Below are 72,089 nucleotides of genomic sequence, written 5' to 3' on the forward strand. Positions count from 1 at the left end.
ACCTCGTCAGTACGTACAATCACAGCCATTCTCAATTTACAGGCTAAAATGGCTCTTTTTCTCCTAATACCCCTTTGTCTTTCTTGTGCATTCAATCATGTGGATGCCTATTTCAGAGACGAAGGCAGACCCTTGTTTTAATACCTTCCTGATTTGCAAAGCTAATTCTGCTAGGCAAGATGGAGCTGGATTGATAATAGGTTTCTGCAGTAAACATGAATCCATTCATGAGTTGTAGCAAGTGATCACCTGAGGAGCTATATAACCAAACTTACACATGCTTTATAAATAAAGCAGGTGGCTGGAGTATCACCTCTAGTAAGACCATTCCACTTTATTGTAGAGCATACTTTTCCTATATGCATTACTACTAAGGAAGAACACCAGTTTACTAGGTAAGGGTTCTGTCTTCTGCAGGTGGATGCAATCTCTGAGCTGATGAATATGATGTGTTTGGTGGCAGGAAGGGAGGTAGGATCTGAGGCAGTGCAGCTGCAGTGTTTTATCAAAAAGCTTGATAGTCTACCTGTTGGTTGAGCTTACTAGTTTGTGGATTTGTTCATATGTCAGCACTTGCAGTTTAAGATTTCTCAAGTCCTTAACGGCATGAACTGTATGGAATAGCAGTGATGTTTTTCCCCCTGCAAATAATACATGCAGTTCTGCAATCTCTCTAAAGCAATCATCCGAAGCTGTCAGGTAGGATTTCTTTTCCTCAAATGAATATATTTTACTCAACTAAAGACTAACATGTAGTAAAGTCCTTTAATAGCTTATTGTTTTTCTTTATTTTGTCTAATAATTATTTTTAAAGGTGAATTTTTAATCATAGCACTTAAATGATTTTATAGGGATTTATCATTAAACCACATGTATTCAGTAATTTAATGTAGGTTGATAATCATTAGGACAGTATTCTTTGAACTCTCTCTCCTCCTGGAATAATCTGTTATTGTGCCACTTTGTGAAAACAGTTTAATTAAATTATTTTCCCAGAAGATGAGCAAAGATAAATGTAAAAAGTAACAGTAAATAATGAAGAACAACTGCTTAGATTACCAGCTGTATCTCAAAATACTTTAGACAGACAACAGAAGACCATTTTGCTTGCAGAACTTTTTGGCGTAATCTCTTTTTAATCTTAAGAGACATAGAAGCAATATCCCTCATATATATTTGAAATAGGTAAAAAAGAAAATATCTTTTCTTTTTTCCTTCCAATTTGTGGCTTTCAAAGAAATGCTGTGTTGCTTGGCTAGATGCTTTGGAATCAAAAAGCATTTTTAGTTTCATTCCAGTGGATGTTTTCTTTTGGCAAGTTTGTTGCTTCTATCAGACTGACCCCTCTTAAAAACCTTCCTGAAACTTTCTTGATCTAGAACAGAGTTCAGAATTTGTGCAGACTTAGAAATTGGTATCCACAAGGAATAGCCATGGTAGCAGCATGAGCAACTTCTGCAAGACAGTCCCTTAACTGGAAGGGTCAACCTTAATCCTTCTTTTGCCTTTCTTTGTGCTGTCATTAATATCTCCTCAGTGTGAAGGAGAAACTAGATCAGAAGCAAGGCAACTCAAAGCTACTAAAAAGTTATTTTTGAAGATGTTCTTCTCCCGAAGCCACCACTCTCCTTTACTAAAGAAAATGCTGCTTTATAAAGCATCCCCTTTCTCTAAACTGCTTAAAATGACGATGAAAAGAGCAGGGCATATCTGCTGAGTCAGCTGCTGCTTTATTATAAAACCAACTGGGGAGGGGGGAAGTAAAAATACCCTGGTGTAGAGAGTTCACTGCAGAGTCAGTTCAATAAAACTTGTGCTTCCCAGTTCTGGCAAAGCTTTTGGACATTTCAAAGGGCTTGATAAACAGCAATAGCCTTGTCTCCCACACATTAAAGCTTCATCAATGACATTATATGAAAAGAAGAAAAACCTGGCAGAACAGTAAAGCAAAGGGTAAGGTGTTCCTTAGATGGGTCAAGGTGCTCTGAGTTCCTCTTGCTTCACTGAAATAACAGCATTTTTTCTGGCAGCAGAACATCTGTAACCTCCGTCTGTGTCAAAGCAGCACATCTGTTCACAGTTATGGGTCAGTACCCATACAGGAAGCATAGTTGTACTGCACTCAGAGATGCTGCATCATAGCTCACAAAAAGCATTTTTAAAACTTTAATTAGTGAAGAGACAGGAGGATAAAATGAATGCAGATCAGATCCATGAGAGTTAAAAAACCCAAACAACTGTTTTCAGCTTGATGAACATCTAGACAGAGCTATAGGTGACAATAGAAGGGGTTTCATTCAATGCTGTATTTTTTTTTAAATTGATTTTAGTTAAAAGCCCTGATTCTAAAAAACACTGAGGAATAAAATCTGTATCAATAATGCAGCAAAGCACATGATGAGCCTGGTGGGCTATCTGATCGTATGGAGTTCATAGCACAACATGTTTTCTGAAGTAATTTCTGTCCTGTCAAACCACAGCTGTTTTCCATGTTTCCCCTCTGCAGGTAGCTTCTTGGAAATACTTCTAGTTTTAGAAGGAATATGGAAGCATACAGCACACAGTTTGCAGTTATATTAAAATCGGTTTACTGTTGCTGGAGTTGCCCTGTAAAGAGCACATTTACTTCTTTTGGTTCTCTTATGCTCTGGAAAAATATTTTGAGAGTATTAAGGTGTATATTTTCAATCCTAAAATATGTAAGTCTATGTAGATGTAGCTGTCTGATTATAATATCTGCCTTGAATCAAGTTATTCTAAATCTACTTAAACTGAAAAATGGAAATATTTCAGAAGAATAGTAGCACCAAAACCTTTTGTCATGTGGCAGGAAAGACACGTTCAAAGGCCATTTAGAAAGCTAAAATTTAAAATACCTTTGTATTTCAGAATATCATCAAACTACTTTGTTCAAAATAATTAATTGACTTGTTTTGAAACATACAAATATTAATCTGAAGTAGACTGAGCTGATGCTTTCCCTTGGATTGGTTCTGCTTCTTGGGATAAGCTTAACTATGAGGCTGACCTTCTTCGCCACCTTAAACCCATTTAATGTAGTCCTGTTTTATTGTTGTAAGTTAGAATCAGCTGATAACATTGAAAATTGACTGTAAGATGCCTCGCTGCCCAGCTGTTGGAAGTATGGTGTTAATCTTTCATTAAAAAGAAAATTACATTTCCATTTTCCTATTTCCTCAAAGCACAGGCACTTCAGCATTTAAGTGTTCTAGCAGTGTCTTTTTTGTGAACTCTAAATTCCACCATGCAGCCCTTGAAGAAAGGTCACTGCTGTAGAAAACAGCTTTTAACACACCAAGAGTTGTAATTACTAAAATGTATTAATCTAGTGACTGATCTTTTATTCTTAATTGATAATGGTAACTTGTAACAGGAATACTCATCATGACATTGTATGCATTCATTTGTGTGGGTAGGAAGTGCTGTATAACTTTAAGAAATCATGTATAAGATATGACTAGGACATAAAAATGTCTAAGCTATTTACATAAAGACACTTTGAAAGTTTATAATGTAGTAATCTCTGGCTTAACTCTCTTCTAATTGCAGTTAATAAAATCCCTGCCCTTCCCAAAGTTTGAAGGGCAATAATGTTCTTGCTGAGTAAGTCGTAGCTGAGCTTCTAGCTTGTGAGAGTTAGGTAATATACTATCCAGCAGTAAAAATTTTGTTTCTTTCTCTGTTGTAGGAATTTTGTCTGACATGTCTGTCTGCTTGCCAACCACATACTAGACACTAGACTGTCACTACATTGCATCAGACAAACTCCTGCTCTGATGCAACAGAATTTTGGGATTCCCTAACCCATTTAAACGGTTACTGCAGAAGGACATAACTGTGAGACAGTGTACTCAGTCATTGGGAGATAACTTAATGCTGGTCTTATTGCCAGAGAGACTGATGTTTATATTTACTAACCTGTCACTAATAAACTGTCTTAAGCATTGACCCTTATACATTCAAAGACAAGTCAATGTTCTAACGAGTTGTCTTCTAGATTTCCTGATAAATATTTATATAGGATTTGTGATGCCTCCTTCTCCACTGGGGATAAATTCTACAAAAACTTGAACTCAAGTCCAATATTTATGCAGTTACACATGGAGAAATTCTTCACGTATTATTGTACTGTACAACTCAGTCCTTATAAGATGCTTGAATGTCAGCATTTTTTCCTGTGTAGAATTTTGAATGCATTCAAGGTACGTAAAAAGAAATTTAACATTAGTTATCACACTGAGACATGGTATAAAACTAAAAAAAAATCATTTGCAAATATATAAGTGTTTGTACTTTTATTAATAAATACTAGCGGTTCATTACTTACAAGTGTTTGAATAATAACAGTTTAAGGTTTCAACTGATAGTAAAGCTCTAAATTCAAGACAGTGGGATGAGAGGGAAGAGCTTTCAGCATGGATTCTACTGCGTTGCATGGATTCTGTTGGGTTTCTGACCTTAATAAACAAATCTTCAGAATAATTTGTCACTCAAAACTGGCTTCAGACATCACTTCCCAAAGACCTTAGTTCACAAGCCAGCTGATCCTATATATGGATTGCTAGCCTGCACTGAAATGCATGCTCCTGCATCTCTACTATTTGATGAATAGTATTTTTTAATCTGTCACCTGCAGTGCAGTCATATTTCAGCATGCTTAGTTTTGCATGCATTGCTGCAGTCATGAGGCGTTCAACAGTTAAAGCTGACCTAGTGCTTAGGCTGTGGGAAGAAGTAGGTTGAGTCAGTCCACTTTTCTACAACTTTGCACAAACAAGCTAAGGTACAGGGAGAATTTTTGAAAGTGGACACAATTGTATTTCTCTACTTCCCAATGTTTTTTGGGGGTAACTACATTAGGACTACACTAAGTACCACATAAATAGAGGCTATACAAAAAATATTATATACTTACTTGCTGGGCATAGTCTAGAGAACAATAGCCATGACAAGTTTGGTTTTTAGAGGATGAGCAGAAAGACAAGCATAACAAATGTTTTGCAAATATTCTTACGACACCAAGGTCAGAAAGCTATACAAGAGGCATATAGATAAGAGTTCTACTAACTTTTGCTGTCCACAAGTTGAGGAGGGAGAAAAGACTATCAGTGACCATAATAGAAATAAAGCCTGTTATCTGCATTAAATTAAAGCTTATTTCAGAATTAGCAAATAGAAAATCCCTGTGGGAAATGAGGTAAAATTCATCAAAATATGTTTGAAGGCTGTGAATCAGACTGAAGGAGTTACCATGCTCTATGTAGTTAGATGTAAGGCTTGTTATAACAGCATGTAGCATGAATGTCCTCTTAAAAAATAATTTTGTCTCTCAATGACTAAGTGTGCTGTCTGGCAGGAGATACCAAAATCTCAAAGTACACTATGGGTTACAATGGCTAAAAAATTTAGTGTAGCAAGTTGTTTCATATAAGTGTTTCTTCCAAAATATTCAGAGCAGTTAAGTTTTCATGCTTGCTTTCTTAGGAATCTGGACCGTAATAGTAGTTACTATCAGACATTTAGCAAGGTCCTTCTTAACTTCAAGTTTGCCTAATTACCAAATAGAACAACAGAATGGATAATGTTATATTGAGTGGAGTCATTCAGAAAATGAGATCATAAAGTTTCGCGTGGGTAAACATGCACCTATATGCCTTGTGTGTGGTTGATGCTGCATGTTAAAATAGATGACAGAAACCTGTAAAGCTTTCTTCAGTAAACACAATAGCATGTGGAAAAGAAAGCTGGCAAAAGCATTGAGAATAGTTAAAACACTGTAGGCTATGATTTATATTGATGTTTAAGGCTGGAGGGAAGCGTATGATTGTTTTATCGAATGTTAGGAGCTTTCCCAGAGAAACTTTGCTGGTTTTGTTGATAAGCGTACAGCTGACCAGTTGCTTTTTACTCTAGCAAATTATTCTGTTGATTGATAGCTTAGTTAATTTCAAAAGTAGCCATCCTATTGCAGATGCAGCTGTGAATTCTAATCAACTGAAGCAATTAACTGCTATCTCTGTGACTGCAGAGGAGCCAACTGGAGAACCAAATGTACTGAGAATGGGCTCTTGCAGATAACTGGGAAGGGCGAATTTGTGCCTAACATTTGCTCCCTAGAACATTCCCTTAAATTCCAATATTTAGTAACTGGATTTGTCTCTGTATTACTTGATCAAGCTTTCTATTTTCACTATATTTAGTTTTACCTAGTTTAGCAATTGGTAAGTGGGATTAAACAAGGAAGACCTTATGCTGTGAATAATTTAAATAACTGACTTCCACATTTTTAGACTGGATACAATTTAAGTAGTCTATCCCTTGTCCCAAATGGACTTCTAAAGATAGTCTGCAACAGGCTTCATAATGAGCAAGCTTGATACTAGAAAAAAGTAGAGTGGTTAGTGTCAAAGTGAGAGAGAAACATGTGTTCTAAAGCATTTGTTTTCTGTGAGGGGGAAACCAAGGCTCTGACCACATGTCGTCCTTTTATAGGCCATGGCACCTTTTTAAAAGCATAAGAGTGTTAACCCTAGTGTCCTGACCAGAACCCATCTTGGCTGGCTATAACTTGCCAACATTAACTTCCATTGTAGTCTCAGCTGGTTATGCTGGTTTTTTTTTTTATTTCCTGTCCTAGGCTTTTAAACTGTAGCCATACTGCTTTCCTTCTCTTAATGTGAAGTAAAAGAGTGACCAATTAGGATTCTTTACAGTTTATGTAGTTCTGATGGCCAGTGATATTAATGGGCCTTCTCCTCTTGATAAGGATTAGGGAGCAATTCTCTAGACTATACCAGGTCATATAAAGCCCAATGTAAGTATATCAAGCCATACCAGAGTAAAAGCTTCTCAGGTCTTTACCATTTGGTGTTCAGATACAGAAGTCAGTATTTCTTTACAAGTTGTAACTGCTAATACTGAAAGTCACATGAAAAAGTAGTAAGAAGAACAAGAGGAAAGCAGATGTAGTTTTTCAGAACTGATGAACTACAGCATAAAAATAGTGGCACTGAGTAGCATATTTAACCTGGCCTATAATATTCTTCCACACAGTTTTTCACTTTAACATCAGTTAAATGCTATTCTCACTGAGCTGAAAAACCAACAGTTTTAAATGAAAAGAACAACAATCAATTACTTAAGAAAATGATGATGTAAAAAGTTATATGAGCTCAATACAATAATATCCGTTCTTTTTATATTCTATATAAAGAAAAAGTACTTTCTATAAAAATCATACATAAAGAAGTCAGGTTTCATCAACAAGCATTGTACTTACCTCCTACAGCTACCACCCTGAAGTAAAACAAAGACCCAAAATAACATTCACAACACTAGTTGTTACTCGTCCTGTGTATTGATTTTTCATTATCTCATTTGCATCTTGCATTTGCAAACCGATAAGAGAAGGGAAATGTTTCAAAAACCAGAGCCTACCTGGCCTCCAGCTGTTCCTGATCTTGAAAATTGCAAGGCTGTAAGCTAGCAAATTAAGATTTACAAGAATAGCTGAATTGTACTGGCTTAGAATTGAACTAAGAACTGAAGGCTGTTGCTGAGTGTTTTAATCTGGAAGTGGAAGGAAGTGGTTATTGATTATTATTTTTTTTAGTAGTCAAAATTTTAGAAAGTGTTCAGATATGCTCAGGACAATTTAAGAATGTATACAAATACATTCACTGACATGCTTATGGGTAATGTTGCTTGGTGATTTGCCTAAATTTCTTCTCAAATACATATTAGATTATTTTTCCCTTTTTTCAAAACAGGGCAGAGTTAAGGTTAACAGGGACATTTCTACATGCTAAAAGGACATACCTCGATATGTGGAGCTAATCTTGCATTTGGAGCAGAGGCGAGGGAAATGACTGTGATTTAATCATTACTTACTTTTTTTTGTATAAAATAAAGCCTATGCTTAGGCTACTAGAATATACCTCCTAACTGAAATCTAGTTTAGAATTGCTTTAATGCACATGTTTATCTTCAAGAATTCAGCTGAGTATTTTTTTGGATCATGTGTAGCTATTCCCTTTCAAAATACCTTAAATCTCAGCTTCTCTCAATGGTATGCAATTCAGCATTCCCAGCAGGGTCTTGGGGGCACTAATAGTCTGAATGGCCCTGATCGGTCTCCTCTGGAGACTCCAACCACATGCAGATACCTCGTACCCACAGGCCCAGGAGACCCCTTCCAGCTCAGCCTGGGTCCTTTCCTCCATGCCTGACTATGTTGTAGGAGTGCCTCACTGCAGCTCTGTCTTGCCTGTGCCTGCATCCAGCCATGGACCCCACTGATCTAAACTCTGGGCTGTGTCTGACCCTGGCTACCAGCACCGGACCTGATCCTGATTCGTTGACTTGTGCTGCTTGCTAAACCTCAGACCTGCTTATCACCATGACCTTTCTTGGTGATCTGGACTTTTTGTTGAATCTGGCTGCCAACTCTGGCACTGCCCAGTTTGCCATGTTCAGGTACTGTGGGGCTGGTGAGGCCCATGCCCTGACAGCTACATTATTGTTCTTGGCTCCCCACACCTTGTGCAGCAGCTGGTCCTGCTGCTCACTGCCCGGTCCTTTTAGCAAGGTGACTATTCCATTTGCATGCAGAATTCATCCCTGGGTCACCTGGTAATTTTAAATGTACTTTCTAATGACATGGTAGGGAAATTTTAGTTTTAAAAATCTATTCATCATGGGCAAGAAGTGTAAGCACTAAAATGAGCTAGAGACTTCCTGAGTCACTGAATTCAGAGTCCAGCAGTTGAAGACAGCTGTATTTCATTCAGAGTAGTCCAGAGAAGATCTATTCTCTTTTCTCTCATAGATACCAAACTGTGTAACTTCCTTTAATGTGCAATAATATCCATCCAAGCTTTAGTGTGAGACAAATTGCATGGTGTCAGTTACATAGAGGAAAGCAGGCAGTATGGGAAAAGGCAAGCTTTTAAAGTCTGGCAAATTTAGTCCTCATTCATCCAAAGTTAAAATTAACTGCTGTTGGATCAGTACTACATTATCTGTAGAGGTTGTTTCTCTGTTTTCAGCTTTTAAAAATCAAGACAGCTTTCCAGGGGTTGACTAATCTATGATTCCAGCTCTTTCATTTAGTTCTGTTTGGAAAACTGATTCTGGAAAGGCTCAGAATTCTAAAACCAATTTATACTGGGCAAGTTCCACTGATAGAAAGAAATTTCCACTGGTGCAGATTTGACCTAGCTTTTGAACTGTCCCTTTTTAAATAGCTTTGTGTATGCCAGCCCACTAGCAGGTTCACTGCTGATAGACACCCCAAAAATGGTCTTTTCGTGTGATTACTTATAACTATAAAAAGCAGTAATTTTTTTAGAGACACAGACATTGGTAATGTTTATGCTAAATTTTGCTTCCTACTTGCTGTGACTGATGTTTACCTCATTGCTTTTCCTGAAAAAAATAAACTACATCTCCCCTTCTATGCCCTAACTCCATTGTGTTTTATTTACTATCCTGGCATAGAAGAAATTTCAAAAGCGTAGAAATAATTTCAGCATAACTGAAATGCCACATTTTTTTTTATTCCATCCAACAAAAAGAAATATTTTAACTTCAAAATATTTGGTCACGATATATTGCTGTACCCAAATAAATTCCCTGTGTTTGCCAAAGAAAAAAACCAGCCCTGCAGAACGAAAGAAAGTTTGGAATGAATAAAAAGTTCAATAGGAGTAGATACTATCAGAACTGCTCTTTTACTTGAAAGGAACGTGAAAGACCTTTTGTAGTGTTCATGTTAAACTCTTAGAGGACACTAGCTTCTCAGAAAAGTCCTCCTGTTTGTAATATAGGTATGCATCATCACTGACTCACAAGCTGAGAGACACTTAGCATTTCACTTTTAACCTCCCATCTTATATATATATATATATATATATATTTTTTAGCATAATCAGGGATTTAACAGTCTATAGCAGTGGTTCAGTCAAGCACTGTCTTTGTCAGTGATACTGGTAAAAGGTACTCCTACCCTTTCAATTCCAGCAGTTTGCTCCATGCCACCATCACTGGTCCCTCAGTTGTCACAAAGGGCACAGTCAGGCCATGAATGGTGCCAAAGAACTGTGTTTAGGAATAAACACACATTATTCTGATTTTAAAAATTACTATTGAATCCCCATCTAACTTTAGCCTCTTCTTTCTAGACATCTGGATCTGGAGTACTACCTTTATTTCTTGCTGTTGACAAACTGCTAACAGATATGTAAAAACTCTGTAACTTAACTTCTGATGTTCTGAGTTACAGATTCCCTTTTAATAATGAAAGGTTTTTACATATTTTGAATAGAATATTGACATCTGTTTTGACAGTCTTGGTTGAGTGTTTTCGTAGTAATTGTTCTTGAAAAAGGAAAAACAGTCTGAAATGCTACCCTAGGCTGAGTTCCAACTGGGATAATTACATGCTACCTCCCTTTGATCCCCCTCCAACATTGCTCCTTATGAAGTTCCTTAGCTGTTGTCTTTAAACTGTTGTTCACTGCTGCTCAACAGAAGCCACTCTTCCGTTCAGAGATAGATATGGTTCTTCACTGACTGACACGGTCTTTGTATATCATTATGTTAATCAAGGAGTCCTGGAGTTTCAAAATTGCTCAGGTTTGACCTACATTCCTTCAGGCAGACCACAACTGATCCAGAGCAAATCTTACTCTAGCTCTTCACATATAGAATCATAGAATATCTCAAGTTGGAAGGGACCCATAAGGATCATCATATAGTTGGTGTACTTCCACAGAGGGACTTTCCTTTTTTTTATTAAGGTGAGAAAAACTTGGAGTAAACTTTTCAACATTTACTGAAGCAATCCAGACATTTTCTTTATTACCTGTGGTGACTTTTTCTAAGCTGAAGGCCTGTGAGCCTGCTTTTTGCCTGAATGTGCTGTCCAAGAAGCAAGACAAACTGTTGATGGCTCACAGTGTCATTAACCCAGGACAGGTAATACAGTGTGATCAGAGAACTGATTTATTTTGCCTACTCAAAAATATTAGTATCTCTCATCCTTGCTTAGTTTGGCCTGCACATGAAATGGTATCTTCTCACCACACTAATAAGAAATGTATTTTGAAGAGTGGTCATATTAACCCTAACAAGCATTTTATAATAGCTCTTCTTTTTAAAAGAAGAATTACTTTAAATTTTTGATCCGCAAGGAGTGCAAGAAAAATGAAGGGTCTTTCTTTCAGTATCATTTAGCCTCTGTATCAGTAAATGGTCCTCCAGAAACGGTAACATCCTTGGTTCTGTGGCACCTCCCCTCTGTTTCACAGTTGAGATGAGAGTCTTGTAGATATCTCAGAGTGGGAAAGGCTGTTTTGTTTCCTATAGCCAAATCAGTAGCCTTGTTTTCAGAACAAAATGTCACTGATGGGAATAACAGTTGTTTTCGGTGAGAACTGAACTGGTTCGCAGTGTAACAATTGTGATAAACGTCGCCTCTGTGGTTTGACTGAACCAAAACAACTTGGCATTTCCAAGCAATTAAAATGCAAGCAACGAAGATTAGATTGTATTAAAAAAAAAAAAAAAAAAAAAAAAGAAAGAAAAAAGAAAAAAAAGACAAAAATTGAATTCAGATAACTAAATTGCAGCTGGGGCAGGTCAGATTCACAGCATAAAACCTGGGCCAAGGTCCCATGTGAATATAAAAGGGATGAGCTAGCAACTGATAATGTAAGAAAAAAGGGACACAACCTTCCTCTTTAGAATTTTGATCCCACTGGTGTGGCATGTCTCTTCCTTGTCTCTTCCAGAAACCTTAACTGCTTTGCTATCTTTTTTCCCATTCTATTTATTGAAGGCAAGGGAGAACAAAACAGACTTCAGAATTGTATCGCAAATGATGTGGCGGAATGTGGCGGACGTGCTGTTTTGGTAGAGTCTGTGCAGTATTTAATTCCTTTGTAAACAGGCCGTGGGTTCAAAAGGAAAAACTAGCTTCCTCAATGATGTGCCTTTTTACTGTCTTTTAAACCCTTGATTGAACTTGCTGACATCTTACGAGTTTGTGAAATTGCTTCACAAACTGGCTGATTAATGTGGCTGATTACTGATTATTATGGCTGTGTCACAATAATCAGTATTATAAGGTTCTGCTTCATCTTTCTCTCTCTCTCCACTGTAGTTTTGCTGGGGTGGAGTTTCACATAGACTGAATTGTAAAGATGGGGACATTGGTATAAATCACTTTTACATTCCAGTGACTTTCATAGAGCTACACTGTTTTTTATGTTGGATGAGGGCCTGGTCCACTAAGGTGATAGACACTGAAGGGTGCAGGAGAATAATCCAAGATTCACAGAGGCTAAGGAAAGGCAAAAATAGGAAGGAACATGGGAGACGTGGTATACTGCGTTTCAAAAGTAGTTGACTGAAGAATCACATCTGGTACCATTGAGAAGGGAATTTAATACGCACAAAAATTATTGCTGAAAGACCAGTGAAAAAATTTAACCACAGTAGTGGTCAGATTGGCAGGCTGTGTAAGAAAATGGGAATTTTCCAGAGAATGTGCTGTCAAAAGAGAGGAGAAGGCTAGGAGACAAATCCAGTTCCTAATATAAATGCCAAAATAGAAAAACTCCTTGGAGAAAAAGACAAAGAATGTTACAAAAATATAGTACCTGTTACAGAGAAAACCATCAGAGTAATAATGCTATCAATCAAATGTGTGTGATGACTGACTCGATAGCTGTGAAGTTAGTGACATAATATAGTAGCAATAAAGCCTTTAGCAGTTATTGGTGTATTTAAGTTTGCTGTATTTTAATGTGTTAGTCAGATGTGTAATTTAATTCTGCTTTACTTAATTCAAGATGTTAACAAGCCCTAACAGAAGTTATCCAGAGAATGCAAAATGAAATTTTTGTTAGCTCCCATCATAATGACTCATTTGTAAACAAGCAGAAAAGAGAGTAAAAAAGCATAGAGAAGTAAATACATAGCTTTAATATCGATGGTAAGGTTCTTTGGGACTTATTCTTTGACGGCTCTTAGTTTATGGAGCCTCAGAGATCTAACTTTTGATTTTCAGTCAGAAGTTTATGGGAAGTATTTTAACAAAAAGTAAAGCCACAGGTGTTTCACTTTAAGCACAATGTGTCTTATATGAAAGGTGTTATACTCTTCATTACAAAATACGTAGCTTCCCAGTCATTGATAATGAACGTTGTGCATCCAGCAAAAAAACAGTTAATTTTGCTTTTAATACATGGAGAGGTTCGTGTGTTTGAAATCTGTGTGAATTTCCATGGTCAGACCAAAATCGGCACGTACACACCAACATTCACATGTGTCTGCCTACACACATAAAATAACGAATTGAGAATTTGCAGGCTTCAAGAGATTTTGAGAGTAATTTTGATATGCAGAGGGAGTCAAATGGTTTGACTTTTTTAAAATAAAAAAATCATCAATACAGAATATATTTTCCGTTGCAAGCAGGTTTGCTTTTCAAAAAAAAAAAAATTGCAATAGCCTATTTTGATATTTTCTAAACTAAAGAACATTCTTTTTAGTTTGAAATTGCTGTCATAGCTAATGATTCAATTAAAATTATTTAAAATCTGCACAGAATCATGCAAATTTCTATCCCAGTTTCACATGGGGAGAATTTCTGAAATCTCAAGCATGGTCATATGACAAAAGACAGTTTCCCACCTACCTTTGGTGTCCGTTTTGAAATTATTAAATGTAGTGTGAAGTGTTGCCCTGATTGACTACACTAGGAAGACTTTCACAAAAATTCCTTTAATTTCAGTGTTATGGGAGATAAGTCACTTAAATGTAAGCTTTACTAAATCACGTAATGTCCATCATACTGGGTATCACTATATTGAGTTCAAAGTTCACCTTCTAGTAACGTACCTGAAACCAAAATTAAGATATTAGAAATAATGTTTATGAATCGCTCCTGTGTATTATCAACTTCAGAAGGGAGGCCCTTTTACCCACAGCCACTATATTTTATCTTGTACATAAAAAAATGCAAAACCCTATTCAGACTAATCCAGCCATCAGAATACAGCAAACACACTGTGACTAGTGCTAGACTAATTTGAAAAGGAAATAGATTAGATTGACTGATTGCATCTTTTGCTCCCACAAATTAACTATGTGGCAATCATGACCTTTTCTCTCATTAATCCTGATGTTTTACCCTACTGGTTATGTAGAGCTAGCGAGGAAATAGTACCCTAAGAACAATAACAAGCAGATAAGCATAAGAAGAAAATGAAGTTGCTGCAACAGTTCTCAGTAGGAAACTGCCTAAAAAGATGTACAAACTAAAGTTGATTTCCAATATTTTTCAGTGCTTTTTGATAAATAAAAGAAATCCATGAAGAATGCCAAGTAATAACAATTTTTTTTAAATTGCATTAGAAATTTTTTCTTTTGTATAATTTGACTGTTTCTAGAGTCCTGTATCAGAAACCCTTAGCTTTTATAGAATATGAGCTATTTACATATTTATAATCTGTACAGCATGATCCCAGTCCCAGACTACCCTAGAGTTTTTCCTTTGGTTTCTTTAAGATGATTTCAGGGAACCTCTACTGATTTAAATCATCTACAGTCTCATTTATCACAAGCTTTATGAAATATTTAGTTTTGGTAGCATTTAGAGCTACAAATTCTAGAAAGTGTTGCTGTAATCCTGTACATATAAATATAAAACTGGGTTCCTGGTCTTTAAAAAAACTTTTTGTAAAGTCACTATGAAAGTTGGACGTGTCTGGAATGCAATAATTGGCCAATTTATTTCCATGGTACTGTCCTCATTTTTCAAGCACAAATAGTTCTTTTGGTTGCATAATTTAAGATATGTTAAACCCAGTTCTCAGCAAATGCCAAGATGCAGCACTGTGCTACAGATACACCAGGAGAAATTGTATTAATCCTATGACCCATTTGGCAGAACCGTCATATCTGAAAGATTTGCTGCTTTCTGTATAATTTGAGCCACTGACTCAAGAGTTGAAAGACGTGATTTCATGCACAGATAAAGGGCCCCCGATATTAACAGTGTGAGTTTGGGAAGATATAGTTGTTGGGTTTTTCTGGGGTTTGTTTTTTAATCTTATGGTATTTTAATAAAATACGAAATCTGAAAACAAACCCAAGTCTTAGGTGAGTTTTTGAGACCTCTCTTGGGTAGTTCATTTCTGATCGGGTGGAACTTCATATGAAGATGTACCTGTGTTTCTAGGATAGGTTATCCACAAATTCCAGTATTTTTCTGGCAGTTTTGTTCCCTTATTATTATCTAATTTTTTTATTGATTCCATAGTTATTGAAGAGATGGAAGAGCATTGGCATTGGCCTTTTAGGGACAGCGCACCACAAGCATAGGGGCTGGGATGTCAGGTGTACCATACCCGGTAACTGTTATTGTTGTTCCTGAAAGCTAGTACCAGGAGAACTTGATATCCAGTGTGCCAACTCATTCTGAAAATCTGGAAGTAGGAATTTTCTGCTGAAATACTAATGTTAGTGGATAGACATTGACTAACAGGGACAGATGGATAAGTAGAATGTGTAAAAGCTACAAGAGCAACTATTTAGAAAGGTGACAGCTGTAAATATAACACATTGAAAATTAATTTACAATGTTCAGCCTGTCTGTCCCACTTTTCTGTCTGGGACCTAGGTTAACATTATACACTTAAGACATTATATCATTATTCTTATTTTAGTGCCTTTCATGCCTATATATTTAATATAAACAGAGGTGTTGACAGGAGCTTCAGTTTAAACAGGTTTAAATTTGAATTTAACTTTATGATTTTCATCAGGGAAAAAGACTAAACAGTTTAAGTTGATTAAATTTTCTTAAAGCTGCAGCTAAATATAATGAAAGCCATTTGTGCATTTTTTTGCAGGCAAATTGAGTGTCTCAATGTTAGTGACTGACAGCTTCATGCAATGAATTCTTTTCTTGTGGAACAGAGTCAAAACAGTTTCCATTTTTCATAAACTTCTGCAAGGTAGTTTCAATTTTCTGATTTTTAGAGGAAGTGTAGCTTTACCATTTAAATGTTGGTTTATTAGACCAAAATATGTATGTCAAATTACTTAAAAATATAGATCATACTAGATATTCCTTAAATATTATGTTTTCTTGTACTATGGACATCACAGTGATCAATTTTTTCATCCTTTTTTTATTAAATTTCTCCTTTTTTATTGTTATTTATGAAGTGTTCTAATTAGGTAAAGCCTAGAGCTCTGATTCAGTCTGAATACCTATTTAAGCATGGAGCAGGTTCCAAGCATGCTCAGTCACATGAAAAAAAGTGGTGTTGTGAACTAGAAATAGATACGTAAGTCAGACTCTGGCTGAAGTTGGTACATGTTTACTAGAGGTTATTCTTTCACATGAGAAATGGAAAGTCCTAAGAGCTTTGATTAGAAAGGGAAAACCATGTCTTTGTGACATGTTGAGATGAGTCTTGGAAAACATCATGTGAAATTTTCATGTTGGGTCTGTTTTTCTTAAGTGCAGTACTTCAAACAGTTTATATTTTATTGCTTATGGCTAATGCTCATCCTTGTATATTTTGTAGGCAGAGCGGATTAACAAACAGTGTCTCTTTGTCTTTTTAATCGTTACTTTAATTCATTAGTATTTTGAGAAGCCATCAGGAAAATCATAGGTGCTCCCTTTTACTCTTGATTCTTAAGGCAGACTAGGATTTTCTGATAGAGAGATACAAAGCCAGCGTTGTGGTAAAGCAAAGCAGTTAAATACATAAGGGGCTTCTAGGGAAGAAGTGGAAGCTCTTGTGAGCTCTGCCTTTGAACTCCTCCAAGAGTTTTGCAGCACCTTCTATGAAAGAAAAAATTATATTGGCAAATGCAGAAATCCTTTCTGCAAAGACCACATGGATTGATGTTTCCTGAAACAAATACTGATTTTGATGTGTTTATGCCTTGATGTTTGATCTCCGTTTGTCTAAAGGCTCTATTGTCAGGAAGTAGTACTTACCTATCCTTTCAAAACTGAGAACCATTCAGAGTTTGGGCATTCAACAGTTCAAGCATTCCCAAATCAGTAATACCTTGGGATGATACACTCGGCTGCCCCAAAAACACAGTCTTTCCTTGGCTTTGTACAAGCTGAGAAGAGACATGCAGAAAGCTTGACGAGTTCTGTGTTGTCCAACTGGTGGCCCAGCGGTCAGATTCAGACTGTGTATTGCTTCCATCATTCCTGCTGCTTCTCCTCCAAGGGCTTAGAATGATCTTCTGATGTCAAAATAAGAAACTAACACTTTTTAACTTGTAGTCTTTGAGTGTAAACACCTTCTGGTAAAATGCCCCCATCTATTACAGGATGCTTCCCTTCACCACAGTTTATGAACGGGTCTAGGAAACTTCAGGTTTAAATAAGCACTGGGCATTAGAATAGATTCATGATATTGCTGACTCTGTCATTGTCAGTAAACTGCAAACAATAATCATTTAAAGTATCATGGCAATATAATTAAAATTAAGGTTTTCATGTCCTGAGTGTCTTCATTGTCAGATAATGTATAAGGTCCCTGATCTGCAACAAAGCAATTTAAACTATATTCAAGGGGAATACTGTATCCAAATGCAGACCTTTTTGTCAGCTTGTCAATGGAGCAGGCATTTGGAATGCACTGTGTGGCAGATGCATTTTGAATGTCATTGTCTTCGGTCACTGTATGGAAATAATACCTTCAGTATTCACAGTTGTACAACATTTTCTAATTGTTAACAATTTCACCATCACAGTGAGAGAACACAATCCTTGCATACAGGTAACTTTGGGACAAAAATACAGACGTATTCGCTCAATAGTGAACACCCGGGAAGGATGAGTGCCACTTGGACAGTCCAAGAGATTCTAAACTTCACCCACACACAAGTCAGTTTTCTTAGAAATGGAAATCTAGGAAAGCTTCAGCTTTATTTTTGTTCAGAAAGCGATTCACCCTCTTCCTGTTCTTGCAAATTACAGAAGTGTGCTTGCGCAAAAACTCGATCCTTTTTGATATGTTCTTAGGAATTATTTAGTATTCCTGGCTCCAGTGTGCTATTCCATAGGACAGGAAATCAGATACAAATGCTGTGTGTCACTGCAAGTTTTTTTTTTTAAGTTGCCTGAAAAAATCAGATTAGACATCATGGACTGTGTCACTTTTCCGTGCACATTATTAAACTTGTAACATTTTGCTGCAAGTTTGTTTGACGTCTTTTGCCCTGTTGGTGTTAAAAGTCATGCAAGTCCACTGATGTTGACTTTGAAAAACAGCTTTCTATAATAAATCAGTTTAAATGATGTCCCTATTTATATTTTCTACATTGTAAGTGATAACTTGGATAACAGGTGGGTTCGAACACTTGGCCACTGGTTCCCTCTGACATAATGAGAAATCACATCACTGCTATGTGCCTCAGTTTCCCTTCACCTCTTCATGTACTGATTATGCCAAATCTTGTGTTTAAAGCAAATTTAGAAACTTAGAAGAGCAAAATCAGTTTGCATTGAGTGTATACATGTCAGTTAAAATTAAGTTTTTCTAAAGTTAGAGTTATGTAGAAAATAAGAGAGATTCTCAGGTCTCATGTCAACCTTAGTTCTGTTAGTGTCCAAGAGTCTGTATTTAGGTGGACATTGAAAAGTCTTTCAGATGTGTTTTCAAATTTTCTCCTGATCAACACGACCTGCATTCCAGCTACCACACTGAGCAATAGAACCTCAGCTGTTTTTTCACCAGCTTAAAAACTTATGATTAGCTCTGTCATCCTCTAATATTTTAGGGCATAATTTTGGCACCAGTTCCTTGACTTCTTGGACATTTTTTGAGCATAAAATAAGACTATAGCAGCTTCCATACTCGCCAGGCCTGCCATAGGAAATATCCTTGGGGATAACTGTCTCAGTATTTGGAAACATATCCCTCTTGTGTCACTAGATTGCAAGTTTCCAAGGATATCTTTGGATAGCTCCACTATTAGATTTATTCAGAAAGTCAGAGAGGTCAGTGAGTGCGTGGGAAAGAGGATCAGTAGAAGCAGTAAAGGCAACCATATGTAATGATTCATTCCAGTAAGAGATTTCATCCTAACAAAAATTACTCTGGAACCAATGCTTGGACTCTTGCCTTACAACTCTTTCAGGTATTACAACTAACAAAGCTTATCAATCCCACTATGTATCTAATTCAAAGTCCACCCTATTTTACTGAAATCGGTGCATTTGATAGAGTGGCTTGAAGGAAAGATTCTCCTGGAAGTATCGGTTCCAGAACTGTTCCACATACTTGGATGGGTAGCATATAGGCTGCGGTGCCAGAGAGCAGGCAAGTGTAGGGCCGTGTGTGAATGGGAAGTATTGCCCTGCCTGCTGCTTTGCTTGAGAGAGTTGCCATGAAACTTGTCAGCATGTAGTATGAGACATTGTCTTCTATGCACCAGTACAGTACAATAATAATGTGCTTTCTGTTGGAGAATGGAGATACTGAATGCATGTATTTAATCAAGGCTTATTGTTTAGTAATGGGATTCATTTATACGTTTGGTTATTACTGGAGACAGTGTGAAAAATCTGGCAAAGTAACTTCAGTGGTAAGTGGATTTTGTCTTGCATAAAATGACCATCTCTCTGTCAGCTATCAAAACTGTGAAAGCATGCTTGGAGACACACCAAATATAACATTGCTATTAACTTCCTCTTAACTTAGCCGTAATTGCCTCATGAACTGGAATGTACAACTCAAATTGGCTTACTTAGGAAACAAAAATCTTCTGTTCTTGCCATGTAGAATAAAATAATAAGCAGTAAATAAAAGAAACCTTTTTAATTATAAGAAAGTTTCTCTTCCTGTGAAGACTTTCTAGTGGAAAGTTATAGATGCAGGTTTAAAGAAGAGAGATCAGTAGTGGCCTGTGACAGGACATTAAAACAATATTTGAATCCAATCCACCCACTCCTTTGTAAAACACGCAGTTAACTAGATCTTAAACAAAAGGCAATAAAGATAAACAGCTGGATGCTTCACAATTAGTAATAAAATTGGTCATGAATACTTTTTTCCCCCTGTGTGCCAAATTATTTTTATTGTGGAAGAGAATCACTCTGAGTGGCTTTTTTAGTGTACATTTTTAAAATGCATTCATGAACATGCTATTCAAAAATGCATTGGTCTGCATGTTTGTATCTGCAGTACCTTCCCTGACGAGCAAAGGCCACACAGACTGCTTTGGGATACGGAGCCGTTCTCTCTAGACTTTTTTTTCTTTTTTTCTTCTTTTGAATGATATTATATGTCTCATTTCTAAACCTGCGTGATACCTAGTGTAAACAAGTATAAAATTGGAAGGACTGCAGAGGGCATGGATTTTTAAGTTACTTAAAGCTCTTACAGCCATGGATTTTTTATTTGTACATGTTAGTACATAAAAAGTACAAAAGCAGTCTTGAAACATCTTGGATGGTCTTGCTGGTGCCCCTCGTAATGCAAAGACTCCAAAAAATTTCAGCAGGACTGAATCTGGTCGTAAATCCTTCAGGGATGAGGACCAGTTGCGTATACCTGTAGCACTTAGCAAATTATTAACATTCAGAATAATCTCAGACTTTGCTGCAATGTAGGAGATGTCCTATAGCCTCTGCCTAAGTCGGGGCAGGTGTTCTATATCCAGTGTAAATTTTGGGAATCCCAAAAGGCTTGTTTTACCGTAATGTGTAAATGTACACTGCAGGTTGCTTTCCTCTCAGTCTTTCGATGTGCTTAAGCACTTGCTGAGTTCCAGAGACATCTCAACTGCAGAGTTCGCCATCTCAAAGAAGGGTAGAGTTAGTGTCTGTGCAAGGTGGGATTCATCTGATCTGTGTCTGAGTGCAGGAAGTGGGGACACGGATGTCTGAGCCGTTTGGCTGCATTTCCTTCACGTCTGTGTTTCCTTACAGTCAGTGAAGAGAAATAGGCAGAGCAGTTCTTCTGTTTCACATGTCTACCTCTGAGTCAGAGGAATAGTGGCCTAAAAATGTCTGATTATACTTGCTTTGTTTCCAAGCATTTTCTTTCTGAGGAGTAAGCTTGGGATATTTGTGGAGGAAGGGTATTTTCCTGTGTTTTAAAGAAATATGAAAATGAAGAGGAAACTGGAATACTTGCATTTCTGGTAAAGAAACTTATCTCAGTGTATGGATATACAGCACTCCCTAATCCAACAACGAATGCTGCACAGGTATGCAAGTGTGATAGTAAAATTATGTTGACAGGCAAAGTGTTAAAACAATATAACTGAACTTTAAGACTTTTCATTACTATGCAGCCATGAGTCCATAACAGTATTCCAACAAATGTGGGAGGAAGCAATGAAAACAATTTAATAAAAATATTCATATTTATGCCTAAAATGGCATCAGAGGCACAGTTTGTCACAAACTTTGGGCAAGAAACCTTATGAAAACTACAAGCTCACGTATAGACGTGATGCTAGTAACTATAGGGGTTTATTTTATAAGCATTCACTTAACCACTGCACAACATAAATGTAACACTTCACTATTGCTATTCTCGCATTTCATAACAGTGCACAGAGAATTCCATTTTTATGTTCTCCAGAATTTAAGCAATGTCTACATTTAAGAGAATATATAATGCACTGTTCTGCTGGTGTGAAGTGAATTGTCACTTTCATGTTTACTGGACCCAAACAACCTCTTTGAAAAGGATCCCATACTGATGCTTGTGCTGTGTAGGGTCTGTATCAGGAAATATGCCGTTACTTCTTGGCTTGAGAAAACTAGGAAAGTATGTGCATTTCTGGATCCGCTTTTTCCCGCCGTCTTTGGTGTGAGGTTTACTAGTGTCCTTTTAAAGTGAGAAAACAATTCTTTTGTAATCCTTTCTTACTGACTTAATGAAGCCCGTGTACACCTCAACTTCCCCATCTTCATGGGGTATAGTGAAGATTAGGGGTCTTCCTACCTCATCCACAGAATGTTAATGTGGGATTTCCAGAGAGGAGTTTAGACTCTTTTCTTCTACTTAGGCCTCCCGTGCCTTCTATATCACAAACAACCAAAAGTTTAAATTCTCAGATTCATGCCTATCTCTGATCAGATAGTCTTAATTTCGCTGTTTACCAGGCCCTCTTAAAAGTTTGCCCTTTTCTAAAGATCAATTTCCAAATAAACTACTTAGATTTCAATCATAAACTTTGATTCAGCCAAACAAACTAGCTGCTCCTCAACAGTTAGATCTTACTAAACTACATTTCTCAGCACTATTGGGAGCCAATGATTTCACTTTCCATCCACAAAGACAACCACAAGTGGTCTGCAGACTTAGAGTGTCTTCGTAAGTGTGACTTATGTACACATAATGAGTTTTCTTGCTCCAGCTTTCACTGATTATTTAAGTGACTATTGAAATGGTAGCCATGTATTTTTAGTCAAACTCTGTGCTCACTGAGGTTACTTTCAATAATGATACAAATCTAAGTTTTTATAGCAGAATTTATTTTAATAACTACAAAAATTTTTAAGCGTGTCTGTCAAGCTAAGTTCTATACAACTAAATTTCTTGTTTAGTAATTAATCTGAGCAAACAGAAGACATAAGCACCCTTTTCATTCTATTCTTCTCTGTCTTCTGAACTGTGCAGTCTAGAATCCCATCCCAAAAAAAACACATATCAACAATTTACTAAATATGGAAACAGCTTCTAATGGTGTGTGTGCTTAATTTTAATCACAGAAGCAATTCTGTAGAAGGTTCATTTAGATACATAAGCCTAAATTCAGAGGAAGAGAGCCTTTTACACTTATATTAAATTTCCTAAGTGAAATCCTGAGTCTCCTGGCACTGGAAATGCAGGTACTAGGTCATTTGATATATCAGTTTGTGGAAACATCCCCTTGTTCTTACCCGTGACTGATCTGAATACTGACTCAGCAATGTTATAAATATTGACTGCCTCACTAAAAAAATGCATAGGGTAAATACAGTAAATAATTATGACTTCCGTCAAGTCTGTAAGAGCTGAAATGAGTATAAATATCTCCTAGATGGAGAAAAGATCTGTAGTTTCATTTGTTATATTGGGTTCTGCTAGGACGTTCTTAGATTATACACAAAGCTTAACTGGAAATAGTATGGGAAGAGATTATCAGAGAATCTGGATACTGTCGACCACAATGAGTGAAAAACTTCACAAGCTGAAAGTGTAAGTGCAGTTCAGTATGTTTGAATACACCTGTTTAGTACCCAGAGGTCCTCCTAAATACAATGGCTTTCTTTGTAGGTAAATCTTTTTTCAGGATCAAAGCTTAACGAACCTGAAATGTTCATATTCATTTTACTAAATAATACATTAAAATGCTTTCTTACCAGTGTGCAATGCAGCCTAGCACAGCCTTTGATGAACAGCAGAAGGTTGTTCAACACCACCGTTAAAGACCTTCTAGCATAAGATCTTATGCCTACATAAGCAAACAATTTGTCAAGCAAGAAAGAAGAATTTTGGTTCTGTGCCATGTGCCTGTTTGAAAGCTTGTCCCACTTGCAGCACAAACTGCTTAATTCTGCACTTAACAGGGCAGGAGATATTATTGCCAAAATTGCTCTCTCAATTGCCACATTATTTGTTTTTATTACCATAGCTCTGCAATGAGGTTTTGCAGCTTTACACTCCCCAGAAAAAAGTATAAATACAGGCTGCCACAATAAAGGAGGCCCAAGAAATCTGAGAAGACTGAGGCAAAGCTGTTCTCATTTGCATATTCTTATTCTGAAAATCTGTGTTTCTTTCTTCTAATATAAAATACCAGTGGGGAGGGATGTGTGGAGAATTAATCCATGGGGTGTTCAGACAGAAGCACAGAGAGAGACTGAAGAGAGGCAGAGAGACAGGCTTTGTTGAAGTCAATATAAAACCTCACATTTGTTACAATAAATGCTAATTACTTTTATGACCAGAGCCCTCATGATCCATTGATCAGGACCACTGTGAATAAAGCATTCTACAAAGAGAGAAAAAGATGATCCTGGTCCCAGAGGGCTTACAGTTAAAGTGTAAAAGAAACATAAACAGAATAGTTAGAGATGTGTGAGAACATGAGTGGACATTGCGGGTCAGTATGGTGTGCAATTTACTTAGAAGATATCTTTCAAGATCTCATGAGCAGATGAGGAAGCATGGTGTACTCAGCAGATCCAGTTTTGGTATTTCACAAAAAATGTTACTGTTAAGGAATTAATCAAGAGTATATCTCAATTTACAAGATTTTCTTGATGTCAAAATGGGATGAGCCCTTTAGAAACCTAGCGCTTTTGCAGAACTTTACCTGCAGCATTAATGAACAGATAAACATTCTTTAAAAAGTTTCAAGGCAGAGCTATTGGAGATAATACAGTTGATCAAATACTGTTGTATGGGCCCATAAAAGGTATCCGCTTTGGGCTTTTCTACTGAATTATGTATCTGTGCCTTTCTAATAGACAATTGCTTTTGAATACCACCTGTGTTTCCTAACTGGTTATGGGGAGGCATATGTATATATGTCTCTTTTCCATATTTTCTGTTTTTTCAGATTTTTTTTCTGATCTCTGAGTATGTTGAGCTGCATGAAGATTTTTAGGGAGAAACTTATGATATTAAGTTTATGATTAATCAATAATAACCATTTTTCCTTTTTGAGAGCATGCGCAAATTGTCTTTGTGAATCAGTATGACTCTCTTTAGCGTGGTGCTCATTTTAAAAAGAAAAAAAATTATACAGTTAGCTACCATAAAATAATAACAAAGCCTTAAATGCAAAGTAAAATTCAATTAATGTAAAATCTAATACCAGCACACAGAAAATATTTGCAATGTTTCTTTCTGGCTATGCCTAATAAATAAATTTTTGTAGTTGTTAAAAAGGCATTGTTGTAATCTGTATTAGAACTGACAACATACGTTTACCAGGATGGGGCAGGATAATTTGTCAGTTGAAAATTCTGCCCTCTGCCCTTACTACTTTTATGTTGTACATCAATAGTTGAGGATTTTCAGAGCGGACTTGGAAAAGGCTCCAACCTCTGACAAGACAGAATGATCAAGTTGTCCTAATAAGGACTTTGATATCAAGTGTTCCGGAGGTTTGGCCCCGTGTCTGTCCACTGGAGAAGGTATGCACACTCTGCGCTATAGGAAACAGCATGTGTCCATTAACAGGCAGCTTTTCATCATCTTCTTTTCTCTCCTTGAGCATAAATACAGTTTAAAAAAAACCCTCATATGACTTGTTTCAGAGAGTCATATAGATCAGGTGTTCCCTCCCCTGAAATATTTTCCTACTCAATGATTGTTCTTCTGTTGTCCTTTTGCTGCCTTTTCCAATCTGTTCCCTGCCCTCCTTTCTCCTAATTCCTTTTCGGCAAGCAAAAAGCAGTGGGTGATGACTGAGCCAAACATTTTAGCAAATGGCTGACCCCTTCCTTGGCACTCAGCTCATACAAGAGATTGAAAGGACCTCCCTGACTGTGAAATGGGAGACAGTAGAGAGACCACTGGACTTCATTGTGTAAGAGCTTGACTACAGTCTGAATCAAAGGAAACAAAATAATGATTCTTGCAGGTTAGTTGCTGTGTTGATCAAGTGTGGCTTTTCTTAGCTTCTACTGTTACTGCACTGCACAAGCAGCAATATTATTCTCTCTTTTGAATACTTTTCAGCTAGGCTCCTGCTAAGCAGCTACTGCAGAAATAATAATTTTTTTTAAATCTCTTAGGGTAGGTGCATGCACTTCAAAAAAGAAGTGTAGCATCCCTTATTCCACAGCATCTCAGAAACCCTGGTAACTTGGACGTGGCCCTATATCACACTTGCAGCATACGAGCCTTTTACAGCATCATTACTTTGATATTGTGTAGCTTAACAGAACCACAACTGCCACATTAGCAAAGAGGTCACACAGTCTTCTTTTGCCTTGTAAGATGCAAAACCTTGTGGATATGTTGAGACTGCCATCCTTCCTCAAGGAACAAGTATTCTGCTCCTTTCAGACCCATCGTAAACTTCTGTCATGTTGCTGAAGGATGCAAGCGTAGCTTGCAAATAGCTGATTTGTGAAGGACAAGTCCCAAAGTGTGTTTTCCTCTTATTTCTGTGGTTCTATGAAGGAAGCAAAATTTATTTAAACAGCAGGCTCTTAAGAATAGGCTTACACTCTGATGTCAGTCTAGTCAAGTTTTGATTCCATTTTATTTCCTTTGGGCAAGGCAATGCGTAATTTTCACACGCTGATAATGCCGATTTCTTTGTGCCTTTGCAGTCCTTAGTTCCGCCTTTAGAGATCTATTAGTTTTTCCTATGGCGTGCATATGATTTGGAAAGTCAAGTCATGAGAGAACCTCTGAGACAGACAAGGGCCTTAACTTAAGCCAGCAAAGAAAGGCTTGTTAACAGTATTGTAAAGTCCCAGCATTTAAAAGTCCAGAGTTCAGGTCCTCAAAAGATCAGAGGAGGTTTAACAATTGGGGGAGTTTAAAAAGTGGTATTTTGTATTTATTTGACTTCTGATTTTGAATTGCTTGGGTGCTTAGGGGTTGTACCACTGAAATTTTTCCCACAGCTGTGAGCATAAGCAATTTTCTTTAACTAGAAGAGTATAGGACTTGTCAAATTGCATGCCTTCACAAGCTGGAAATATCAAACATTGTGCAACTCGAAGTAAAATACTGGGAATTTACAATGCTGAAATAAAGACCAAGCTCTTCAGTTCAGCATTGGCATGGATGTAATCATTGCAAAACAAATTTGACTGTGTGTTTGAGATATCGATAGGCATTTATGATAGGATTACTGTTTGTTGCACATTGGCTTTCTGGAATAAAGAGCTAAATTTCAACTATCTGTCTGCCAGAACTCAGTCAATTTGAACTGGCAGTGAAGCTGCAGCACATACGTTAATCATTTTCTCCAGCACCTTGTTTATTCATTTCCATTCTGCCACTGCTGGGTAAGAGTTTTTGGCAGGAAGGTACTATATTTGGCAAAAAAACACATTCTACTGTGCAATGTATTCATGTTGCATATAACATACATGCAACAGTCTGCATAAATGCTTTCAACTGGATCAATCAGAAGTGATTTAGTGCTGCCGGTAATAAAAGTCTACACAGTGAGTCACATTTTCAAGAGTTCAGCATTCAGCAGTTCCCAGTGAAATGATTACAGCCATTGCCCAGCCTCCACGTGAGTCTTAGCCCTTACGTGGTGCATGACGAAGGACTTGAGCTATACCTAGCCTCAATTCTATGTAACAAGCTTTTGCAAATGTGGGTATATTTTTCAGAGGCATCTTTTCAGAGGCAGATATTTTATTGTCTCCTTCTGTCTTTCTCCAAAAGATATTCCTGCCAATCTTTGAAAAATGGTGTTAAGTTTCATCAGTGCTGCTTGCTGCTTGTTTCACGGCAAATTTTCCAATGGAAATGGTCCTCTTTTTTGAGTTATGCTGACACTGTGGTGGTGATGTTTTCTAAAAGGAAAGTGCAACTACTCATTAGACATAATGCCCATCTTCAGAGGGTTGTACATAGTAACATTTGTCGTGCTTTGTGATGACTTCATCATTTACTATGAAACAAAATTTCCTTTCTCTGGCCCCTGCTAGGAGTATTTGCAGAGGAGGAGGGGGGCGCAGACCAGGTGAGCTGCCTAAGGCTATGCCTTTTGTCAGTGGCAGAGCTGGGATCAGAGCTCAAGACCTGCTCATGCCCAGCTCTCCGGATACATCTGCTACGTTGTCTATGCCCAAGTGTGGCACCGACAAGAAAGTCTTGATGGAGACAATACTATCTAACCATTTTATGAGAAGCACACACTTTATCACCCAGCTCTAAAATGCTTTTGAAACAATTGGTGTACACTGCAGGTATCTTTTATAGGTGTGGCCTGAATTAACATTAACCATACCTGAGGTCCCATTCTTGTCATTTACTACTGCTTTGGCATACACGCAGTAGATGTATTTTGAGGAGCAGTGTTTGTCTGAGGGTTTTATCAAGGTTCTCCATCAGAAATAACTGAGCTTTTATTAAACTACTGTGTTGGAGTGTGGAAGAGGCTAGGGATAACGAAGTCTTGCTGTAGTTGTTGCAACCTAGATACTAAAGTCTCAGTAAACTGGGAACAGAACTCTACCAAAAAAAAGCCTATACATGCTGCTCTCTAGGTTTTTTTCTTCTTTTAATTGCAATTTTGTTTTTCTCCAAGTTAATATTTTGGATCAGAGTTTTCACAGTTTCCTCTGAATGTTCATATGCTGCAGGACTGCACCAGAGGCCCAAATTTTCAGGTTTTACTTCAACGAAAATCACATTCAGAAGGAACATGAATATTATTATTTTTAGACTAGTATTTTACAGTATTTCTACTATTTTATTTCTTTTTAACACATAGCCCGTTAGAAATACCCTGTGGCCATATTTATGACATGAAGCAGAACAAGCAGATTTGGTTGTGTATTTTGTAACTGAAGCTAGACTGATTTCTACCTTGTTGCTTATGGAGTAACATGATGTCTAATTTGACTAATTTAATTTCAACCATTAAAAAAAACAAATGTGGGGAGAATGCACTAATTGGCAAAACATAAATTATTATTTCCCTGAAGCCAAAATGTCACTATGTAAAACTTCGGTTATTCTTTGATTAGAGATTCCAGGATTAGGTTTCTCTTTTTTTCTTCTGTATTTGTTTTTTGGTAATTTTTGTTCTTTATAAATTTTGAGGAAAATATCTAAGGAAATATTATTCAGTCTTACTCCGCCAACACATGCAAAAATTGTCTGTTTCATTAGCAATAAAATAGGAAGCTTCTCAAAATATTTTTTTTAGTATATTTTATACAAAATTTATTATCCAGGCAGCTATTTCTGATCAAGATACAGCCAAGCAAGAAAAGAAAAAGCTGTTATAAATCCTCTCATTTGCAGTGGACAAAACAAGTAAAAAATTGTTTTTATTCTCTACTGGCTCTACAGTGTATCTGTTTTTAAACAATTAACAGAGAGTACCAAAGCCTCCCTCTTCCAAATCAAAATATTGCTGTCTGAACCAAACATGTGTGACTTCTGGTATGAAGCCTTCAGTTCTTAAAACATAATCAGCAAACAAGAAATATTTACCTTTGGGCCTGGAATAGGAGATACAGAACTGTGCCACAGAGTTCTTCGCAACTTTCCCAAGAAATCTTAACATTTTGCCTTTTACTTTTTAGCATTTGTATTTTAAGCGTATTTTTTAGCCTGATATACCTGTGGATATCAGTAAGGCTAGTTTGAAGCGTATATATACTAAATATTCACTGGGAAATTGTCACAGCATGTCAGTGTTGCAGTTTATATTAAAATAAAGGCATGTTTGTGGGAATCAAGAGACCTTGGCCCGTTCCCATTCCTGTCACTGACTGCTGAGTGACCTTGGGCAAGTCACAGACTCTGGGCTTCCGCTTGACTTCTCTGTGCAGTGCTGGTTCTGAGTACCTTTCATTCGTGGATACTTGTACAAGGTCATAGTATTCTTTGAGAGTATTCTGGAAGTTACTTTCCTATTCCCCTTCACCCTGATATTCGTGCACTCCCTTTCTAGAGTTAAGAAGCCAGAACACCCATGTGAAGGGTCTAAATACATACAATTTCGGTGTCTCTTTAACACCTACCGGGCATAGTTGCACAACAGATAACCAGAATCTAAATAATCACAGGCAAAAATTTATTTTAAATGAAATCTATGTGTTAGACGTGTGAGGGAAGAGAGTAAGAAATTTTGAAAGATGCAAATGCTTGTTAAGTGCCTACCTTTCTTTCATAGTCCGTGTATGCTATTTCAAAGAGAACTGGTAAAAGCTCCCATGACATACAAGGCCATGGGCTGGCCTTCCTGCCCTTTCTGTGCTACATTCTCTGCCAGTAGATGTTTTTTTATGATATAGGTGTGCATGTCTGGATGTGGAAAGCTCCAATAAGGAACAAATATATGCAGCAACACCACAAGAAAAGGCAGAGGCTGCAACTTTTATTTTATTTTAGGCTGCAGCAGAAGATTCTGAATTAAATGTTCAGGCAGCCTGACAGTTGGATTGAGTTTCATTTTACCAGATAGCCCTCCTGAATAAATGCTTGTTCCTCAGTCTTTAAAAGGATGAATTCAATTTCATCCTCTATAAATAACAGGTACATGAAATACTTAGGGTTTCAGAGAGTTTATTTTTTTTAAAAAGTTCAAGGTGGACAGATGAAGAAAGGCTTAGAAAATGGTATGTCTCTCCTTGTGATCTTTCTGTAACTCTAATTTATGGTGATGAATGTTCCTCCCTGTCCTCTTGCCTAAGCGTCTGCCTCAGGAGCAGTACACATCTTCCCAGGGTTAACACAGTGCTGAGAGGGAATGTGGGTGTGTTCCAGGGGACTGCTCAGTACAAACCCCGCCCAAGGAGAAGAAGGGGCTTCTACATTTAATAGAGAAGTAAACGATGATAGAATAGGATGATCTTTACATGAAGACTTTGGAGTTGGAAAGACTGAGCTTTGACTTCTGCCTTTCCATTTCTGTCTCTAACAACTTCTTGTCTAACTTCAGCAATCACTTAATATGGGCAGTTCAGTTGCATGTCCCCAAAATGAAGCTAATATACAGAAGTGTTGAAAATGAATCTGTTCATGCAGAAGTGATGCTTACAACAAAACTAATGGATAAATACATAGATAAGTAGCTCTAATGAGAAAAATGCTTCTGAAGTTTAGACAGACATGAATCCTGCATTTTCTCCCATGGATGATATCAGCTTAGTGGGGCATAACCACATCGCTCACTATCATGAAGATCCTTAAAAAGAATTTTTATTCACGTCTATTATATATTGCACCAATATGTCTTTGTTATTACATAATAATTTAAAAAGGAATGTATGTATAAACTAAAATTTGTTATTCTTGTATGAAACTCATCTATACAAACATATAAATGAAAGCCAAACATACATATATACATACAAAATTTCTAATATTTATTTGATACTCTCTACGTATATATCAGTTATATCCTAGCTATATTCCTGGTACTTAATTCAGTCACCACAGTATTGTAGCCATGTCTAGCACGTCACAACTGGCAACCATAAACCTCTAGTGAGAGTTTTTGTTCTGCATCATTTTGTATTCTGTAACTGAGTTATAACTGAATTCTTGCTAACGTTCATGATTTTGGCTGATTTTTATAGTCTGTTGTGTTGGCAACTAAAGAAATACTGTGGAGCATCTTTAGGCCAATGGTGCTTTCTACTATATAATCTTATTCCAAAATTTGCACTAAGTCTGAGGACTTCCCTTTTTGATGTTTTACAACAGTGTATGACAAAGAACACCCGTAACAGTTGCATTTTGTTCTGTCAAATGTAACAGAGGTCTGTGATGTTTCTCTCTGGTGTATTTTCTTTCAGTTGTAGACACACTTTGTGACATACAGTGTTTACCTGGGGTCCTTCCACCTCCCTGTGCAGAGAGTAGAATCAGTTCAGACATTCTTCTAACAGCTAATATTAAAGGACTCGTCCTTCTGTGAGCACTCAAAGTATCTGTCACTTGGACAAGATCTGCTTATTTAGCTCATGGTGGCACTAAAATCAGAAAATGTTTTGTGTTGAAAAAAAGAATAGGAAAGTAATTCCTTAAAGTAATACATTAAATTGAGCTATAGCTTTAAAATTAAACAGCCTCCCCCTAAACAACCAAAAAAGGAACTTAAAAACTTTGGTCATTGCAATAATATGTAATGATCTCTTAGATCCTGCAGTAAACTGATATTATTCTAACTTTTTTTAATCTGACACACTTTCACAAGAACATATTCTCTCAGCACAGCCCCCTGACATAGAGCTAATTTAGAGAAGATTTGGGAGTATGATGCAATATCAGCTGCGTTTGCATAACTCATCGCTGTTTTCATTTGAAATCTCTCGTTAAGACTCATATTACTGTTTGGAAACTTACTCAGTTCTTTCCTTTTCAATGACTGAGCCGATTTGGTGAATTTCTAAGTATATTAAATATGCTGGGAATGAAAAAGAAGCTTAAGATCATACTAGATATTAAATTATAACATTATTCATACCCAAATGAAGATTTCAGGCTAGGATACTAATTGAAAATGCCAAGTTTACAAGTAAACAAATTATTTTAGTACACAAACAAATAAGAACTTACAGTGTCCACAGTATTTTCTTGTTACATAATTTGTTCCAAGAATTCAGTTTTCCTGAATCCTTTCTTAATTTTTTGGAACTAAAACCTGAGCAGTTCATTTAAATTGTTCATAGAAATAGTTTTATTATAATTTCATTGTTTAAAAATGTGTATGCGCTGCCATATCAGAGAAAAGCCTGAAAAAACTCATTGGCGAAAAGAAAATTAATTTTTAGCATAGTGAGTGCTTTATTTTAAAAAGCTCATACACCTAGTATTCCCAGATTGTCTGCAACTAGTTTTGTGGTTGAATTTGCTCCCATACATTATTATATTAAATTTTATTCTAGTTAAAGCATAAACTATCCACTTGTTTTCCATTAAAGTTATTGTACAGAAAAATGCGAAGTAAATTAAATCATCCTTTTATGTTCTTTCTCCTTAACTCTATTCGGTAAGTCATTTTAAAATCAATAAAAACCTGAAATTCAACAAACATTTTTCAAAATGGTATTTATATGTTTAAAATACTTTTTCTTACCATTTACAGTAGTTGGAATGATTCAGTTGCACTTAAAATATTTTTAAAAGTTCCCACAGAATTCCATGTGAAGTATTATTCAGATCTATCAATATTATACCTTGACTTCATAAAATACCACTAACCAAAACTGAAAACACAAGGATTACATTGCACTTGTTCTCTTTACATATTAAAAAATTCTTTAATGACTATGTATCAGCGGAAAAAAAAAAATTGAACTACAGCATATGCAATTAAGAATTTCATATAGATGCCAAAGTTGCTGACTGCTAAAGCTGAGTCAATAAAGTTCGTATTAATTGAAATTCGGCAATGTCTAGGGCAAATGTTAAGCTGAAATAGACAGCATTTTAAATCTGTTTTGCCATTCAGATGCATATAATCCACTGAGTTCTGACAAACCTGGGCCTTGTAGACCTTGCAGATTCAGCCCAGAGTTCGACCAGTCAGGTTAAATTTCCTGGCCCACTTCTGCTACTTTGATTGTGACCATTGCCCAGAAAAAAAGAAAAAGAAAAAAAAACACCACACCCACACACAGACCTCCAAAAAGATCATCATGGAAGTTATATTTCTTTAGTGAAAATTCTTATTCAACCTCTTAACAAAGAAATTCATTAACAAAAAAAAACCTTGAACCAAGTCTTCAAGGTTTGGTTTTATTATTAAAAAAAAAAGGTGTTTTTGAGAATGAAAACCACCTTTGGTGAAGTATTGAATCTTGTTTGCATTGAATAGATTTGATAGTTTTTTCTCTTGCTTTGGCTTTTTTTTCATACAAAGGAAGATAAAAGCAGTGATAAAACATCTAGTGAGTATTCAAAGCAGAGAAGTTGCAGAAATTGATGTGAAAAAGGGAAGCGTGTGAGGATGAACACACGTGTTGTGAGCAACCCCCTGAAACAGATCTGCGTTGCCTCAGCAGCTTTCCCAAATGCTGTGTTTGGGTGCCGGCCTGAGGTGCTCTCGAAACGTCCCGTTGTTTCAACAGTGAAATTATACTGTGGTCCAGATACCTCACTTCATTAGGTTCTGCAGGATAGTCACCCAGCCCAAACAGAAACAAAACTCTACTTTATATTTTCCTGGGAAAAAACAAGCTAATCTCATGTGAAACTTCCTTATTTCTTAACCTGACTGTTTTTAAATACGTATAACCTACATATGCGATACCTTTGTTTTGAACATCTGTTGTGAGATTAAAATAAGATCTTAATTTCTGGTATGCTATTGATGTTCAAAAAATGTAGGATAGAAAGCGTTATTAGCTATCTGCTGGTTGACAAGAGGGCAGGATTAGGTTTCTTTAAGGGAATTACACTTTTGATGACCCCGCTACATATAAAACATGTTAGCTAATGGGGGTGCAGAGGGGGCAGATTTAAGTGTTTGATCAGGAAATCCTGCATGAGCATATTGGATGGAAATTTGATTAGTAACCTTAGTGACAAGGGGATCAGATCCACTCTCTACATACAATCAGATCTGGCAGTACATGCTTTTTTGTCTCTTTGAAGGAAGGGAACATTTGTACAGAATCAAGACAGCGTATTGGATAATTTAAAAAGCTGTTACATATTGAAACCTGGAAAATCACCTTTTTCATTTTATTTTGGAAATATGCTTGCAGTTATCCTGGTGTGTTTTTTCTTTTAAAAAAAAAAAATAGGAGAAAAGAGTAAAGCTTTTAGCATTTACAAGAAATATTTTCTAAAATATAGGTTTTTCCTAAAAATAATTGTATTTTACCTCAGTGTCGTAAAGAATGTTGGAAAAAGAGCAGAATGAGAAAAACACTTTTATCTATATTTACCCAATATTTGTGCATCAGTATCATTATGCTTTTATAGTGGTTGTAAGCATTATATCTGTTGAGAAAGTTGATTTAGTTTTGAAAGCCAGTTTATTTTTTTAGGTCATTAAAGCGTGCTATCATGTTTTTAACTAACATGTTAAAAATAAATATTTCTGTGTTTTGATAGCAAAGCTCTTTTATTTGTGTTTGATTTTTGAGGGGAGCTCAAACTGACTGTAGAAATCAAAAGGCCTCCCTTTTCTTTAGTGAGAAGTGTAAATTGAGAATGATAATGTGGTGACGCTGATTCACACTAGCCAAGCATCTGGACCCAACTGTTTGTTTTATAAAGAAAGAAGGAAAAACGAACTACCTCCTGCTCTCAAATACCTGTGCGTGAAAGGGACCAATATTGCATGTAGCTGTACAGCAGCTTGTAGTGTAGAAGTACCCCGGTTATATTTTGCTTACACTGCTGCCTGTACCCACTGAGAACAAAGCAGTTCATCGAATCCATGTAGACTCCTTAGCCATGAAGAACTGAGTGTCCTCTGCTTCATGTGAAGAGGTAACGAGGTCTGATACAGTGTTGGCATGTGAGGCAGGAAATTTTGCTGATAATGCACCACCATACAGAGTAGAAGACCTGGGTTCAAATGTTGGCTCTGCTACCAACCTTAAATAAGTCATTTCCTACCTCTTTGCTCCCTCTTCCGCTGACCTACTCTGTTTTGGTTTCCAGTTATCGAGGGTGGGATGGGGGCTTGGAGCATCTACCACGTGTCAGTACAGCATTTAGCATCAGTGGCTCTCAGGCTGTGGCTGAGTGTCAGGATGCTACTGTATTATAAATAAGATTTAGTTATCACAGGAAATCCTGGCACCTGGCAAGGCAGGCTGTTCCTGTGCTTTAAACTGGGTGTAGACTTTAGCTCTCACTTACTTGGGATTTTCATATTTTTAAGGACAATAGTATGGACATTCAGGACATGAAATCAGCCTCTGAGTTTGAAAAGGAAAAGCACGTCAAATTTTCCAGTGTGTTGTGGAAAAAAGTACTCAGAGTAACCTTTTTATATAAAGTCCACTGCTAGAAGTAATTAAGTAATAACATCTGATGACACAAGGACTGTCATCTGTTTAAACTCAAAAAACTGGAAAGCTCAAGGATCCTAGATATCAGATAACAGGAGTGCCTGTGTTGTGGAGCTCCTTAGCGACTCTGTGCTTGGGGTGGATGAGAATTAGCGATCAAAAATGCTAATTTTTAAAAAGCCATGCGTTCAGGAAAAAATAGACAAATGGCATGGGAATGGTTCTCAGCAGCCTCAGACCTTTAACTAGCATTGCTCCTCTGATGTCAGTGGAACATCTTTTTCTTTATATGTACATAAACTACAGGAGAATCAGGCCCTGTGTGTATTATCTGAACCCAGATGTATATACAGTCTTGGAACGCACTGAAGAATTTGCAATTTATTTTCTAAAAGTAGTTAAACGAGTATTAGCCTTTCCAGTGAGTTTGATAACATTATTTTGCATTTCATTTATACAATAGTCTCATGAGAACAGCCAATACTTTCATTGTAATTAATTCCTCTAATCGTTCAAAAATAACACACCCACCAGTTTAAGGCCTCCTGCCCTTAGGATACAGTAAATGTTTGAAGTTGCTTTTTTCATTTTACTACTTGATGTCAAAATACTTAAGAGTTGTTTTCTCCTTATAGCTAATATTAATTTTTTCTCTTTTTAATTCTATGGTCCTAATTGCAGAGAGTTATAAAGGAATGACAAAATATAGTGGAAAAAAAGATTCTGATCGGATTATAAAGGCTAACAACTAACCAGCAAAGTGGAACTTTTTTTTTAACACCATCCAATGATGTCACCAGTTTGAGGTTTCTCTGGGACTTTATTAAAATGTTTGTGACAGAGCCAATGTAAACCATCCTAAATCTAACACAGAGCTGAAAGGACTGATTTTAGGGAATGCAAAGATATGGATCATTGGGTCTGTCGAAGCGGCATCTTGAGCCAATTATTGGTGTCATCTTGAGCCAATTTAATCAATCCAAGGGGGACTCAAAGGGGGTGGGGGTGCAGGGTTGCAAGTGTTGGTCAAACATTCTGGCAAAAACGCATTTGTTGTAACAGCAACCAATCTCTAGTGTGTTGACTTACTTCCTATACATCTTGGTTTGTGCATACTGTAAATAACTGATCAGTCATTTGTACTGCTTTTAGGTTTTTAATCACTGGGCAAGTTTTTAGATGATGTGATTGTACGTACACATACACGAGCTTAAATTTATTTAAGATACTCTAAAGTGGAGGTAATTTAGCATAAAAGAACCTGAAATATCATATGGTGTTACTTTCAAGATAGTAAAAGTATACAAATATATTTCTAAAGAGTAACATCTACTGACACTATCTGAGCCTAATCTTGTACACAAGATTTGTATAATATAATTTGTATATAATATAAACTACTCACACAGTGTAAAGGCTACTCAGTTGAGGAAAGGTAACCTACAACAAAATTACTAGCAAAAGAGAATTTAAGTGAGAAGTGTAGCTCTTAAAGCTTAATCATGTAATTTTGTTTTATCCGGATAGATCCATAGCAACAATTTTCAGTCAGAAAATATATGTGAAAAATAGTTTAATTTGAATTCTATTCAAAGCCTCTTTTAAAGAGTTTTGGTTTGCTTTTTCACTCTAGGATAAGATAATATCGTGGTATGCTTAAGAGAGTTTTATATAAGTTAAAATCCTGCACACTCTCCCTCATTCAGTAACTTCTATTAAAAAAAAAAACAAAAAAAAAAAAAAAAAAACAAAAAAAAAAAACACAAAGAATCCTCTTCGTCACTGGGATTTTTCACCTAGATGAGCATTTGTAAGTTAGGGTACTATACATATTCTCTTGTAACTACATATGCAGTTGTAATTTATAATTTATTATTTAAATTTTAGATCACAAAAGTTTCCTAATAGTTCTGCAATTTGCATCTTGCATTTTTTTAAAGGTAGAGACATGGTTAACCTCTATAGAGTAAGAAGTGAGAGAATAAATTATAAATAGATATAGGTAATAGTAAGGACAAACAGTAGAAACAGCATACAAATCCATGCATGTTAGGATTAAAAATAGATTTCTTACATGTGATACATGTGATACATGTGATAAATATGTAGTAAATTTTAAGTATGACTCATGAAGATTATCTATGACTATTCAAACTAAATTAGTGAGAAGGGGATATTTGTTTTGGACAAGATGTCTTGGAAAAGCAATTTACATGTTTTAGAACTGTTAACACTGCAGCAAGTTATGTCACACTGCAGCACAGAAACGACTGAATGCAAGGAGATGGAATGTGAGATGAGCCGATAATATAAAAGCTAAAATTTAAGGAAGTACGCACTCAGCTTTACTATTGTATCTTTGGTGTTAAAAAAATGGTTATTTGCTTTAACATATCCCAGCAGATGAGGAAAAGAACACTTAGATAAGTGTCCAAAAACAACTTCTTCTACCTTACTGCATTCACTCAGTGGGCCTGTTCTTACCCTTCAAGTTGTCTTTCTTACTGCTAAATGCACATTGTAAAAATAACAGTGAATACACTGAAGAATGTTTGTAGTGTGTTTACTTAGCTCTACACCTATGCTATTTCTTCGCATGCCCACTGTTGTCAGTGCATATTTCTCTCCAAAATAAAGAATTAAAATCTTCAGATGGGTAGATAGGCAAAAGGTCAGTTAGTCCTCTGCATGTTGAGAGTATTTCAGAATAGGTAAGCATATCTCTGCATCAGGGTCTGCTTCTCACAGTAGTGCAAGGAAAAGGTGTGACAGCAGAGCAGCAACGTTAAACAAAAGTAAGGTGGATCATAAGTGCAATACTTAAATCATTTGAGATAGGATCCTTCAAATAAACATCTTCTGCAAAAGTGTTGGTTTGTTTGACAGTGAATTAATTCTATATTCCACCAGCAGAAAAAAGCTGATTTTAAATTTAAGATGCAAGGTGTGTCAGCTTACAAGAATCACATAGAAATTCCTACTCTTCAATGCATTCACAGCTCAAAAAATATTATTAGTGTTTAATTTGTCAGTAAAAGAACATTTTTGTTATACTTATAAATTGTATTATACTTTTTATCACTCCTACCCAGTGTACATTTTCATCTTAGACGTAGCAACATATTTATGATGGTTCAATTTCAGCTATAATCTGCTGGCTCTAGGTCTGTAATTTATTATTTGCTCTAAAAGATCAGGTCCAGAGTTTAAACGTCCCTAGCTGAAAGTTTATACCAGTCCGGACAGAAAATTATTCTCTATGCCTAGGTTGAAGTACATTACTTCTTTATTGAATTAATTATGATAAGGATCATAACTTTAAACTAGGGGTGAGGTGCTGGCTTTCTACTAGGATTGCTTGAAGCAATTTTCATCTGAACATTTTTGTAGAGTTATTGAGTCTGGCAGGTCTGAACTTTACAAGAGAGTAACTTTCTCCACAACTTAAAAGAGGTTGGACATTGATCCAGGCAAAGGTTTACCATATCCCATGTCTGTAGCCAGAAAAATTTGCACTGCATACTGAACAAATAACTACAGAACCAAATTAAACACATCTTATGAGCTTTTAAAATAAAAGCAATGCTGGCCCTTTCCCTGAGGGATCGATCAGGGAACTGAATTAATATGACAGCTTTACTTCTTTTTTGTTTGTTTGAAGTAGAAGTCTAAAATGATTTTTGGTCAAGAAGGAATTAGTCTACTAAATATGTATACATGAGTCTATGAACCATGTATATTCAGTGACAAATTTTATATCTCTATCAGATTGGAAAAAGTTGGGCTTCAAAAGCAAGTAAAGATGTTAATCCTACAATGACTGTTCCCCCCTGATTGGATTAAAAGGCCTATGAACAATGGAAGGAAATTACAGATCTTTGAAAAATTTGAAAAGCAGTTAAGAAAGAAGAAAAACATTCAGTTTGAGAAAAGCAGGTTCCGATAGCTGTTCTATTGTCTTGGGTCAAACACTCAGAGTTTGTGCAAGACCATAAACAAGAGGCCCTCTGGGAAAGCTATGGTTTAAGTGACTTACCTAGAATTACATAAGAATTCTATGGCTCAGATTGGATTAGGAATAATTTATTAGGGTGAAGGGGGACTATTTTTTCATCCACTTTGTGTTGTATTACCTATGTTACACCTTTTTCAGAGTAAGAGAGGCAACAGGCTCTCATCTAACAACACCCTCAGTCATATAACTGCTCAAAAAAGTAAATATTAACTTAGTGTAACATTTTGAAATTTCAGAGCTGTTTCTATTAAAAGGCTGAAACTCAATTGTACTTTTTTTGATGTTATTTTATAATATAAAATATTAGTATTTTAATTCTTCAGAATTTTCAATTATTTGCTTCCCGCTCTTTTATGCCACTGAATCAAGTAACAGGAAAAATGTCCGATATATTCTTCTCTTTCATTTTTATTTTGCTGCTTTTCCTAATTTCTGTCCTGGAAAGTTTAAAGTAGTAAATGGAGAGACAGCAATCTGTAACAAAGCCCCTCTGCATTTTCAAAACTTTCTGGCTATGAAAACGGGGAGTTTTTTCAGCCTTAATAGCATTACTTTCACATCATACATTTTTGTTTCAGTTCTGTAATTTGTTAGTTTGAAAAATAAAAATACCTTTTTTCTATTACAAGCAAACAACAAGAAATCTACACCCAATTTGACAATAGAAATTGTATGGGAATAATCTTGAGAGCTGGGGCACTGAAGCAGCAAGTACAATTACCATTTTAACTTGCAAATCTCATTAAAATCTTTGTCTTGCCATGAGAGCAGAGAGGAAGAAGGAGGATATGCTGATTTGCTACAAAGAGATAGTAGATGCCTGTTATTACACAATGGAGTGGTATTTACGGGTGTGTAAGACCATCTATAAAATGTTCTTGCCTCATTGAAATGCTGAAATTAGTGGCAAAACTCCCCTTGTCTTTTATGGACTTACCGAGTCTTACATTACATTATAAATGTAAGTCAATTTTATTTGATATATTGATCTTTTACCTTGTCAAGTCAGTAAATATTTTAGTTCTGCCCCATTTCCCATTATTCACTTCCTGTTCAACATTGTGGCGATACAAATGCAAAAGCAGCATTCCACAAGGCAGTGTATCCTGGAAGCTACACTGGCATACGGCAGATTATCTTCTGTCCCATAACAAAGGAACTAAGAATATTAAGTGCTTACTTTGCCCATTAGAGAGAAAAAGAAAGAGGATAAGAACATTCATGCCATCCCTTTTTGGGGGTTCTTTCTGCCAATTCTTTAAATACTTAAATCTAATGGAATACTCGGTGCTCAGCTGGAATAGAAAAGACATCTGAAATATCAAGCAAGGAATTGATGACAAAAAAAGAGAAATTTTACCTTTGTGATATGGTTCCTTCTTAAACTGTACATGTAGGTTTGGTCATCCCAGCTCAAAAATGTATAGTAGATCCAGAAAAGATGTAGAATAGTGCAACAACAATAATCAGAGGCATAAAACATGTTCCCTCAAGGGAGATAAACAGAGTAGGATTCTGTCTTGAAAGAGATAATTGGTGGACAGATATTAAATATGACAGAGGTCCATACAAAATTTGTAATAATATTAAGCAAGTACTATGAAGAAGGAGAGTTAGAAATGTTTATTCAATGTTTTTCCCAAAATAAAACTTATATGCTGTCCAGTGAATTTGTCAAGCAATAGATTTAAAACAAAAGAAACATGACATTTTTCATGAAGTTAATAACTATAAAATGAAATTTGTAGCCCTCAGATGTTTGGGGGTAAAACAGGGTCTCAAAAAGAAACTACACAAGTTTGAGGAGGGTAGTCATCATTGACATCTAAACAAAGTGCAAATTTCATCTCTAGAAGCCCTTCATCCATTGATTTCTAAATGATAGGAGGTTACACCAGAGAACAGACTGGCCTCAACTTCTGGCTTTCTTCAAGCCCGTACTGTTGGCAGCTGTGGAAGACTGTAGGCCGGGCAGCCTTGTCATGGATGTTCATAGCTCCTACCAATATTGGAGTGTCCATTGCCATTATCTTTCCTCTTATTCCAACTATATTTTGTGGAGTCTGTTCTGTTTGGTCTTAAATATATTTTCAAGAGATCTACTTTATTCTGCATCTTGTTCCTCTTGACTGCGCATCCTGCCTGGATTCAGTGCATGGAAAAACCAGCCTTTAATGGCCCTGGGTCCGGTACCACATTCAATGCCAAATATAAGTGCTAATAATAATACAAGACAGAATTCACAATACTTACAGTTCACTAAGAGTGTTCATTTAGTGTTTGAGATGCCCTGAGCAATTCTTCAGACAAGTGCTCATTTGGAACATCAGCACTACCAGTCTGTAAGTCTGGTTGTTTCATGTCTTCATGCCCTGTTATCTCAACCTTTAGAATTTGCTCCTTGCCTGAAGCCACTAGTCAAAAGGCCAGGGGCACCGTGCTTGGTGCCCCTTTTAGTCTTCTCTTTTCTGACATCTGTGTAAACTTTTCCTCCATTGTAGTTGGTCGTCAGGACTAATAGATTTATGTGAGCAAACTCTTAGGTTAAGGTCTCTGTTTGTAGCCATTTCCTAGCCCTAGGGAAGTAGAACAGCATTTACAAAAGACGGTGGAGTATCTCAGAATCCCAAATCACATGGACTATTTCTGTGTTTTCCCTGTTCTCTGTGGGTCGGCAGTCCTTAGTCCTTGGCATCTTTTCCATACACGGTGCCATTTTGGTTATCACTTTTCTTCCTGAACAAAGCAGGAGCTGGTGACAGGCAATATGACACTGTTGTTACCTACAATTTGATAGGACCATATCCAGGTCATCATCTGATCTTCAGAGTGCTCTATTTAGGCAGTTAGTTATTTTGGCAACATTTTCCACCAGTACTACATGAGGGAATAACTGGTTTCACTCTTCTGTTGCCCTCCTGCCCTGTGGGTTAAAGTATAACTATATTTTAGGCCTTTTAAATTTATAGTATATTTTCAAGTATCTCATTTCTAGTACTGAACTGAAATGACATGAAAAGGGTATGATGTCTCCCAAAGAGAAGACTACATGTACACAAATGTATGCATTGGATGTAACTTATTTATCCTTATTTATATTATATCTAAAAATGTATATCACCTTATTTGTTTTTATATCCTTTTATTTATATTTATTTATACTTGCTTTGTTTCTTTTCTGATGAAATATAGCTATAATCTCTAACATCCAGTTAGATGGAAATAGTGTTTTGTTGTGCTTCTGGGTTGATGTCTCAGTCATTAATAACGTTGTCCATTACTCCAAAAGAGCAGTTCTGCTTTTCTCCTTCCTAAGTAGCACACCCTCTACTGCTGCTGAGAAGCATTTCCAAAGTGATGTAATCCACTCAATTTCTTCTGTCTTTTTTCCTACTGCCAGGCATTGCCTTAGTTTGAGATGGTTGCTGCAATGTTGTTGACATGTTTGGGTTAGTTTTGGTGAACTCTGTCTGTATTCTCTTTTTTTCTTACAGTATTTTGAATTCTGTTTAGGAGATACTGTATCAGAGCTGGCTGCTTCCATAAACTCCATTCTTGGACAGCGTGAATTTCTTTATTTGGCAAATGTTCATTTCTGGGGTTTCTTATATCTCTTTCCAAGAGTTTTGCCTGGAATTTCGATAATTATCAGGTCTTTTGTCAAGGACTCGTCCCTTCCCCATAATTGGTTTCTTAGTTTATGATTAGCAAAGTCTTTTATCACCACCTTTTTCTATTTTGCTTAGCGTATTTTTCTTTGTGCTTCTTTATATCCTTCAGCTCAGGTCTTCTCTTGCTGCTTTAATGCAATTAGTTAATAGCTAGCTTGCTTCTCTTGGTTAACACAAGCACCTTAAAGCACTTGCTATCAGAAATACAGATCAGTTCTGACTGTTCTCTCTGTGGCTGTAGCCCAGGATTTGCCGATTCTGAGCACATCTGTGAGAACATTTGCAGGCTGATTGCTCTGTCTGTCCACGCTGGCCAGGAGCTGTGTCATTGTGCTAGCATGAAGCCAGACCTGAAGTAGCGAGTCCTGTTGAAACTGAACCATACTTTCAGTCCATGCTTCTGGGCCTTCCAAACTGTTGGGTTTTTTTTTGTTTTAGGAGAGTGATTTTAAAAACAATTGTGTCCCTTGATCATTTGTCAAGATTTTATTTTCTGTAAAAGGTGACTTTTTTGAGAACATGAGGAAGCAACTCAGTAGATAAAAATGTTGTGTTCAATAATAACAGTAGTAATGATGGGTCCTGTGAGATGCAGCTATGGTAGCAAATATTTCCCATGAAAGGGGAGTCCAAATCTTCTATTTCTGCATGCTCAAATAGTGGTGCATCTGGCCAGATGGAGAAAGCTCAGCGCTCTACGTGCCACTGAACAGTTTTGAACATCTGACCTCTGTGTTTTGATGACAAAAAAGGAGTTGAATTCTCTCAAAGGTCTGGGACTTAGTTGCCAATTCTGAGCATTACTGAAAACCAGGTCCCTTTAATTCCACTTACTAAAGACAACCACAGGTTTCCCCAACACCAGATTTTCCTCAAGTCGTTTTGCTGAGGATTTCCCCTGCCTTTATGCCAGAGCAATTTGTCCAGTGCATATGCATAGGCTGAAGGGAGAGGAGATTAAACCAAGGAACTGCCTCTTGCTCTCCACTAATGCTTCTGCTTCTTCAGGCCTCTGAAAAAGAGGAAAAACAATATATCTTCCATTAATATTTCTTTAAGGTAATAAATGTAAGATGATAACTAGAGAAGTGAAGAGGAGGGAGCTGGTTTCTGTTGGGTTTTTCCCTCTATAGTAAGGAATTGATTCATCATAAATTATAATTTTAATTTCTATTGTTTTATCACAAATCCTTTCCATTGCACCAAAACATGGGTTTTCTTTGAAGGCAGTTGCAATGCTTTTCTCACAGACAGCTGAGTTCAGTCCTGATGTGCAAGACACTTTAAAATCCTTGAATTTTGCAAGTATTGTTGCTGCATCCTATTTGCACATCAAATAGACAAAAAGCTGTTTGAAAAGTCTCTTAGCACTTTACATGAAGAGTTTTGGCAAAAGTGCTGCATATGAATTTGGCTCTGACAATCAATCTGTTTTTATGCAGGCATTGAGCCTTTGTCTTTTAATTTTGATGTAATCTTTTAATTCTAATGGTCCATAGTTAACTTTGCCAATAGGGGTTTTCTCCTAGCGCCACCACATATTTTGTACAGAGTGCAGAAAGCCAAGTTCTTCTCTTAACACATTTGTTTAGGCTTTATAGTATACTAATATTATGTTATTGATGTTTGTAAGACTGTTTTTCATGTTTGGAAGCTTTCACTGCATTTGATTTTAATTTTGCTCTGCTTTTTGCACTCTACTATAGATTAATGCAGTGTTTAAAAGAGACAGCAACCTACTTTAATGACATTCTTAAGTCTCAGGCCAGATTAATTATAGCATAGTAACGTTTTTGCCTTAGTAACAGCTGAAGTGGGTTGTGTCAACAAGATGGAATTTGACTCACTTAGGCCGTAGCGCCCCTTTTTAGGACTGCATGTAAATGATTACGGTTACAGAGAACATGTGGACAGTGAGTGTGTATTACTGTGAACTCGGCAGTGGATGAAAAACATCTGCCTCATTGAGCATCCTTTTACAGACAACCATCCAAGACACGCCTTTTGAAATCAGCATTCTTGATTTTTTTTATATCAGCCAAGGTAAGCATAACCTTAACCTTCCCAAGAAACTATTTCTAGGTGGGATGCTGACAGGGATTGCGAACCTTGAAGACTGGGTATTACGTTATCTGTTTATATCGTGCACATACAGTCAGTTCTCTAAATTCATGATCTACAACGAAAACATCAGAGTGCTCTGGGCAGCCTTGTTTTTACGTAACTGCTGGAAGCATGTTTTTTGGAACTAACTAGGCCTTTGAGAAGGCACTCAGACTATGTGTGATGGTGTGTACTGGGCCTGCTATGAGTAATGTGTACAATTTGCTCCTAACTGTATGCAAGCTGTGGGCTCAAAAGCACCTAAGACTTGATAGGAAGCTTTCTGTAATGAACCACCTCTCCATGAGAACAGAATGAGGAGAAAGCTAACCTGGATGGTTACATTGAAAGAACTAGTCTGAAATCAGGGATTGCCACCTTTTCTCAAAGATGTAAGTATTTTGTGGAGAGGTGGCTTCATGTCCGTCATGTGTATGCTGTGACACATGTTTGTTTTTTTAATGTGCTTCTTGGCTTGCTTACCCAGTCTTCAAATGCCATCTTGGGCGAGAAAAGAAGCTCCGTACCATGGGATGAACGTGAGCCCTGTACCTGCATTTGTGTGGCATTTGGTTGGAATCAATAATTTATGCCTCTTAGCAGGACTGAGGAACCTGAGGTTCAACAAACACCATCTGTGACAACATGGTTTCTAGTCAGTGCAGAGCACAGTCAGGAATGGCCTTGCATCTGCTTGCAAAAGATCATGGAAACATATTCCACTTTGTACAGCATCTCTCTGTATCATATCTCGGGTCTTCACTCCCGAGAAAGAAAGTAGTATTTATTTAGCCAGATCACCAGTGATCAATCTTTAGCATATATATAAAGAGATTCTCAGAAGTATTTGGAAGCTAATGGGAGAAACTGAAACACTTCTAAAAATGTCTTTGGGTGTATGTCCGTACCTAGAAACCTGAAACTTGAAAGCATCTTCAAGCATTAAAACACTGTTACGCCTCTTATCTTAATTAATATCTTAATTAACTTTCTAAAACACTCCAGAATGTGTGAACTTCAATTCCTGGTGCTCCAGCATTGAACTGAAAGACAGTCTCCCCTTCTAGGTTCTTTGCACCAGTTTTGGTATTAATAACTTTGTGGCTCTAAACTTAACACAGTCTAGTCAATCCAAATGCCAATAGATCTGAGTCTTTGAATACTATTTTTTTAGGTATTCTGTCATGGGTAAAAATAAGATTAAATGTCAGTGACATTAAAGTCCAATTTAAATCAGTTTTCATAATCAACAATAAGTTTCACTGAATATGGCAATGCCTGGTGAGAAAATACTTGTAATTTACCAACAATGTGAATCCCTGGCACCCTATCACTGTTAACAGAAGATCCTGTTCGAGGACATAGCAAAATGATCATTTTTGTTTACATTTCTTATTAAAAACAACTGATAGAATGCATTTGAAATTTATCTTGCATGTTAAGGATGAGCCTCAACAATGTCAGCATGTTCTCACATTTAAACTCTTATGAAAAAATAGATAGAAAAATAATATGAACTTCTAATAGAGGAAGTATTTTAGCTTGCATATTCAGATCAAATCCTCCTTCATACCAACTGTGAGACTGGAGTGTGCACTTGGTGGCAGTTATTCATACACAATTTAGTTGATGTCAGTAAGATTTGTGCTTGTGGGAAAAGGCCACAGTCCCTCAGAACTCTTAATTAATTTAGCACTGAACTGACTGCTCAATGATAAACGCATGCTTAGATGTTCTGCTGTGGTCAAGTACTGAGCAGAAACCTGCTCTGCTGTAGAACTCAGTAAATAATGAACTCTTGCTCCAGATTAATATAGAGATTTTTCTCTTAAAGCCAAAGTCTATCCAGTGCTGGCCCCACTTTCACACTTTGCAGGTAGATACTTCTGTGACGTTTCTGATGGCAAAGCATAACATTGCTGAGAATGCTAAAATATCTTTAACTGCTTTGAAGCAGAGATTTGTAGTATTTTAGTGGGCAATATTATCAAGATACAGAAGCTGAAGTGGAAGGTCCCAGCTGAGGCTGTCCTACAAGAACAGCTGATCTTGTGAAATATTTTTACTAATATGGTTCTGATCTCATGAGAACTGCACATAGTGAAGTTCTAAGCTAATAAGAAAGTGATTATTCTTAAGATAAGAGTAAAATCTGTTCTGGGCTAGATATTTCTAGAAGCCTGAGGAGAAGCCGTGTTTGTTGCTTGTGGTACTAATTGCAGGGAATGTGTCTGAGCCAGCTCTCTTTAAATCCAGTTTTTCAGCGGAAGTTAACAGTGAACAATGGTGTCTGAATAGTTTCTGTGCCACACACTAAAGGCCAAACTGTGATGGTAAAAACTGGCAAAGCTTTACTCAAGTGTCTCTAGCTCTAATTTAAAATTTGCTTCAGCAAGAGTGTTAGAACTGGCCTTTTTTTTTTGCCAGTTGTGCTCAAGGAAAGAGCTCATGAATCAGAGAAAAACAACATTTCTGTTTAAGGTCTCTGTTTCTTTTAAATAGAAAAAGCTTTTTGGGGAGATACAGAAATAAAGGCAGAATAAAAGTCCCTCAGGTTCAAAATCCAAAATCTTGCTCTCAGCCACAGAGGAGGAAAGCTGCCCCGTGTTTTTATTTTCAGTATCAGTGCGTGAAATGTTTCGGTGGCTATTTGAGGCATAGCCAGTATAGCTTTGCTAGATACCTGAGAATAAAACAGGCCTGGGTTTTCTGCAGGACTGCTACAAGTGAGTGACAGGAACATGTGGCTGTAACCCTAAACAGTGTTGTGAAGGCCTTTATCCAGAAGCCAAGTTTACAGATTTTGCAAATACATTAAACAAACACTGTAACTTTTAACATAAACACAATTAACTAACATAAATATTTATGCAATTTTCTTTTCATTTCATTCAATGCATATACTGCACATGAATCAGAGTTTACCCTTAAACAGTTAGCTTTAGGATACTGCTATCATTCTTATCAATAATTAAACTTTTCTGGAGCAAATAACTTCCTTGCTTAGCACAAAGACATCTCCTGAACTTAGTACCTGCTCCAAAGCATTTCAGGATTTGTTCAGCTTCTTAGACTGATGAGCTGTTAGATACAGACAGCTCCCTTCGAGGCTAAGGTAGATAGGATTTTTTTTTTTTTGTCACCATGATGAATCTCCAAATATTCCCACAGGGTAATAGAAAACTTGCAGTGTGAAAGTAAGTAAGGACTGAGTAATGGATATAGAAAATTCTCTCTTAAAGCAGCATACAGCATTACTATAATAGCATTAATGTAACATTACTATAATCCCTATTGTATTAGTAAGAGGTCTTGCTGTGCAAGACAGTTTAGTTGTACAGGCAGCTGGAGGCACTGTACAGATACAGAGCCCTTGGATAGTGTACAGTCTAAATACAATAAGTGACCAAAGTAACTACTACTGTCCCAACAATATGGAGTCATAGTCAGCCCCACTGAATTCAATGAAGACTTTCAAATTACGTATCACTCCTACGTGTGATTTACCAAGGTTGCAGAGATGGAACTGAGCCTTGTAAAGTGAATTTTTATCTGAGGAAGACAAGCATCTCCCCCAGAAGATACTCTTACTTGATAAACCTTTTTGAATTTAGTCCAACAAAAAGCAAAATGTTTTACAGATATAGAAACTAAAGGTGCAGACTTTATACAAGTCAATCAGTCCCATAAAAAAGCAACAGTTAATAACCATGGTGGCTTGTGTATATACCAGCATGATGAGGAGAAAACTAAAATTCAAGTATATCTGGAATTGCCCTCTTTTTCCTACACCTATCAGACACGTCATTTCTTTGCTTTTCCCTTTTTCCTTACCATGCCAGGCAAAGGGGATATTTCATTTAATTCTATTGTGAAAAGAGTTCTCTTTTTCTTCTCACATACTGCATGGTTACTGAGTGTCTCTGGATACTCTAGGGTATTACGGCTTTGCCTTCATCAGAAAAAGCCTCGCTGCTGAGGAATGACAGAGAAAGAATGGAAGTCACTGGCAAAGCATAAAAGACAAACAAGCATCCTATCCATGTTCCCTTACGTGGCTCCAATAGCCAATTGTCCTTAAATAGCACTATTCGTGGAGAGTTTCAAATGTTTTCCAGTCAATAGCTAAGCACCCCTGAAACTGATTCCACAGAGAATGTAGGATCTCTCTACAGCAGGTAAATATAATGATAGTCATTTCATAGGAGAGTTAAACCAGATAACTTCAGGTTGTCTGGATTCAGATCACTCCAGAATTGAGGGACAAAGCTGACGAGGAGCTGACATTCAGCTTTTGCTGCTATTCGTAAGCTGCCTATCTTCAGTTGCATTCTCCGTTACCTGCTATCAAGGAACTGAACATCCTTGCTAACCCCAAAAAAAACAGTGTTAGAAGAACAGTATTTCAGTCATTCTAGCATTCAAGAGTCAGGAAACATCAGAATTAAGCTTGCCTCTATGACTTTCAATCATCCCTCTTTATATATACATTCTTATGCTGTTTTAAATTACCTGATTTCATACTATTTTTCCCATAGGACCCTTACGTTGTTCAGAACTTCCGTTGCCTGGAACTGTGTGGAGTGACTCAGGTTGATGAATCAGAACCAATGTTGTCTCTAGGCTCTCTTTGTTGCATCAGCTGGAGGATGTATAGTAAATGATGCAGAGGTAAAAGAAATCAGGTGGTAGAATATCTAGGACTGTTACTATATTTCATCGTATTAACACCCACAAGGGTCATCAATGGACCATAAAATAAATTCAACCGAGTCAAAAATTGCTTTTTATGGAGATCAATATTTAAAGGTAAAGTTTACCCCAGGTCATTTTTGTGATTGCATAAACAACAGTAAAACTATTTTCCAACTATGGAAAACTAAAAAATGTTCCAAGCCCTGGAAACTCAAAACTGCATGTATGACTCAACCTTATTCACACATGCACACAAAAAGAGTCTTTTTGGCCCCAAATGAAGCATATGTCTTTTCAGGCTAATTAGTGGATTTGGGAGTCTTTCTTAGAAGATTGTGTATGGCTATGAATAGGCTTAGGCTAAGAAATTCTCTTTCATCTTAGACATGTGTATGGCCTACATTGTAATGATAGCTGAGGCTTTGTTGTACACATCCTTGCAATCCTAAAGAAATTAACATCACCGCCATTTAACAAGATGCATCAAGAGTCTAAATGACTCTTCCAAGTTCACCCTGGAAGTCAATGTCAGACCAGGATGTGGAGCCCAAGTCATCCAATTCATCAGCTGATGCCCCAGACAAGGAAATACTCATCTTCATTAAATACTGATGTAATTACAAAATACCTAAGGCATACTTTGACAAAATTACTAAGACACTTCCTTACATAGGTTACATTCTAAATGACTTAGTAATACCTTGTCCCCTATATCAACAATTAGTAAGGAATTATTAGAGGACCTCAATGAAGGTGCCAGGATGTTAACCTGGTACTGTCATTATAACATTCATATTCATGTAATGAAGGTGACAACATTCAGACAACTTGACACACCAGGTTGCTGGAATTGCATGTCCTTTTACAGAGTGCCTGGTAGGAGTAGCCTTGCTAAAGAAAAACCACTTCTGTACGTGATGTTGTGAAGAATGTTGAGAAATAGACTTCTGCTGTTGTCTAAGGGCTCAGAAGAAAAGTCAAGAATCAGAAACTCTTGAGCACTTACACTGATTCTACAATAACAGATTGATGAGAACTTGCTTTGTCCAAATCATGTTTTCTGTGCTGTTGTTTCTCCACTCTTCTAAGTTGGGTGGCTTGCTTATTAGGGTAATATATTAAGTGGTCTCTTACCCAATGTGCTGAAGAGAGGAAAAAGTAGATGTAGTGCTGAGAATCCACATAGGCTGTTTACTCAGAACATCAGAGGGACCAAAGTTCATGAAGAGGAAGAGTTTTCTGCCCTTATTCATGTCTAAACTGCTGGAGGTGTAGGCAAAAGGGAGTTATTTAACTCAAAGAAGCAGGAAGGTGGCACTACCACAAGACCTATTTATCTAGGACTCTCATTATAGAAAACCTGTGAAAACTGTCCCCGCTGGTTTTGACTTATGCTGACTGCTTGTGCCATCTCCCATGGGACATATAAGATCAGCTGTATCGGGTGAGAGCAAAAGTCCAGTTAGTCCACTTTTCTGTCTTAAACACTACAGAAATGCCAGGGAAAAGGGTGTGAACACAGGAAGCATATATTTAACTTTTGTATCTTTGTTTATCTTTTGTATCTTCTGCAAGATACTTTTTGAGCCAAAGGCATAGGCTATCAAGGGGAATGCAGCTGATTGTTCCCTCTGATCTGAGCAGATTTTGATTAAGCTGGCATGTATGTCCCTAGTTCACTGATGGAATTAATCACTTGTGTTTAAAATAGTGAGGGTTTATATAAATAATAAAAAAGTCCGTTCTCATTCCTCAACTTCATTACATTGGCAGTAGTATTGTATAGCATTTAAAATTCATGTACATTATTTACAGTGATAATCTCCAGCAGTCACGTTATGGTTCTATGAATCTACTCATGTGGTATCTTGTGTCTTGTCAAAAATTATCAAAATAAATTAAATACAGAAGCTTTATGATACACTCAAATGAAGTCAATAGTCTTATCTGGTCCTGTAATTCTTAATACAGATGCAAGGACTGAGTAGGAAAAGAGCTATCAATGTGGAAGCTGTTTTGGAAAAAAAGGAGAAAATAAATGGAAACAACTTTTGTGGTTGTGCTGATTCTCTTGTTTTCTGAGACACTGCCAAATCAAATTTGAAGATACTCAAGAGCTTAAAAACAGTCTTTAGGAGCTTGTTGAATTCTAGCTTTTCTTTAGGTGACTAAGTATGGACATGAGTTCTTAAAGAGAGGACAAACATTCTCTTTTAATATGTATATCTACTTATTTCTTCCAGTTAAGAGTTTCATGAAAGATATGAAGAAAATGTGTGCTTCTTCTGTGTTAATAATATCAAGCAGTGATCTAGGAAAAAACAGCATACAAAGCCTATTTACATAGTGGAAGTTTTTCTGTTGGTTTCAAATAATACTAGCTCAGGCATATACTGAAGTAATGAGGAATTATAATAGAAATAGAAATAAATCAGAATATGTATATTCTACAAGACCTTGTTTACTCTCCATAAGGATGTTTAAAAAGAGTTCTAACAGACAGAATTAAATTAGCTTTATCTTTGCAATCTGTTATGTTTAAACAGGTTATTTTTGTTGCAGAAGAATATTAGAGTACTTCGTGCAGTGTGACTGGAAAAAAGTTATAGAAGAAACGTATTTGAAATGCTGGAAACATGCAAGATCCCTTAACCATGACTGGTTTTGAGTATCTCACTAGAATTTTCAAGATAGCATCTGACTGGATGCAAATCAGGAAATAAAACTTTATGGCATCACTTTATGTTTGTGAGTCAAAACATAGACATGAATTTGATCTACCAATGTGACTGTAAACTGCTGTCTTCACATATCCTACAGTTTGCTAATCCATGGGTGGTACTTAGCTGGACTACACACCTGCTCTAAGAGCTGTATTTACAGTAATAATCATTTCAAGCTAATCTTCAGCTCCTTGGGTAAATTCTGCCAAGCAATTTCAGGTTATTAAACTTATGTACCCAGTTTATATAGACCAAAATAACATCTATATTTGCTTTCAGAACATCTTCAGATTTTGTGAAATACATATGTTTTAATTTACTTCTGCTGTATTTTTTTGTTCTTTCCTTATAGGCCAGATTCAGCATATCCTACCTGTGAAGGCTGGATTTCTTATTGTTGCAGAAATATACTCACAACATCACAAATTTTTATAGTCACCAGGCAGTATGTTTAGAATCAGAGAAATGACTGAGAAACAATGTAGAGGATGATGAGAAATATAAGGAATATCTATTTTTAGAAGCTAAAATATATTTGTATTTAATTACACTGTGTTTCTATCTTGTGCAATACATATTCCCTCCAAACATGAAAAGAAACAAGCTGGAGTGAGTTTAAATGTGGTCATCTGGTGTGAATGTTTTAGGCAACTAACTTCTGCCATTATGATTACTTTCCATTCTCACATGCCATTTAATATTGCAGGAAGCAGAATAGTTCTGTGTGGTTGTAGTCTATCCAATATCAGTGTGTTACTGGGAAGTTAATATCTCATCTAAGCCAGAAATGTAAATCTGCCAGACCTCCCAAGAATACTGAAAGCTTCTTTTTCTCTCTCTCTGTTCTTTAAAGGGTGGAAGAGATAACATCACTTCTTTTGTAACTGGGAAATCATTCTTTCTGCTTATTCCTAAAAAGTTGTCCCTCTTTCACCTCCTTCTTCAAAGGAGAATTGCTTTTCTGAACCCTCTTAGTTCCTTTTGATTTATCCTTTCATAGCTAAGTAAAAATTAAGGTGTGCTGACACAGAAATTACATAGGCTCCTGTCATTTTATCTAGAGTCTTTTAAAAAACTGTGTTCAGCTAGTGACCTTTTAAATTCCATTTATTAGTGAGGAAATTAAATGTCTGAAGGTTTGGGGGTTTGCATTTTTTTTTTAGTAAATATATGCACCTCACTTTACCTAGGTGATATCCTGTTCAGCTTTATAGAGTTAAATTAGGAAAGGCTGGGAAGGAGAAAACAAAGCATGGGAATATCAGATCACATCATAAAGTATGCTTAGATGCTTGGGGAACTGTGTCTAACCAAGCTAGTAAGGCTTGTGATGCTTAAACTGGAGTCTATGAGCAAAGAAAATGCAAAAATATTAAAGATACTGTTCTAGGAAAGAACATCCCAAAGGAACGCCAGGAGCATGCTCCAGTAAAATAGTCTGCATCTTCAAAGAAGCTTTAGCATAGGCACTGTAGCTTATCAAAGAATGCAAAGAAAGATTAAGGTCTAGTTTAGCACATTCTGCATGCACGCTTGTGTTGTTTTAATCTTTCGCTGTGTATCTTTGGGTGAATTAACAAGGTGAATAAATAGGGAAGAAGTTATTTCTCAGTCATTTTAACAGGCTTCCAATCACAGAACTTACAGCTGTGTGTGTCAGGTACATAGAGGCTCCACTGCAGAATAAGTGAGCCATTTCCTAAAGGCCACAGAAGCTATCCTCTGAGGATGCACCTGCCAGAGACTGGAGGAGATCTCAAGTGCACCATGGTGGCTGTGCTAATGTCATCTCTGTAAGGGCCAGCAAATATTTTTTTCTAAGAAAAATGATAATACTTCCCAATTATATCTATTATATCTTTGCAATTCCTTAGAGAAAATTTAAACTTGAGTATGGACAGCCACAGCATTTAGGTGCCTGAGTGAACTCTGTGAAGAGCGTTTTTAAGATATTAGGAATAAAAAGACCAACTTGCTCCCAAGAACCTGTGGCTGAGTTTCTTAAGGATGTACTGATGCAAGGCATAAACTGGCTCCGAGCATGCAGTGATTCGTCACTGCTGCCATTTGGAAGAGCAGACACACAGGCTGGGGGCTTGCCAGTGTAACTGCTGTGTTTAATGCTGTGGTTCTGTGAACCAGGGGGGCAAATTAATGTCTTCTGTGATAATTCCATTAAAGATTTATTATTTTGATAAATCGCAGGAGACGAAGGTCATGATCTCCTGGGAACTTTGATTTCAAGCTATTTTGCTCAAGATTTCTATATTTAACTTTACTGTTGGGTTACTACAGACATTTGCATTGCCTCTCTTTCAAGTTTTGTTCTTCTTTTACCAATGATTCTTGAAAACATCTTGATTACTTATTTTAAAATATTTAATCCAGACAATTATCTTCTCTAATATGTTTTCACCTGATCAGTATATATTAGGGAGAAAATATGAACTGGAATAAAAATTCTTTGAGCTCTTTAGGTATGTTTTACGTAATAGGAATGTTTAATATTAAGACACTACTGAGAACTGAAGGGCTAGCTTAGTAAATGCCATCGGTGAAAACCTGGGGATCATGTCGAGTTAAATAATCATCTGGGAAATTTGTGTTGGAGGAATATCACCTAAAATTTGTCATTTGAGTAATTTATTCATTATGCACAAAACATACGCAACTAAGTTTCTTTTACAATGGTGATTGCTGATCTTCAGAATAGAAGCACTACTTATTTGCTGAGAGTTGGGGTAATTCAGATGTAATTCTTGGGAGTTACCTCTACTTCTAGAAGTTGATCCTTTCCCAGACAGCTGTTCCGTTATGACAATACAAAGCCTGAGTCTGGCTGGAGGGCATGTGATTTAAGATATTTCCTTCTACCGTGGTGTATACCTGACGGTTAATCTATCAGAAGAAAACATGCTTGATGGGAGAGTGCTAGGACTCTGTTATGAGGTGAACTTTCATTTGAGTGCATAATCCTAGCAAAACATCCTACCACAGCTCAAAAAAGCAGCACTGACAAGAAGAGAAAAAATCTGTTCACAGCATTGGAAAAGTTATATCAGCAAAGGGTCTTTATAATGATGTAAGTTGCATCTCCCTTATGGGTGCAAATGTACTTTTGTCTTGAGCTCCAGCTGTACTGTGTGGGTCAGCATCATGGAAGGCAAGGCAAGGACCTGGCTGGACTCTCTTCTTTTTCCTCTGACCTTAAGGGCAAGGACTTGTGTGTCTAAATCAGAGGAGGATGAGCATGACCCCTTCTCAGGCAGCACAGCTCCTGTAATGAGGAGACGGAAGCACAGCAGGAACACATTTGGCAATCTGGGATCTGCCTGTAGGAACAAAATGCCATTTTAACAGTTTAAAACTACATGAGACTGTATCCAACGCTGTCCCTGGGGACTGACCAGGACAGTTTTAGCCCTTTTAAGAACAAAGCAAACAGAGGCCTTGCTGCAAGAGCTCAGTGCCCTTTCACAGAGTTCCTAGCAAAGGAATGACTTTTTATTTATTTATTTTATGTCTTCAGCTAAGCTTTGATGAAAGGTTCCTTAGCTCTTCTGTAAAGGCTAAGTTTCCTGTCTGAGATAATATTTAAGATGAAGACTGACTCCTTCTCCTATTTCCTTCCTACAGACCAAAAGGAGACCCTTTCAAAGTATACACCCTTTAATCTGGAGGCAAATACATGTCCAGTTTGTAGCCCTCATCTCTTCTACAATGACTAGTGTTGCTGCTTGAAGGTAACAGTTTTTTATCTCATTTAATCCTTTATAGCCCCTTCCTTCACTTGTATTATGCCACAGATGAATTAGACCCTTTTTACGCTGTGCTACTGCTTGTGTATCATCATGCCGTTGTGGATAAGTAAACACATATTTAAGCCAATAAATTAGCATTACTTCAGCAATGCCTTTTTTTATTCAGCATGGCAGCAATCTCACAGGATGTTCAATTTTAAGTGAAAGGGTGTTTCATTACCAGTCTTTAGATATATAGGATCAAATTTTGCACAAATATGCTTTTATTTGTTCATTACTTTATGATTATATTATTTCTAATACTACTACTATTTAGAATAATATTATTGTTATTATTTGTTCAATGTGAATTTCAAGGTGTAAGTCACTAGATATTTTTTCCACTAAAAAGCCAATCCGATGGTTATTGCAAATAGTGGAAAAAAATACTTAAGACTTCAGAGGATGCTGGGCAAAGCCTTTATTGGTCATATTCTTTGTATTAACCAGCTGTGAAACAGGACACATTCTCTAACAGCATGATACCCATGTGAGAGGCTTTTTAGTCTGATGAACAATCATTATCTTCCTGTTTATTGGCCAAATATTAGGTTCATAGCCTGTAATTAAATAAGGACAGAGAAAAAAACCAGCTTATTTAATGTAGACAGATATCCCTTCCCCTCCTGCATGCTGGCTAACATGTTGTTCATTGCACCATTGATTAGAAAACACTTTTTTGCTTCCCATGTGGCTTGTAATGTTTCTTTTCCGATGATTTATTTGTTTGTCCTGAAGTTGTGAAAGCTGGAAGTTTATTCATATGAGTTAGTATCAATGTGAATTATACATGTCAAATTATATCTTTGAAATTACTTGATATATTATTTATACTTTTTAAAAATGGTTCTCCTTCACCTGTAAACTTAGTAAAAAACACAGATGTTTTGGATAAGTGTATTTTACTGTCTCTTCTGCCCTCTTATGGAACTGCTTATACACATTAAGGATTTAATCCAACTACCATTCAGTGGGACATTTGCCACTGATTTCAGTAGCAGTTGGGTCAGGCTCTTCGTTTGGAGGAAATGGATGACAAATGCCTTATAAAGAGATGTTTTCAACAGGTGAATAAGGTAGAAACAAGAGTGGAAGAATAGGAGAGTGGCCAGTTGTTGTTCTTAACACCTGAATAAGAGCGAACACATACAATTGACATGTGCATCATCACAGGTATATGTGTTAGCTCCAAGGCTGGGATTATTTCTGCATATTCCTAAATATTTTTTTATTAAGTTGCTGTAGGTTACTCTGACTGTCTTTATTTATGGAAACAGATGTTTCTTTGTGTCACTGTTTATGAGAGTTTGGTCGTTGAGTTCAGGTCCCATATAGCTGCCAGTTTCATAAGTGCTAAAAGCAGCAGTATTGTTTCTCTTTGCTTGTTGTTCTATGAAATATGCTTCCCTTCCTCCGCAGTCCTAATTTACAGAGTGAAAACTGATTAAATCTGTTGTTTGAGCAGCTGCTTCTGTTCAGATTCACCTGCTTGTTAGAAGATGGAGATTCCAGAGGTTCCATTGCTTTTTAAAAATACGCAGGCTCCTGATGCTCACATTCTCTCTTGCATGTTTTTCAGTTACTTTCTTCCCAGCTATTTTCTTCTACCTTCTAGAGCTTACCTGTGGCAAATCTGTGTGGGGAAGGCTTTAGTCAGGCAGGGCAAAATTACCTGAGAAACTCCAGTGGAAAAATAACGCAGTATAGCTAAGAAGCAACATTATTCATGGGGAGTTGGTGGAGAAAACGACTTCTTGGCATTTTCCTTCATTAATAATTACATTAAAAATTGCTCTTGTGAAGTACACATTGTACAACTAAATCTTCGTTTTGAAAGTAGCTTTTTTTTATTTCCTTGAAGGACCTGTCCAACTGGAGAGATCCATTTTTAAGAAAAGTTGTAATGAAATTTCGAGCAAAAATGTGTATATCCTTTTGTTTACATAAAAAGCTCATTGAAACTTACAGTTTGGGTTGTATCACTGAAAAAGAGTGATACATGTAAAATTGTGGCCTGCCAATGAGGAATAAAATGAAAATCTAGCTGAAGCGTAGATGAGCATCCCTGCAAAATCCCAGAGAGGACAGCAGAAAGTCCAGTGTTAATCACAGGAAGAGAAAACGCCGTACAATCTATAATAGATTAAACTATAAAAATTGATAGATACCTACAGATGTTATGCCAAATATTTATAAAATATAATAGAGTTGGTACTTTTCCAAAGTGTTTTTTTTCTTTTAAGTGTCTCTTAGAATTCTGTTGCAGGGTTGGTATAAATTCTTAGCGCTACAGAATGCCTTAAAGTGGACGTTTTCTTGTTAAATTTCATAAGACTAACAGAGAACTGGTTGTTGTTACACATTCATATTGTCTTGTCTAAAACAGACTGTAGAAGATCGTCTTTTTTTGGACAGAAATTATAGACTTACAAATCATTAGATAGCTGCTTAACACTAGTCATGCAACTACTTTGATTTCAGCAGAACTGTTTATAGTAAGTGCTAAGTTAAGTATGTGCAAAAGTTTTTCCAAGATCAGCACCTACGATTTTTAAGGCATCTGCATAGAGCCAGATAATCTTACAAAGGGGTCAGTGAAATTAGTTCTGTGAATACAGCCGTAAATCTGTTGTGATTTCCTGTATATCATATCACGATAGCTTTGATTAACCACAAATCCCTGCAATAACATTTCTGTTCTCCCAGATCCTTGTTCCACCCAAACACATATGATCCATTTTACCAGAACAATTTCTGAACTGTACGTTTTCCTTTCTGATCCCTCTATCCATCTCCCTGGTTTGGTGCACTAAGACATAGAGCTTAAAGGAGTGACAGATATGAAGATTTCTTTAAAAGGAAGCGTGTTCATTTCTTATATATTCAGAGAGGCAAGAATATTATTATTTCTTTAATGAATAACGTTACATCAAAAAGACACCTGACTCCTATCACTGATTTCTCGTGCTCATGGTAACAGCACCATGAGGCCTCACATACTATCGATGCAAACCTGAGGGACACTGGTGCAAAACGGAGCAAGAGAAGTGAATTGTTTCTCTCGTGCAATATACTGTTGAACCTTCTAGAACATTTTCAGTTGTTTTCTCTGCACATGTGATATAGAAAATGGAAGCATGAAATGAAAATACTCTGTTTGGAAAAGCTGAGGATTCTGTTTGATAAACAGGACTAAAGCATTCATAAGACTTGAACATTTCCTTTTTGGGTCAATGCCTTGTCATTTTCTTCCCTTGGGCTAAAATCTCATCATGTTCTGAGGCATTCAAATCATGGCCTGAACTCACATATGAAGACTGAGAGGATGAGTCTGATAGCGTGGTCATTCTGTTTCCTCTGTCTACCTGTCTTGTTACACAGGTACGTCCTCCACTTTTTTATGCTGGTTCTTCCAGCAAAAGACCAACACGCATCAGGTGTTTCGCTCCCTTTCCTTCTTCTACAGGAGACTGAGGTTAGTCCCTCAAAACCTGTTGAGGTTCAGATGCCAACCCTAATTCCCATATTTGATAATGTCGTGGAAGCAAAAAGAGTCAAATGCAGATTGTCCTCATGCCTCCCTCCATCCCACTACACTCCCTCCTCTTCATACTTGTTCAAAACTTTTGGCAATGCCCCTATCCAGATTTGGAGATCCAGAGAAGAAAGATGGAATACTGCTTCAGTTACTAAAGGCATTTTATCCCCTGTGGATCTTTGGCTGCAGAACACACTGTGAAAAGGAGCCAGGGCTTCAAATACAAAGGGTAGGTCAGAGCAAGGCAGTGTTGTGTCCCCCATCTTCTACACTTCATGTGGCACAGTACGTGGGCTCCTGCTCCCTTGTGGGATAAGGTTAAGCCCCCCACTCCTACAGGAGCAAGAGCTGAAGAAAGGCCCAGACCTGTAGCAGCAATTTTGTTTTAATGTGGTAGCTGAAACTCATACCTATTATTCTATTCTTCTCATGAGATCCTAATTTACAATCACTTTTTCATAGAACCCAGTGTTTTGGGCATAGTTTGAAGTACACATCATGGTCAACAAGCTGCCTAGACAGTCCAGTCTAGGACCTACCAAAGTCAGTGGGAACAATACTTTGAGCTCTTACGTTGGTTTCTACCACTTCCATCGGCACTGATTAGTAGCTTACACTGACAACAGTCCTGTTGTCTTCTGGGGACAGTTAGTAAAATATCATATTGTTCAGCATGGCTAGAAAAGAGCCTCAATATTTGACCTTTAGATAACTGGAAGGAAGTGGGGTGGAGAGAGAAAGGGGAGAGGAGAACTACAAAGGACATCTATTAATGCTTCAAAGTAAAGATCTCCTTCTCTGAAGTCGTTCTGTAGCATAAAAATAGCAGTGAGATCCAAAATTGGTGAGCATCAGCAATAGCTCTTCAGAAACCGGTGGAAGCTATGAGCGCAGCTAGGCTGACTTGCATGATCTGAGTGTGTAGCTGTGGTATGATTCCAAGCTTTGCAATAAGCAGACCGCAGTGGGATGGCTTTACTACAGACACTTTATCTAGATTAAACTAAATTGGTACTTACTGAATATAAACAAGTCCATAATATGAACAGCATGTAATTTATATCATTAAAAATTGGTACAGAACGCTACTTAGAAACTTACGTTATTTTCATTGATGCTCTTACTGTAGTGAAATTGAACTGACCACTCTCCCAAAATCTACAGACACACACAGATTTGTTGTCATTTATGGATATTAAATTATTCACATTCTATTATAAACAAATCATCTTACCCCTATGGGCTTTATTTTATCAGCTTCCCCCAGTTAGAAATCTTTTTGCAGTCACATTATGCAGCAGATTAAGCATTCATCCTTACTGCCTGCTTTCAAAGCAGTCTGTCATTTGTGATCAGACATGCTGCATGCTACAAAGCACAAAACTCGACCTGATGCCTTCTAACCAGGAAAGCAGTCGGCAGGAAGTTCCAGCTGAGGTTCACAGTTCCAAAGTCCGCAACCTTCTAATATTTTCAAGGTTTCATGTGTTTTACACAGGTCAACACATGGGCTGCTTCTTTTAAAAGTTCACCAACAGTTTGGTAACATTGTGAGCTCCAGGGTTAGGAGAGAGAGAAAAGTAAATTTATGTAAAATACCTATTGTTATTGTAGTTTTTATAGCCTAGACATTTCAGTAAAATCTCACAAGGGATCAGATTCTCAGCTGTGAGAAATACGCAGGGTTCCCTTTGAGTCAGTGAAACAGTTAATTTACGTCAGGTGAGGATCTGACCTAAATTTGTTTCAACTCTGATTTACCAGTGCATATGCTGGGTTACTCTCACATATGGAATCCTATCACTGCTGTATCAAAGATGTAATTAAAAACCTGCCATAACAAATGTGCACTATGCCCTACCAAGCTCTTGTGCTGACAAACTGCCAGAGGGGAAGAGTTTGATCTTTTACTCAATGTGGCTTGTCTCTGGTCCTAAAGGTTTTATCAAAGAACTTGAGAGAAGCAAGCCATGATGGAGTAGTAGGGAGAGGCAGCTTCAAGCAATCGGTTGCCAGGCTATCCGGCCTCCTTGAGTACAACTTGCACGCTGTTGTAGCACCAAGCAAAAGATAGGCAGAGCAAAACACTGAGAACAGTTTGTTTTATGGTGATAGCAGCTCCTTTCTACTAAGAATGTGAGTAGCAGAGTTCTGCACCAGCTGGTACTTCTGGGTGGTCTTCAAGGCTAACTTCAAATACAGGCCAGTGCAGTAAAACAGCATGGAAGTGTCAAAGACATAAGTAACTCTGGTAAGGTCCTTATCAGCAGACAAGCCTCCATTTTTTGACCAGCTACACACTGAGGAGCATAACAAGCCACCATTCCTGCCTAAAAATCCTAAGGCAAGGTTGCATATAAAGAAATAGAGTACACAGGGTGTTTCTTTGAATAAATGAGTTCTCAGACTGAGTGCCAAAAAGTAATGATCAAATGCTAATAAGTATCTTCATCTGCTTCCCAAATTCATTAATCTCTCATCAAAACATAGCTGATAAAAACATGCTGGATTTGAGTGGTGGCAGGCCGGAGAATGGTCATAGGAATTGTTTACATATATGAGACATCCAATTCGTTTCTTTAGTTCTTTTTTGTTTGTATTCCTGTAAAAGTTTTCAGTATATCTCTTAATGCCACCACTCAAAATAAATTCCTATATAACCATTATTCACATTATTTAATAAACAAAGCTGAAACCAAACCTAATCAGAAAAAGTACAAAAGAACCCTTGATGTTAACATGCAGGACATCATGATTCCCAAACGGCTACTTTAACAAAATTGTAAGAAACAATTTTGCCTAAGGACTATATCCAGAGTCCCCAGAAATCAATGGGAATATTTTTATGATTCACAAGGGTTTACATCAGACCATAAATGAGCAGCACATTTTATAAAACATATCAGTTATTTTCAGCAGGCAGAAACTCTTGCTTTCTTTGCATGGAACTAATATATTGTTTCAAAAGCACATGGAAGAAGATGGCTGCCTCTTTGTTTAGGAAATTTGTAAACTTTAAATCAGTGGTGAAGTTTTCTACTGATTTTACTCATCAGGAACTGAGCATATATGAGTAAAATCATTAGAAATCTTCACCAGTTATTAAAAGAGACACAAAATCAAATATTATATTTGGGATAGATATCTGAAATGATACTAAAGATAAAATGCTTCCATTCAAGGAAGGTATATAAAATCTGAAAGTTTTATCATTTATTTTGTTGCCATTGCTTCATAATCATTCAATTTAAAAATAAGCATTATTTTAAATAATCTTGCGTCAATTTTAATAACAATATTTTTTCATAATTGCAGAACTTAAAAGTTTTCCCGATTTCTTTCTGCACTACAGGCTAATACCGAAAAAAAAAATCACCTGGGAATGTTAAAATTCAAAGGCCTAAATGTATCTATGACATATTCCAGCTGTGTACAAAATGCAGTTAATCCTGTACTGAGAACTTGGCATTCAGACCAACAGCCCTAATAAACAGAACTACATGTTTTCATTTGCTATTAGTGCCCTTCACTTTTGTCTGCTGAGGGAAAGGTTAGTTTCAAGACAAAGCTTTTGTTGGGCAGAATAGCAGAGCACACTCTGTCAGTGTTATCAGTGTCTTTCAATGTGGAACATATTTAACTTGACACAGGAGTAAAAAGAAAAATAGAAATAGGACTTGTGAACTGAAGTAAAATTATATTGAGCTATACTATATCTCCTAGGAACAGAGAAGCAGAAGAGAGACAGTGGAACCTTTAGTGTCCCACATCATGGAGGAAAAAATACTTTTGTTAAAATACACTGAGGCAAATCCTGGATTTTCAGAGAAGCCAGAGTTCATGTCCAGATCCTTTACACAGCTGAAGATAACAGAGCCCAGTAAAAATCTTTACCAGCACCAATGGCTGGCAGGAGAGAGCAAGTCTCTTCATAGCTAAATTCCAATTTTCTTCTGAGAACCATAGCATACTCTAATTCCTCAATGGCAGCTGTACTTGTACGGTTGTACAGTGGCACCCCAGCAGTCTTCCAGATTTCTTTGATATTTACAATACTTTCGGTGTTCAAATCTGCTTACTGAAGAAATCATGCTTTTTTTATTTGCATACTCATAGCCAAAACAGCTCCTTTGGCTTAAAAGTGAATTTTCCTGTAATTGTCTGAAGAGTGTCAGGAAACAGCTACCCCATGAAGGAGGACAAGCCAGGAGTCACAGATGACCATCGAACAGGCAATGCCCTCACTGACTACAGCACAGGCCCATGGCATCTGGGTAGGGTGCTAATAACAGAACCATTGACAGCCCCAGGCAGGGTGAGGTGGTGAACCATGTCCAACGTCCTGTCAGGAGCAGCAGGGAACAGGGCCAGAGAAAACATGTGAAACCAGCTACAGTTTAGGTCCAAGGTCCTTCCAAGAGATAAGGCTACAACACAGATCCAAGGGCTACACAGGAGTCAAGAGCAAAAACAAATCTGAACTAGGTACAACTACAACATAGGTCAGAACAAGACTGAACCCCCCCAGCCTGAGTTTAAAGGGAGTTTCTTGAGGAATGGGAGTGGGTACCAGGTGAGGCTGGTAAAAGCAATTAAGGCCAATTAGTGTAGTCACAGCCCTGACCAAGGCTAATATATGTGTGTCTTGCTTAAGGAATAGTTGCAAGTTCTTAGTCTGGCTGAGCTGGAAGCACAGAGGATCTCAGTTAATAGTCATTGTTTAGCTTATAGTGAATTTACTAAAGGTCTGGTGTAAAATTTTAATTTTTGCAGTTAGTTATGTTTATGTATCAGAATATTTATCCTTTGTCAGACTGAAGAAATTCATACAGTAATAGTCCTTTTTTTTTTTTCCCCTCATAAGGCAGAAAAAGGTGTTCAAGATTTCTTTCCAGGTATGGAAAGGTATTTTATTATTGTGCCTATGTTTACGCCTTTAGTATGCTAGCAAAATTCTGTATGGTCATAAAAGTTGTCTTAAGAAAAAAATTATTAGATCTCCTATTTTTAGTTCATCTGATTATTTTTCAGGTAATATGGGAGATTTGTTTGTTTCGCTATAGGTATCACATAAGCTGAAGTCCTAGAGTTTGGAACAACTGAAACAAAGCAGGTAGTTGCATCATCATATCTATCTAAAACAGGCAAACATTACCTAAGAGGATGTCAAAAAAACCAAATTGCAGATATGCCTAGTGCTAAACAAATGAGATTAGTTTATAACAATTTACAAATGGTCATCATAATATTTCTAGCAAAGAAGTCTATACTTCAAATTGATACCAATGCTACTGCTCCTGCTAGTACACAAAGTTGAAAGGAAAGGTTAATGCAACTTTTCAAACCAGTGGTGAGAATGAAATAGATTTAAATTCTAGCAGTGCAACGTGAAATAGTTACTATTCTTTCCACCTCTTCCTCTGTCATGTCATAGGAGCAGGAAGGGAACTGTTAATTTTAGGCTTAGTCAAGGGAGGAAAGGCAGAAAGAACCTCAGAATCCTTTTTAAATGTTGAAGTGAATGACTTTTAATCTAGCATGCCATAAAATGCATTAACTCAGTTTGCAAGGTCTCAAGAGCAATAGCTTAATGAAATAAGTATCTGGTTTTATATATGCTTTTTACCCGTTTTAAGGCAAGAAGGTATTTGAATGAATCCGAGACTGTCATATTATTGACGCAGCGTTCTATCCTCCACTTCTGTGAACCATACATGCTCACAAGACTAAGGCTCTTTCCCAAACAGTTTCTCCACGCAGTGTAAATCTGTTGCTGCTGTTATAATGCTGAATTCCTGACACTGAAGGTGCTGTATAAAGGGATAGATAGCAACACATAAATCAGAATGTGGTCTGAGAGTTGCTGAACAGTTTGTAATCTCCCATAGCAGCAGAGGCAACTTCACTAGTGTCTCAAGGTTCTGGGTGTCTATCTCTATTTCATAAAGGAAGTGTAATTAGACTAAAGGAAAAAAAGTTGTTTAGGTTGGGTACCCTGCCAGCTAGGTCCGTGATCCCTTTCTTTGGCCCCTCTCTGTAGCAGCTTAACAAGGGGTTCTGATACAGTAGCATTAACTGCTGAATTCATGGTAAGTCTGTGATTTTTTTTTTTTTTTTCCCTCCTTTAAAGGGGAGCTTACTGGCACTATATTAACATAGAATTAGTAAGAGAATCAGTACTAACAACTTTGTAGCCCTCACAGTGAAAAAAAAAAATGTTCAGACAGCGGAAAACTGCATCTTCAGAAATAAGAAAAGCCTGTTCCACAGAAAGCATTTTCTTAAAGTAAAAAAAAAAAAAAAAAGAAATAAAGCTATCTGATTAATTTAAATATCATAAAATTTTTGAGGGTGAAGGTTATCGAGGCTAGATTTGTTTCTTCAGTGGGGATTAACAAGGTATGAGTACTATTTTAGAAGCTTGTGTTTCTGAAACTGCATGGTCCATTTTTCTCCCTTTATGAAGGTAGGGTCTGGCCTTATGAAATTCCTGTTGATACCCCATGAATAAAATTTAGGTTGGTCCTTTGTTATTAAGAAAATGGGGGTTTTATGGTCTGAAATTATGTGCAGAATAAAGATTTAATGTCCGATTAGTGAACATCACACCTTTTTAAGACCGCATTCTATTTCTGTTTTGATTTACTAAAAGCACAAATATTATAACAATTTATCATACATTCTGCAAATATTTATTTGTAAGATTTGTATGACTGCTGTTTCATACTTGCTCCTTTACTAATATTTAGGGGGAAAGCTTACAAACAGTTACACATTAGGTTAATTTGAAGTGCAAAATGTTCTTCCTAAGGCCATGCTTGATTTAATTAGGAGCAGGAGTATGAGCTGGCTTGAAACTTAAATTTCCTCAGCTTGATTAAAATAAAGTATCCCCCACTGATATTTTAAAGCTTTTGAAGTAAAGAACAGCATTTCATGTTTCTGTGGGATAAGGCAGTCCCTCTCACAGATGACAGAACCTGCAAATCCTTTAAGCTTTTATAGTTTTGTTGCATTTAATGAATGAGCCTGTGTGTGAGCTTCAGGTTAATCAGGCAAGTCACTAATGCGAAGGGCTCTCCCTGGGCTTCTGCTGTCATTGCTGACATCTACTGCTCTAGTCCTAGTCCCGGGGTCCCCTGCTAGTCAGTGGAGTTATATTCCTTTTAGATGCGTTGAAAATTGCTTTGCAAGTCACCTTTCAACAAAACAAAATATTTGTTAATGTGTTCTGTTTGCAAGTCACATTTAAACATTTCTATCATATAATCAAAAAAATGTAAGTAGCAAGGAAAAGAGGTAAATAAAAAGGAAATCTTCGCAACTTGGGAGATCAGCAAATGAAAAGTGACAAAATTCAAAGGAAATATTTTAGTGTTTTTGAATCTGTTTCCTATCAGAGACTTAGGAATTATCATGGTTGAGATGTAAAAAACAAACAAACAAAAACCCCCAGACTTTGTTTTTACTTGATTATCAAATAAATGCAATTGTCATTTGAATGTTTTCAGAAGTGCTTGTGAGCAGCCTGTTTTGTGCATTGCTAAACTGCTGAGTGAGCAAACTGTGTTTTACTTCAGGTGCTGGTTTGCTGCACGAAAGTGAAGTAATTTACAAATTGTGTTTTTACTGTGGTGATGTCTGTAAGTGACATAAGTATAGAGTAACAATTAGCAGTGTCCAGAGAAGTGTTGACACCAATTCCTAGAGGAGATGATTTACTCTTAGTGCTGACCTGTCAGTAAACAATGCTAAATTTCCCCAAGAAACAACAAGTTTTTAGTGTGTAAGTGCTTTTGTTCGCAAATGTTGCTGAATTTTACTTTCCATCTGGCACAGGTCCTGGGGGCTTTATGGTTATGCCTATTGATAAAGGCCAGGTGGTCAAGTTTTGGGAGCTGTCTGTCACTTTTTCAGAAATGGGATGTGGCTGTAGTTGAGAGAAAAATAGAGAAACAAAAGGCAGTGGCAGCTGGGGTGGGCAGGGGAGCAGAATTCCTCTCATTCCCAGCCCCTTCTCCTGTTCAAGCTCAGCAACACCTGGATGTTCCTTCGGTAATGGCTGCTCTGGGGATTCAGTCGAGGCTGTTGTGAAAAGCAGTAGTCTCTTTTATCAAGCAATATCTTGAGAGTGTTTGGTGAATACATTGCACTGTTTCCATTGCTCTGTGAGATACTTGTGGTAATTGAGCTATTCTGCCTAGAAAGGGCTGTTCACTGGGGTTTGTCTGAGAACTTTCCTCTAAAATGATATATTCTCCTTTTCAGGAAAGGTTGTTCATATAATGTATATAGTTACTGGCTATATGGTCTTGTTAGTCTGGTGTCTGTAATAACTTCAAGATACATTTGTCACAGTTCGCTAAATGCATTAGCTCATGTTTGTACAATGTGAGTCCCTATCTTGTCGTTTCTACTTAATTGAGATTAATTGTGTAGGACAGAACGCACCTTGTGCTCTTTGTCATACAATGTGCATGTAAAACTTAAAAACCTGTAATGTTTCCTTACAGAGCACAGACCTCTAGGCTTGTAGTAACTTTGGCTGCCCTTCTTATAAGGCTTGACATCAGTGAAATCTATGTCCTCTTGGACAAAAAAAAAAGCAGCCCCCAGACATTCTTAAACATAGGGGTAAGATGTACTAAGGCATTTAACAAAATGCAACTTTAATGGCAATTAGGATATAAATTTTATTTGGGTCTTTGCAGTCAGTGAATCTGTGTTCTAGCAAAGGAAGATTTGCTGGGGCAAATCAGGTCAAACCTCTTTTACTGGTTTGAAGACAGTGTAAATGTAACTGAAGAAGGTTAGCTGGCATGTAGCTTTTTCAGTGTCATTCCAATGAACAGGTGGCTATTTACAACAGTGCTTGCTGAAGAGGTACTTAGGATAATATTTACTAACTAAGAGAGCAGTGGAGAGAGAAAGCAACAACATGTTTGGTTACTCTGTAATTCATCCCTTGTCAGCATGGGAGGGCAATGGTCTTGGGGAGAGCAGTGAGGCAGCAGCTTTTCTTTCCCTTACAAACTTTCCTTCTTCAGCTCCTCCCAGAGAATAAGTGATATCTTTTACTCTGATTGTAATGAGTAGATCCTTTGCTAATCAGCTGTAGTGGAAAGCAGATGATCATGTCTACTCGATAAAGTCTTACTGAGACTTCACGGAGGGCTGAATTGAGCTTAATTGCATGCTATTTACATATTGCAGTGATTCCTTGAAAGTTTATTGCTAGTAATTTTCCTTTTTATGTTGACTTGTATTAAAAAAAAATTTCAATTGTTGCAAAAGTATTGGAAATAAAACTAGAATGTGTGTACTTAGTGCTCTATGAAAAGCATCTTTAGCATCTGAATTTTTGCAAGTTTTGGGGATTCTGCTGTGATTTTTTTTTAATGCTTATTAAGTCATCCAACAGAACTCATTTCTCTCGTATTGTGAAAACAATTTTGAAACACTGGCTCACTTTTGTTCAGTGGGAGGAGAAGCGATTGATGTGTTACATATCTTGCATAGTACTGGATACTGACTGTTATCCTTAACTCTATCTAGTTTTGAAAGCACGGCTAAACACTTTCTCTAGTTTAGTGTTTCTATTATTTTTCTTCCTTGATAAATAGAAGTCACAGGTTTATATTTAGTAATTTCTCTTTTTCAGTTTTGAATGTTCTAAAAATTTAAGTTAATGGTTTTTATTGACTCTTCATTATTCCACCCATTTCTAGAACTTAAATGTTTCCATACAGTGCTTGATAAATGCTGCTAAGTTAGACTTTCAGCTTGAAAAGTTTTGGAGCTTATTAGGCACTGTTAGATTCAGCAGAGCCTTTCCATTGCTTCTTTAGGAATTGAATCTAGTCCATAGTCTGTGTTTTCACTTCCTCTGAACCTAAAGGACTTTCAAATCTTGATCATGTGTGGGACTGAACGGAGAAAGAAAATCCTGATTGGGTGTCTAGTCAAAATCACAGACTGGAAATGCTTAAAAGGTGTCAAGGTAGAAGAGCTGTGTATCATGTGCTTGTGAAAAGCTTGATCTCAATCCTAACCTCTTTGAATTTCGACCATCTGAGTATTCGTTTCTTTCTTACATTGACACAGTGAATTTGTAAACAAGCTTTGCTTTGCAGTAGCTGTGAAAATTGTCAAAGCATTAAGTATTGGTAGTGATAACTGAGTAATACATTCAGCAAGTCGGGGGGGGAGCACAGCAGAAACTTTTCATTGCTGCTTTTGTAAAATAGGAAGAGTAATTAAAAATGAAGAGCACTGCCTACTATTCGTATTTTTTCCTTTTTTTTTCTGAACTATTCTAGCTGTGGCTGTCCTACACTTTGTATTAAGAGTATTTAGAACAAAAGTGTCACAGTTGCTTGCATATATGAGCTTGATTATTTGAGAGTTTACAACTTATTTTAGTTTATTATATTGCTTATAGTTAACTTTATTCCCTTGATAAGAAATAGATATCCGCTGAATATACCAGTTAAAATTTTACATATAATTAGTTGCTCAACATGTAACTGTGACCAATTAAAAAGGAAGATAATTTGATTAAAGCCTATAGGTTAAGGGTACCATACAGGTGTGTACCTAGAATGGACCTCTGGAAACTATTGAAATGTTTGATAACACAAGAGCAGCATAGGAATATTTGCTCTCAATTAGTTAGTATAATTGGCTAGTGTCAGAAGAATACTGTAAAACAGACTTGCAACGTGACACCTATGAATAAGTAGATCTACCTTCAATCTTAGACACTAATTGAGGTCAAATAATGTAACTGGAAAGCTTACTTTTGAGCTAAAAGCAGTGTAAATTAGATTTCTTAATGCAGATCCTACTTAACTTTTATGGTAATAATTATATAAACTTACCTGTTACTGGCTAGATCCCAATTTCCCTGGAATAACAAAGTGAGGAATAATAGCCTCTTTTTTAAGACAAGCTATTTGGTGAATGTAAAAAGAAAAAAGTCTGTTTTACAAAACCTGTAAGCAAACTTAGTTACACAGTTATTCTTGGCATGAGCTTGATTTTCAGTTTTGTATTTATAGAAAACAAAGGAACAAAAAGCACTGTGTGGTATGAAGATGTGCAGGTTGAGCATGGCTACATGTTGTCCAGTGTACTTACTGAGAAATACGATTGGATTTTTAATATAATGCATAAGTAATCAAGCATAGCAAGTAATAATGTGATCAGCATTCTGCAATTAATTCAACACTTTTCACTTCTCAGTAGAAAATGAGCAGATTTATGCATATAGGCAGTTATAAAATAACTGGAAAACTACCGGTGTACATAACCTTAGTTTGATTAGCAACAAAGTAAAATCAAAAGTAAATTAAAAGACAGTTTACTGTCTTACATAGTAGCCATGTCTTTAATTTCGTATTCATAATAGAATGGTGATAATGTAAATGTCTGCAGTGCTTGCTATAGGAACAGGATGGTTACAAAGATTTCAAGAATGGTATTTCTTTCTATTAAAGTCTGGCCAAACCTACCATTGACATTAGGAGGGCAAAACTGCTTTGGAAGCAGACTCCTTAAAGACTAGGATAAAAATGAGAGGCTACTAGCAAATGTGAAACATGCTGTTAGATTTTGGACCTTTCAAAGAAGTGTATTTTGAGATAAATGTGCAATAAAGCCTGTGTTTAATCTAGGAAGAGGAGCAATATTCTACTGGTAAAAAGCAGAAGGAAAATAAATTGCATCATCTATAACCTTTGCAGTCATAGGCTTAGTGAACAGAACATCAAAACCAAATGTAAGGAAAACAAGCCTCTGTATTCAATTTACCTAGTGATATCCGGCCTTACAAGAAG

Source organism: Nyctibius grandis, chromosome 8 (assembly GCF_013368605.1).
Source record: "Nyctibius grandis isolate bNycGra1 chromosome 8, bNycGra1.pri, whole genome shotgun sequence".
NCBI classification, from domain to species: domain Eukaryota; kingdom Metazoa; phylum Chordata; class Aves; order Nyctibiiformes; family Nyctibiidae; genus Nyctibius; species Nyctibius grandis.